The sequence below is a fragment of the Telopea speciosissima genome, chromosome 2 (assembly GCF_018873765.1).
Source record: "Telopea speciosissima isolate NSW1024214 ecotype Mountain lineage chromosome 2, Tspe_v1, whole genome shotgun sequence".
NCBI classification, from domain to species: Eukaryota; Viridiplantae; Streptophyta; class Magnoliopsida; order Proteales; family Proteaceae; genus Telopea; species Telopea speciosissima.
This window is the reverse complement of record NC_057917.1, coordinates 41,347,086-41,419,174: the sequence shown is the minus strand read 5'-3', so window position 1 is coordinate 41,419,174 and position 72,089 is coordinate 41,347,086. Positions and strand designations below refer to the sequence as shown.

Genomic DNA, 72,089 nt, shown 5'->3' with positions numbered 1-72,089 from the left:
ATGCCCTTTGACAGCACACCCCTGAAGAGGATGAAACTGACCAGGAGAGAAGTTAGTAATGGTCAGCCACCATAGGAGGTTGCCGAGGAGGAGGAGGGTGAAGTCCATGGCTGTGAAGAGCAAATGGAACAAGAGGAGCAGGAGCAAGAGGAACATGAGGTAGAGGAGGGAGTGGGTCATGTGGCTGATGAGGTTGAACACCCTCAGAGGAGCCACCACAATCATGAGCATGCCCCAGAACCTAACACTCATGCGGCGGAGTCTTCCAGTTCCAAAATAGTACCGGACCCACCTGGTTGGGTTATCTAGTCTATCGTCTAGACAACGTGTCCCGAGCTATGGAGGAGGGCTTTGCTTACATGAACTGGTGGATTATAGAGTTAGAGAACTGAGTTCAAAGCATGGTGGAGCACTTTGGGATCCCGACCTCACATACTATGCCACCACCACCACAACAACAGTGATGGATTAGGATTTCAGTATAGCTTCCTAGTAGCTTATCTTCTTTCACATTATAATTATTCTTCTTTCTAGTTCAGAAGTGGACCTTCCTTCTCCCCCTTATTTATGTAATTTTTTGAAGTGTGTAAGACTTTGTGTTATGTTCAACGAATTATCAATGAAATGACTTTCACTCCTATCTAAGGAAGTTGCCTATTTTGTCCTTCTATTGCATTTAATTAGTTCTTAAGGCTTTTATTGGCTCGATCCTAATGTAGAGTAGATCAAGGGTCCGATAGACTGTGAATTACGCTAGTCTAGAACTTTTACTCTGACTAAGGTGCACACATGCACCCCATCAACCACCATGATCACAGAAGTTGTAGGTAGCCCTCACAGTACATAATCATATAATCATAAATCAGAGTAGTGGAAGATAAAATATAACAGTATAAATCAGAATGCATAAGCTAAATTGTAATATCATATAAGTAACCATTTTTAGATTATCCATCAATCAACCAAAGTTCCCATCATGACATACTACTAATTAATTCCACAAATTATTACATCAAAGGAAGAGTACATGCCCAACTTTTACAACCAAACTGAAATACAAATCAAATGTATCTTGAGGACCCTATCCTCAATCACTATGCTCCATAAGCATACTCATCACATCCAATGTCAGCTCCATGTCCCTTGAACTATGGAACCCATCAATCATCACAATGATTAACTACATTAGAAACATCATCGGTGCTCACCGACATGATAAGTCCTGCATCACTATAAAAAAATGCCACAATATGGTGTGAGCTTCACTAAGCCCAGCAAGTGAATTAAAACATACAAACATACACATAAAGTCCATGAATGCAATGCCCATGGATGCATGAATGTATTGATTTTAATTATCCACCTAAGCAACAAATTCTAAGTGTGAAGGTAAAGTATTACTATAACTCATTAGGTAGTATCCCTGGTCCTAAAATTGCCATTGGTCATCTAGTGACATCAAACCCTAGTTGCGAATGGGAGCCTACGGGTCCCCGAGTGCATCATGGGTCTCCAAGCAAGCCCCTACAACCCTATCGTGGCATTCGGTCCCAGAATCATCCATCGATCACAAGAACTCGGTCCGCCTCCTACAATAATTACATCGTACCGTGAAAATTGTATCTCAAAAAATCTCATCAAGCCTACCATTATGGGTTGTCTAACACTTATCCCCCCGTTGGCAAGGGTCGTTGTATTGGGTTGTTCCATCCTAACCATCCTGCATCTATGGCATGAGTCGCATGCATACATATATATATATGTTAGGTGTTTACACCCAGATTTCGCTCTACCCTTTCACGGTCGGGAGGGGGCTCTCGGCCATAGAGCATCCTAGCTAAGTGAGTTGACCAATGACATCATGGCGCTTTCGGTCAGAGGTGGTTTCATTGGCCAAAGCGGCGGGCGGTTATTGCTGCTGGTAGTTTTTAGCAGTTTGCGCTGGGAAGGTGTGGTAGCCAGAATATGGCGTTGTTATGGCCGATAATCAAGGAAACCGTCTCTTACGGTTATACTTACCATATAAATAAGCAGGAGGAGCAAGGAAGAAGCATCAATAAATCACACAACAAACCTACATTTTACTTATCTTTACTTTCCTTGTATTGTTTTTCTTTTCCTTTCATGATGGTGTGAACTTAAGGTTTTTTCTTGTTTTTGCTTTATGCACCCATATGATTTGCATTGTAGATCGTTCACGTCAAGTAATCCAAAGTGCAATTCCAGTCCATTGTCAAGGTCATTTGTTTGTCTGTTATCCTTGAAAATTCCTTGGAATATCGGGGTGTGAGTAGTACCCTAGACCACCGCGACTGATCAGGGTGTCTTGCTCCATTCTAGCCACACTACGCTGGTTGAAGGATTTTCAGCATAACATTTTTGGCATGCCGGGTGGGACACTCGATAGCGATGGTGGTTGAGACCAGAGCGAGTCAAAGTAACAAGGATAGCAGTACTGATGAGTCTGATGGTGGACTAATCAGCTAGTCGCACAGGGTGAACAATAGTTGGATGCTATTGTACCCCCTTTCGTGGCTGCGCTGTTGCAGGGGCAGGCCCACACGATCGCTAAAACACAAGGGTGCCTGCAAACAGGGATAAAGGACATGAAAGCCATTGTGGCTTCCATGGCCAAGGCTTATAATGGCACCCGGGCCCGGTTGGAAGAGTTGGTTATGATGTTTCTGGCCCAACAGTGGTTGCCTCAGGTTGCCCAACTCTGTATCGGTCAGACTCCGACCGTTCAAGTTGGCAGTGCAATAGAGATAGGAGTCGGTATGCCAACAGCTCAAAGAGTCTACCCCGGTATTTTCAGTCAAGCAGGTAGTTCATCCAGCCAGCCAGCATGACCAAGCGGCGTAGAGGTTAGGACCTCGCTCCTTCAGAATGGAGCTACTGCTCTGGCATTGCAGATCAGGAACCCGACCGTGCCAGTCACCACAATTGCTCCAACAGCAGGACCCCAGCCCAGAGGAGGAGAGCGCATTGGGCACGCGAGTACGAGTTTTTATCAAAGGCCAGCGGTGCCCAGGATGAATTTGCCAGAGCCAGAATGGCCGTATGCTGGAAACTTACCCCCGCCTCCTAACGAGGGGCAGGCAAAGGTCTGACTGAGGCAGCCAGTGATTGTGGAGCAAGCCAATCAGGTACTTGTTAATCAGGAGGATTTGACTCGGTTGATCCAAGAGCAAATTAATCCCTTATTTTGACCTATTACCCGGTCGATGTATAGGAAGCCTTACCCAGAGCATTATGACCAGTTGGATTTTGGGTATACTCAAAAAATTCCACAGTTTGCTAAGTTCTCGGGGGAGGACAATACGTCTACTGTCGAGTACATAGCGAGGTTTGTTGTCCAGTGTGGAAGCTTAGGGGCTAACGAAGTCATGAAACTTAGGCTGTTCCCAAATTCCCTGACCGGTTCAGCATTTCGTGGTACATTAACCTACCGGCTGACTCGATTCAAACTTAGCGTGAAATGGAGGATCAGTTTTATGCTCAGTTTTATCGGATTGACCCCCTTGTCTCCATAGCGGATTTGACATGCATGTGCCAATTTCCCGATGAGTCAGCCATTAAGTTTGTTAATAGATTCAAGCTGGAGCGATACAAGTGCCCGACCATTTTGCAAGAGCCAGAATACGCTAAGATGGCTCTGGGTGAGATTTCCTTTGAGTTACGAAAGCATTTTGCCGATCAGGAATTCCCAGACCTCGGTCAGCTTGTAGCCTAGGCAACCAGCTACGAGTTACTCCATAAGGAAGAGGAACCTAGAACGAAAGGCCTCATCCTCACGGACTTACTATAAGCAACCGGCTTTGGCGATCATTGGGGCCGCTACTCCCAGTTCAGTTAACTTTTTGGATTTTGAGGCCGATGAGGAATGCGAGGTTAGCATCATCGAGATTGTCTCAGGGAAGCCCTACGTGTGCAAGGCTCTATCTCCCATGGGCGAGCACACAGGGGTAAGCCCAACGCCAAAGTCAACTCTAGCCAGAAATCCGGATAGTAGGACCAAATACTCTTACGACATATCCAAGGCCGAGTCATTTTTTGACCACCTCCTTAAGGACAAGCAAATCAAGCTGTTTGAAGGACATCAAATACCTTCGGCCAAGGAGATCAAGGGGAAAAGGTATTATAAGTGGCACAATTCCTTTACTCATAATACTAATGGTTGTATTGTTTTGCGCATGACATTGCAGAAGGCTATTAATGACGGGCGCCTGAAGTTCCCAGACAAGGGGAAAGGCATCATGTTGGTGGATGAGAACCCTTTCCCGCTAGTCAACATGGTGGATACTAACCTGTTAAAGCTGCGCCTACTCAAGAGGAAAGAGGCATTAGTCACATTGAAGCATCTTTGGCATTTGTCGGAGGAGAAGAAGAAAGGAGTCGACCTAGAGGCCATTGGCCCGTTGCCAGACCAACGATTCCAATGGGGGTTTATGTGCATTGCAAGAAGCTGTACGAGAATAAGCCTCAAGTAGAGTCAAGCACTCCGTTAGTGGACGATCATCCAAGTGGCAGAGAAGCAAAGCTTGCACAGGTTGCAGGGTCTACTAGACAAGTCAGGCCAAGACATCCCACCACTGGGTCTGATCGTGGATGGTCAGGAGAGCCCCTACGACAACCAGAGGCAAGGTTAAAAAGATAGTTCGTTGAAGAAAGTCCAGGCCATCAGTTAACCAACAGACTAGAAAGAAGACCAGGCCACGAACATCAACTAAAGACCGAGTGGCAAGGCTGTCAGCGTTGGCACCAATGCGTTGGCGCCAATGCGTTTGCAATCTGCTGTTACCATACCAGAGCTAGAAGTGTGAGAGGTCTCACCAAGAGGGTTTTCCACTCCCTATCCACCCAGGATGGTGATTGCCTGATCGAGGACCAAGGGGAATTATCATTAGAATGTGGCGAGACATCCAAAGTTCCCTTTCGACCAAGGGAGGAGAATGACCAAAACCCAGAAACGCAAATGGCAAACGCAGCAAGCCGTGGCGCTCGAAGGACCGCGAGGACGCTCTCCCATCCAGGGAAGAGCGAAGGTGCCAAGTACGCAGGCTCCTGACGGAGAGGGATGACCGTGGAAGGACTTCACTTTCCACGGGCCAGCCTGAGATCGGCAAAGGAAGCAGCCAACAGATAGTCAAGCCCCCTTCAAAGGGGAAGGAGAAGGTGTTGGCCGAGACGAAGTCTACGGTCTTAGGGAAAGAATCTGAAGTGAGTTTCGAGGTAGATCAACAGCTGGCCTCGGGTTATCTTGCCTCGACAGGAGAAGAAAAAGGGTTGACCGAGTCTGATTCCTCTTCCCCCAAGAAAGAGACATCCAACTATTCGGAACAGGAGTATACCGATGATTCTGAGCTTCAACGATACATTCAGACCATGATGATCGGTACGATTCCAGCAAAGACCCCAGTCCCGTTCAAGGCCCCGGGCCAACATGGTTTATGTTCTACCACAGATGTACTAGTCAAGTTGTGAGGTCATGGATGTCATTGATGGGGAGTTTGAGGAGGAAGATAGCGGTCCTCTGATTATGGGTGTCGATCCCGAAAGTGTGGTCGGGGCTGAGGAGTGAGTACTCATATGATGATCGGGGCTTAATTATTCATAATAAGTGTTACATAATCTGAGTTTATTGATTATCTATGTAAATTAATACACTTTTGTTATTTATTTTGATCACCGGATTCCAGGGTTAAGCTAGCAATTTGAGAAGAATTAGAGTTAATTATACATCAAAGTAGATCGTTGGGACCTACAAGAGTTCAGTTTTCCCTATGGCATAGATAGGAGAGTGCAATGAGGGCAAATTTGGTATGTCACGGAGAAGGTTGCATGAAGGGTAGAAGCGGAATTTCCAGAAAGAAGATTGGTCCCAAAGCTAATCGATTCTAGCTAAATAATCCAAAAGAATCTTATTTAATTCCTAATTGGAGGAGGAGTCCTATTCGACGATGTCTGTTCCAAATTTAACTAGGCCTTATCACGTTTGGAGGTTGACCCCATACCGTAATCTCTCTCCCTTTTCCCTTCTTCATGTGGAGAGCTCTCTTTCTCTTTTTCTCACTCATCTTTCTCTCTCTCTCTCCCCTAAATTCTCTCCCTTTCCTACAATCTAGCTCTTTCTCTCCTTTTAGAACCCGCCCCATCTTTTTCTCTCTCTCATCCCATTATCACCTCCAATGTCCCACTTATCTCTCTCCTATAATAATCTTATTTTTTACACTATAGACCTTTCGGGAATTAACCATCTATCTATTAGAGTCTTTCTCCACACACATGAGGACCTGAATCATCATCTTCTCCATGATCTCCAAGGAAAGCTGTTCGGAGAGAGGAGTTCTTCATCCAAGCTTCATTGAATCGATCTCATTGCAACACCAACCTCTTGTGTGTTGTCTTTTATGGATCATCATCTTGACAGCTTCTTCACGTTGATTAGCACCATGAGTAGCTAAGTTCCCTTTGCCTTTAGGTGTAGATGACCCTTTGATAATTGTTATTTAATTCCTGGTTTAAGCATAATTAATTGTTTGATGTTGAGATTCCATCCCTTTGTGGATGATTTAATTGGATTATTTAGTTTAGAGAATGTGCTTTTGTGATTCATATTTTCTACTCAAACAATAGCTTTTATCAAAATTTTTGTTGCACCGATGATAGCTTATAACTGACTGAACTAAGCGTGCTAAGCGTATGCGAAAGACGATAGTGATCAGCAAGATAGGTTATAACTAGGATGAACTAAAATTATCATTGTATGCTTGCATTAGGCTTGTAGCTATAATGAACCAAAGTATGCGTCACAGTTAAATAATAATGTCAATGGGGATTTGAAACCTAAAGGTTGTTTTTCTCATCAATTCTCACATTTTTTAATTAGCTGTTAATTTAGTTTTAAATTTTGCAAATTGCTTTTCAAAACCACTTTCACATCATCTTAGTAGATTTAGCCTTCCAGTTCTGTCACACCCCAAACTGCCCCCTAGTAGGATTAGGTAGGTGACCCGAATTGAGTAACGGTAATCCGCCAAATCCCATAGATATAGAAGCAGTTATTACATTCACGGTCCCACATTCATCACTTTACTATAAGCAAGATCAGTGTGCTGCAGATAAACTACAATTACAATAACAAAAAGGGAAAGCATAGCGACACGGGAAATGATGATAATACATACATAAATATGTTTTTCTTGATACATTCCCCAAAACTGCCCACAAACTGAGAAGTAAAACTGACAAGAACAAAAACCAAAGAAAATACATTCATATATATACAGGGTGAGATAACTCAACCCCAAAAAAAAAAAAAAAAGAAAAACTACAACAGAACCACAAGCAGAACGGGAATAAACTCCTAACAAAAATAAAAAAGAGTCCCCAAGATAAAAAGCATCAAGTGCACTCTTCAACGGTCTTCATCAGTGACCACCGAGAATGCACACATCATCAGCACAACCTCCATCGGGGTCCACACCAATATCATCATAATAATCAGGGCTCTCCTCCTCATAATGAGCCTCCATGCCACAACGGCATCGATCTGCAAAATCATCTAAGAAAAACATATATAATAGAGTATGAGCCCCACTGAGCTCGTGAGCAAAAAATATCATCATGCATGCACGTGCAACCACAATCCTCATGATCCTACATGATATGCAAGTCTAGATTAATTATTAGCCACCTAGCAATACAACTAAGTCAGGTCAGCGCTACTACAATCCCCAATACATGTATCCCTGGTGCGGGCTTGGTTACCCCTTCCCGCGATACACCCATTGAGTTGTCAGAGGGGACCAGTCAGCTCCCACATTCATTCACCAAGGTCAGCCCGACCAGCCCTCTGTGATTAACCTGTAGAGCAATCCAGCACTTTTCTCTTTTCTTTTCTTTATTGGCTTATAGCCCATAATCATCATTCCAGTGCAAACACATTTCTTTTCATTTCATTTCTTTCCTTTTCTCATATACACATATGGTCACCCTCACAGGCATCCAACACCTTAACCCCTGTTGGCAAGGGTGCGTAGCACGGGTGATGAAACTCTAACCCCATGTCTATATGGCATCGTATGAGTCGGGTGGTGTCAACCACATCTCATTCTACGGGCTACCACAGGCCTCATTTCCAAGCCGACTATGGCATCTAGTCTAACATTCACATTCATCAGATAAAATTCACAGTGTTGATCAACAGACAGTCAATGTGTAATAATTTGAGTAATTGAACAAAATTACATAACACAGCATTTATAATTTAAAATTCGTAACTGCTGGCATAGTATCACAGTTACACATACACATATGATAATACTTCACTCGCCTGGGTCTGGTTCTAAGAACTCGGTTACAAATTCAGTTCCAACTGCAATCTGGTTGTAGGCTTCGAGCGCGGGATCAAATCCTAGATATAAATCAGAAGTTGTCATTTTAATATTCTAATCTATCTCTGAGGGTCCTAGGGTTAACCTAAGCCCACTGGGTTGACCCGGTGTTCAGTTGGTTTTCACTTGGAATTCTCTAGGCCTTGCACTGGGCCTCAGGCCTATGCCCCAGTGCATCATCCAAAGATGGTGTGCTAGGGGTAAAATGGTCATTTACAATGTTAGCACCTGACCCTAGGTCATAATAGGCTTACAGTGCCGTCCCCAGCTTGCCAGTGCTGCAGGACCAAACACAGGAAGGGTTTCCAAGTCCTGCGGGGCGCTTGGGTTCCCAAGCATTCTCTCATATTGACAGATGTGTGGAGGGCATTTTGGTCATTTTCCACCTTCCCATACTGTTATCTGACCAATGGTTGAGGTCCTCCAGGTCAGGACATCAAAATAGCAGCAAATCCCTCACTAGGCGATGGCTCTAGGCATTGGGTGCATTGCCCAGAGTCTTCAAACCGAGATTTGGCTGAGATTCCTAGTTTGCTGCCTATTGGCAGTGACCAAAACATCTCCCCATGCATGTTAGGGTGTTGGGTACCCCCAGGGGTGATCTTCATTTTGGTCCATGTGGATTCTCCACCAGGCCTACCACTTGGTTGCTAGAGGCTACCCAGACAGCTTGGTGAATAGTATCATAGGGTTTTCAGAGTAGCAGATCTTGGTTTCAGTCACATGCAAAGCTGTATTTACCTATCAAATGGTAATCTAGGGCTGCTACCACCTAGGGCTAGGTCCCATGCAGCCAGGGCTTGCATCCAGGACTTCAAACAGCCAAATATGAGTGCATCTAGCAGTGCAGCCATGCACAGCCAGATTTTGGCTCCAAGAATAGCATAACAGATCTGTATTTTTATTTAAAATTCATAGATCTTCCATGCTTCACACTTGCATGGCAGATCTGGAGCAGTTCAGAACAGTTCCCAGCTGTTCTGGGCTGCCAAAGAGCAGTAAATCATCCAAAACACAGGCATTCAAAGGGAGCAGCAGGTAAGGGCATTGATTATATACCTGAGCTGAGCTTGGGTGCCACGAAATCTGGGCTCAGATGTGTGAGCTGCTCCTCCCTTCCTTCCTTCTTCTATTTCTTCTTCTCCTTCTCTCTCTTTTCCTCTCTTTTCTTTCTTCTCCCTTCCCCACGATTTGAACAGTAGCCAAGGGGTTTAAATGAACCCATGGCACTGCTATTTATAGGCCCAGCCCATACTAGGGTTTGTTTGGCTGTTAAGGCCCTTTTTCAAAATGAGTTTTTAAACTAATTCTCAGTGATTCTGGGCACACTGGTGGGCTCCACAGTGGTCCAGGGGTATGAGATGGTCCCTCAGACTCCCCTCTATCTATGGAGGGTGCCCATGTCCATTATGGGTGGTCCCCATAATTTAAAATCATTTAAAGATGCTATTTTGCACACTGGGCAATGTCTCTAGGCGTTGCCTGCATCGCCCAGTGCATCGACCAGTGATCCCAGCAAGGCTAAAACTCAGTGGGTTTTGCGCAGGGGTTTGACCCATGGTCAAGGCCTTGTCCCCTCATGCCATTTAGGGTTCTTTTAACATATTTCCAAGGGTGGGTCCCACTATTATGGAGAGGAGAGAGATTACTTGAAGTCCAAGCCATACATAATGCTATGAGCTATACAGTTGCAAGGGTCAGTGATTCATCTATTGACAGGCATGTAGGATGATCCACATAGGGTTTCTTCATCAATCCAAATCATTGGAGTAATACTCCACAGTGTTCTTGGTTGTCTGGTTAGGGGTTCCTGTTCTTTAGTAAAAATTTCAGCCAGTCAGGAGCAGGGTTTGACATTTCTCCCCACCTTACAAAAATTTTGTCCTCGAAATTTGCTTACCTTGCAATTCGAAGAGTTGGGGATATTTTTCCTTCATTTGCACTTCACGTTCCCATGAAGCTTCTTCTATCAGGTTATTTCCCCATCGAACCTTCACAAAGGCGACCATGCGGTTACGGAGGTTATGCTCCTTTCTGTCTAATATCTTCGTAGGTTGCTCTTCGTAGGTAATATCCACGTCCAAATGTTCAGGTTCAGTCGATAGTATGTGTGTCGGGTTGTTAATGTACTTCCTCAGCATCGACACATGGAAAACATCATGGACACCCAACAAAGATGGTGGTAATGCTAGTCGGTATGCTACGGGTCCTACTTTATTAAGTATTTCATATGGACCGATAAATCTTGGGCTCAGCTTACCCTTCTTGTTGAATCGTAGCAATCCTTTAGTTGGGGATACTCGAAGGAACACTCTTTCTCCGACTTAAAAATCAATGTCTTTTCTTCGATTATCCGCATAACTTTTCTATCTTGACTGGGTTGCCTTGATCTTTTCTCTTATAACATCCACCTTGTCGCAGGTCGCTTGTATCATCTCAAGTCCGAGATATTTTCGTTCACCAACTTCATCCCAATATAGCGGAGTTCGACATTTTCGTCCATAAAGAGCCTCAAATGGTGCCATGCTAATGGTAGAGTGATAGCTATTATTATATGCAAATCCCACCAGAGGTATGTGAGCATCCTAACTACTATTCATTTTTGAAACACAGGCTCGGAGCATATCCTCCAGAGTCTGAATAGTTCTTTCTGACTGTCCATTCGTCTGCGGATGGAAAGCTATACTAAGATTCAGTTGAGATCCCAATACCTTTTGTAAACTCCTCCAAAACCTTGGGGTAAACCAAGGAGCTTTATCAGACACAATATTGACAGGCATGCCGTGTAAGCGGACTATATTTTCTATATATAATTGGGCAAGCTTCTCCATAGAATAACTTATCTTAATTGGTATAAAGTGAGCTGCCTTGGTCAGTCTGTCTACGATCACCCAAATCGCATTCATGCCCTTCCTGGTGTTGGGCAGATTTGTCACGATATCCATAGTGATCCTTTCCCACTTCCATTCAGGTATGGGAAGTGGCTGCAATAATCCATACCGTCGGTGTCTCTCTACTTTTATCTGTTGACAGGTGAGGCACTTGGACACGTATATTGCTATGGTCTCTTTCATTCCCATCCACCAGCAATACTTCTTTAAGTCCTTGTACATTTTTGTACTTCCGGGGTGAATTGTATAAGGTAAGTTGTGCGCCTCTATAAGGATTCGATCTTGGACATCATAATCGTTAGGCATGCACAATCTATCTCAAAGCTTTAGTGCGCCATCATAGGCCAAAGAAAAGTTTGGGTCCTTATGGACACCTTGTTGTACTTCCCAAATGATCTTGGCCAGCTCGGGGTCCAATGGTTGCTTCACAATTATCTCTTCTCATATCGACAGTTGTAGATCCATGGTTGCTAATTGCATAGCCATTCCTTCGATCCCGAGTTCCAGATCAAACCTTTGAGCTTCTTCTACCAATTGCTCGCTTACGGCCACGGAAGCGAGAGATGCAGTCTGAGATTTTCTGTTTAATGCATCAGCAACAACGTTGGCCTTCCCAGGGTGGTACCGAATTTCACAATCATAATCTTTCACCAGTTCTAGCCACCGCCTCTATCTCATGTTCAGCTCCTTCTGGGTGAAGAAATACTTCAGACTTTTATGGTCACTGAAAATTTCACTCTTTTCACCGTATAGGTAATGTCGCCATATTTTTAACACGAAGACCGCCGCTGCCAACTCTAAGTCATGAGTGGGGTAGTTCTTCTCGTTTTCCTTTAACTGTCTAGAGGAGTAGGTGACTACTTTACCTTTTTCCATCAGGACACCACCCAGTCCTGTCTTGGATGCGTCAGTATATACTACCATTCCTCCGGTGCCGTCCGAAATGGTCAAGACTGGAGCTGTAACCAATCGGTTTCTCAATTCCTGAAAATTTTCTCGAAAGCTTCATTCCATTCAAATTTGGCTCCCTTCTTTGTAAGTTTTTTCATGGGTGCCGAGATGCGCGAGAAATTCTCAATAAACCATCGGTAATACCCGGCCAATCCCAAGAAACTTTGAATCTTAGTGGCAATCTTCGGAGTCTCCCACCCGAGAATCACTTTTACCTTTCCTGGATCCACTTTAATGCCGTCCTTGGTGACGATGTGTCCCAGGAAATCAATCTGGTGTAGCCAAAATTCGCACTTATGGAACTTGGCATAAAGTTGGTGCTCTCGCAACCGCTGTAACACAAAAGTAAGGTGTCAAGCGTGTTCTTCCTCATTCTTGGAGTACACCAGAATGTCATCAATAAACATAATGACAAACTTATCCAACATGTCATGGAACACTCTATTCATCATGTCCATGAATGCTGCCGGGGCGTTGGTTAAGCCGAACGACAAAACCAGGAATTCGTAATGTCCGTATCGAGTTCGGAACGCCGTTTGATGAATATCACCGCTCTTGATCTTCAATTGTTGGTATCCCGACTTAAGATTGATTTTGGAGAAAAATCTTGCTCCTTATAGCTGGTCAAATAGGTCATTGATGCACGGCAATGGATATCGATTCTTGATAGTTAGCTTATTCAGCTCACGGTAGTCGGTACACAGCCACATACTACCATCCTTTTTTTAAACAAATAGCACGGGTGCTCCCCAGGGTGATACGCTGGGTCGTATAAATCCCTTCTTCAGTAGGTCTTAAAGTTGAACCTGTAGCTCCTTCAATTCAATTGGTGCCATCCGATATGGTGCCTTAGATACCGGTGCTGCACCAAGAATTAGATCAATTGCAAACTCTATATCGCGGTCAGACGGTAGCTGCGTCAGATCTTTCGAAAATACATCAGGAAATTCTCTGACGACCTCAAGTTCTTCCAAGGGTTTTATCTTTGCCTCAGTGTCTATCACAGTGGCCAAAAGCCTTGGCATCCATTATCTAACAACCTTCGCACCTGGAGGACTGATAAGGTTATCTTCTTGCATTTCCTTCTTAGTTCACTTTGATAGGTGAGGATTGACCCATCATCCATTTTAAATACTATCTTCTTCTCCGCACACAAGACGTTTGTACCATAGGCGGGCAACCAATCCATGCCTTGTATCAATCTTTATCAACCGTGCGGTTAGATTCTTCCCATAAATCTCAATCTGGCAAGGGTCGTAGACCTCCTTCAAACTCATGACACTACCCGTCGGTGTGCTGAGTACTAGTTCGTGCCCGATGTCTCTCGATTGATCTTTCATCCTACTCGCAAAAGTGGTAGAAATGAAAGAGTGGGTTGCGTCCGAGTCGAATAACACTCATGCAGGTATGGTTGAGACATTCAGGATACCTAGGTTTTATATGTAGTTTAGGTTACATGAAGTAAGTTGATTATTCTCTATAATTTAGTAGTGTTCAGCAGACTTACCTGTCAATACATCGGGGTTCACCTCAGCTTCTTCATTCATCATCGCAAACACCTTTCCTAGCGTCCGATTGTCCCCTGGCTGAAAAGATCTAGCATAGGGCTGATTCGGCGAGTTGTTGCGATACCCACGCGATCTACAATCTCTAGCCATGTGCCCTTCCTTATTGCACACATAGCACTTATAGGGTGGAACAGCAGGTGTTGAGGCTTGGCTCACTTGACTGATAGCTGGGCGGGCTGGCGAAGTTGCTGTTGTCGCTTGACTCATAGTCGATTGAGCAAGTCGATTGAAAGTGGGGCAGAAAGGGTTTTTACCCACATTCGGCCTACAATACCGAGTTGAGTTGGATTTTGAATTGGTTCCATGGTAAGCTTTATTTGTCTAGGCGTAGGTCTGGAAATTGTTTGGCCACTTGCCTACCGATGACATCACAGCTTTCTTTTTCTCTTTCTCTTTAAATCTATCTTCCATGGTCTTCGCCTTGTCGACCATCTGAGCATAATTTCGGATGTCCATGATTGACAATACTGATCCGATCTCAATCTTGAGTCCCTTCTCAAATTTCTTTGCCTTACTAACTTCCCCTTTCAGGTGCTCTAGAGCATAATGGAACACGTCTTCAAATCGCTGTTGGTAATCCAACACTGACTTGGTCCCTTGCACCAGTGTAATGAACTCAGCTTCTTTCCTATCCCTAAAACTTTCTGGGAAGTAGTTCTTAAAGAAAACTTCTTTAAATTGGTCCCACGTGGGATTCGGGTGAGTAGCTTCCAGGTTAGGCTTTGTAGCTTTCCACCAAGCTTCGGCTTCATTCTGCAACTGACAACCCACACATATCAGCTTTTGTGCGTCTGTGCACTCAAGTACTTCAAATGCCTTTTCTAGAGCACTAATCCACCATTCCGGCTGCATTGCTTCGGAAGTTATTTTGGAAAATGCAGGCGGTTGGAGTTTCTTGAATCTCTCCATAACCTTGGCGGTAGAGTTCTCTGCTAAGTGTTGAGGCACAGGTGGTGGAAATAGTATGGGCCGGTTAGGTGGTGGTGGTGGTGGTACCGTACGTTTGTGCATCATGGTTGCAAACTGTGTAGACATCTGACCAAGCAATTCTTGTTGTTGTTGCATGGTCCACATTATAGTGGTCATGAATGCAGTTACATCGCTGGCTGCCACATTTGGCTGAGGTACTGCAGCCGTGGCTTGTACAGCCGCTGGTGCCTCTAACAAAGTAGTCGATGGCTCAGAATTTTGAGCCTCAGTCCCGTTTGGCAGCTCAACCTCTGGTATAATACGAGGTTGCTTTCCTTTGCGACCACCACGAGAACTTCTTCTTGTGTTGACCATCGTCGCTTCTCTGAAAAGAGGAGCATGTTCAATATTCCAATATTGCCCATCGGGGTCAACCATTATTTCCTAGTTAGTGCAGGTATAAACCTAGTCCATAGATCTAGTGAATTTCATGAGTCATGCCAGTAAGGTGGATTGTTAGATATGTCATCTTTGTTCATTATGAGGTGTTTCTTTCATTTTGTGTTTTGTTTCTCTTCTTAAACATTTTATGTGGTGATATGCTATGCATGACACTATATGAGAGATTTTAAATTTTTAAATAAAAGACTTTTAATTATTTACCTGGTCTAACAGGCAAGCAATTCTAGCTTCCTTCCCGTCACAAACTCCATCGTAAGTAGGTAACCTATGTCGGCTCTTACTTCTTCAGCTAAGGACATATAAAAGTCTCGCTCCCCTAGTCCACTAATGGCAGCAAGGGCTAGATAAAAGTCCAACCGGTTCTCGACTCGGGGTAGTACTAGTCGTATTCGTCTCAGTCTCTCTCGTAGTTGTCTAATATAGATCATGATGTTGGGGTCTCCAGGCTTGGCTGAGGTAATGGGTCCTGTCATAGAAAATGGTTCTAAGCATCAGGTTATACTTAATTAAAAGAATTAAGTACATGCCTTCTGGAATTTAAATGACTAAGAATCAATAAAAATATACTTGGGTTAGCTCGAGGTAACTTAGCATCTAAAGTGTTTTGATTGGCCAGCAACCTATTAGATCCTATTCTTGGCTGTCCTAGACTTTGGATAAGGTAAGATCTACGCTCCCTACACGTCGTAAATACATATTACAACATACCTACATATCTATGTTTGGTTTTACATAGCAACACTCCACTCAGTTTGCACATCACAATATCAAACACATAATAACTAAATATTTTACACACACACCCATTTCTCATAAGTGTGTATATTTATCTATCATTGGATAGGTACACTAATAAGGAAATCAATTTACATGTGTTTTACTAAAATCTTCGAGCAGGAGTTGTATTCCCTTAGTCTCATGAAATTTGTGTTTGTTTAATTAATTAATTAAATTTTTTTTTTATATATATAATTTCATAAAACATTTATGAAAATTTATATTTCTATGTTTAACAAGGTTATTATAGGTGAAATCCAAGTTCCCATGTGTTAAAACTTCAAAATCAGCAAAAATGCATCCTCTGGGCGATGTCTCTGGGCGTTGGATGCATCGCCCAGTGCCATCACCCACAGAATAGGGGCACAGGTATATGAGTCCGAGAAGGGCCCATTTCACTTCTAACTTTTTCTAAACTTCCCTAAACACCTAGAGAAGCACTTTGGAGGGTAGTGTGACCTTTTCCACACCAAGTCCTCACATTTCCTTGGGTTTCCCGCGAATCTTCGCAAGCTTAGGTAAGATTTTCTTGGCTACATTCACCTATTAGGTTTTCTTAATGTTCTTCCTTGCTTAGCTAGGGTTTTGTTAAATTTCCTTGCCCTAACTACTTCTTTCCTTTTCTTTTTGAAGCAAAATGTCTACTAGTCATCGTACGGCTAGGAAGTCCGTGCCACAGAAGAGGCTTTGAGTTGAGACTGAGGATTCATCATCATCCACAGTGCCACCATCTTCTTCTAGGGACGATTCCTTTTCGGAGGAACCCGAGTTTGATCGATTCCATTTCTCTAGGTACAAGCATTTTAGAGATTGGAAAAATTTTTTATCCCTAAAAATTGTAAACGGCCAGGTAGTACAGGTGGATGACTTTCACCAATACAGTCTCTTTACTAGGTTCAAGACCTTGGGTTGGACCTCTATGTTGACACCTACTGAACCTTGTTATCCCAACTTGGTTCGGTACTTTTATTGCAACTTGGTGCCATCTGGGGCACAAGAGTTTGGGTTGGAGAGTAGGGTGAAGGGAGTGGATATCAAATTGACCACTGCCTCACTAGTAGGGATATTGGGTCTGCCCAATACTGGGGAGAGGTGTTACTACAAGCCTAGGATGGATATCTCTGAGATGTTCTCTTTGGAGACTAGGAGAAAGGTCTTCAAAGCATTGGCTGGGTCTGAGAGCACACCTAAGTCCGAGGCTTTCTACAAGCCTAGTGCTCGAGTGATTAGTAGATGTGTGTCCTACAACATCTACCCGAAGGGCAGGAATAGGGGCAATATATCTATGATGAGAGCCTACATTACCTATTGCCTTCCGGGAGCGAGTAGAGGAGGTCCCGTTATAAACCTGCCTTATTTGCTACTTCAGGCCATGTTATACCATGCATAGAACCCAGCTGATGGGAACCTTCCATATGGGAAGTTTCTTACTTTGGTCTTTTGACACTTTGAGGTTCCTTTGACGGGCGAGTATGCAGAGAGAGATAGGTCTAAACCTATCAACAAGACCTCAATACTGAAGATGAAGGTACCAGGAGAGGATCCACCAGAGGATGACAAGATGATGATGCCAGGAGATGAGCAGCAGAGGGATGAGGAGCTAAATGAGGTGCTGGGTGGTGATGAGCAGGATGAGGAGGTGCAGGGTGACATCCAGGGTGAGCATCTCCAGGAGCAGGGTGATGGACATGATGACATTAAGGGCATTGGTGCACAGTTTACAGATTTGCCTGCTTATGAGGCTACGGGTGCCACCAATTCTTAGGTTCCAGGGCCTTCGAAGTGGGCACAGATGATGTCACATTTTCAGGGCCTCAGTACTCAGCTCACTGATATGGCGACCAGGATGGATCGGGGCTTCACATCATCAGAGAGCAGGGTAGGATCTGTCGAGCAGCGCTTGGACATCTGGGACAGGTTCTATCGCATTGACTCGCGCCAGTCACAACCTCCATCGGGCGACTTGCCTCCACCGGAGTAGTTCTTCTGGTCAGCATTGGTGTCTATGCTACGTGGTTCTGACTTATCTTTTTTTTTTTTCTTCTTAGCTTATGTACTTTTCTTTTGTTCGAAATGTATTTGGTTTTTTTTTTTTAACTTATGTAATTATCTGAAAGTAGTACTATCAGTCAAAACTTATGTAGTGGCTCAGCCACAGTTTTCTTAAATTTAATGAGAAATTATGCATCTTTTATTTAATTGCATCTACCTCCCCTGTAGCTTTTAGTTATTACATGTTTTAATGTCAATAGCTTATTAATCCTAATCTGCATCCCGTGAATGTAAGAAGAGCCTCACGCTCTGATACCAAGCTCTGTCACACCCCAAACCGCCCCCTGGGAGGATTAGGTAGGTGACCCAAATTGCGTAACGACAATCCGCCAAACACCACGGATCTAGAAGCAGTTATTACATTCACGGTCCCACATTCATCACTTTCCCATAAGCAAGATCAGAGTGTTGCAGATAAACTACAATTACAATAACAAAAAGGGAAAGCGTAGCGATACTGGAAATGATGATAATACATACATACATATGTTTGTCTTGATACATTCCCCAAACTACCCACAAACTGAGAAGTAAAAATGACAAGAACAAAAGCCAATGAAACTACATACATATATATACAGGGTGAGATAACTCAACCCCAAAAAAAAGAAAGTAAGAAAAACTACAACTGAACCACAAGCAGAACGGGGATAAACTCCTAACAAAAAAAAAAAGGAGTCCCCAAGACAAAAAGCATTAAGTGCACTCTTCAACGGTCTTCATCAATGACCACCGAGAACGCACGCATCATCAGCACGACCTCCGTCGGAGTCCACACCAATATCATCATAATAACCAGGGCTCTCCTCCTCGTAATGAGCCTCCATGCCACAGCGGCATCGATCTGCAAAATCATCTAAGAAAAACATATATAACAGAGTGTGAGCCCCACTGAGCTCATGAGCAAAACATATCATCATGCATACACGTACAACCACAATCCACATGATCCGACATGATATGCAAGTCCAGATTAATCATTAGCCACCTAGCAGTACAACTAAATCAGGTCAGTGCTACTACAATCCCCAATACATGTATCCCTGGTGTAGGCTTGGTTACCCCTTCCTGCGATACACCCATTGAGTTGTCGAAGAGGACCAGTCAGCTCCCGCATTCGTTCACCAAGGTCAGCCCGACCATCCCTCTGTGATTAACCTATAGGGCAATCCATCACTTTTCTCTTTTCTTTTCTTTTCTGGCTTATAGACCATAATCACCATTCCAGTGCAAACACATTTCTTTTCATTTTATTTCTTTCCTTTTCTCATATACACTTATGGTCACCCTCACAGGCATCCAACACCTTAACCTCTGTTGGCAAGGGGGCGTAGCATAGGTGATGAAACTCTAACCCCATGTCTATATGGCATCATATGAGTCGGGTGGTGTCAACCGCATCCCATTCTACGGGCTACCACAGGCCTCATTTCCAAGCCGACTACGGCATCTAGTCTAACATTCACATTCATCAGATAAAATTCATAGTGTTGATCAACAGACAGTCAATGTGTAATAATTTTAATAATTGAACAAAATTAGATAATACAACATTTATAATTTAAAATTCTTAACTGCCAGCATAGTGTCACAGTTACACATACACATATGATAATACTTCACTCACCTGGGTCTGGTTCTAAGAACTCGATTGAAATTCAGTTCCAACTGCAGTCTGGTTGTAGGCCTCGAGCGCGGGATCAAATCCTAGATATAAATCAGAAGTTGTCATTTTTATATTCCAATCTATCTCTGAGGGTCCTAGGGTTAACCTAAGCTCACTGGGTTGACCCGGTGTTCAGTTAGTTTTCACTTGGAATTCTCTGGGCCTTGCATTGGGCCTTAGGCCTATGTCCCGGTGCATCATCCAGAGATGGTGGGCTAGGGGTAAAATGGTCATTTATAATGTTAGCACCTGACCCTAGGTCATAATAGGTTTATAGTGCTGTCCCCAGCTTTCCAGTGATGTAGGACCAAACACAGGCAGGGTTTCCAAGTCCTATGGGGCCCACTTGGGTTCCCAAGCAGTCTCTCATATGGACAGATGTGTGGAGGGCATTTTGGTCATTTTCCACCTTCCCATACTGTTATCTGACCAATGGGTGAGGTCCCCCAGGCAGGACATCAAAACAGCAGCAAATCCCTCACTGGGCGATGGCTCTAGGCGTTGGGTGCACCGCCCAGAGTCTTCAAACCGAGATTTGGCTGAGATTCCTAGGTTGCTGCCTATGGGCAGTGACCAAAACATCTCCCCATGCATGTTAGGGTGTTGGGTACCCCCAGGGATGATCTTCATTTTGGTCCAAGCGGATTCTCCACCGGGCCCACCACTTGGCTGCCAGAGGCTGCCCAGACAGCCCAGTGAATAGTGTCATAGGGTTTTCATAGTAGCAGATCTTGGTTTCAGTCACATGCAAATCTGTATTTACTTATCAAATGGTAATCTAGGGTTGCTACCATCTAGGGCTAGGTCCCATGCAGCCAGGGCTTACATCCAGGACTTCAAACAGCCAAATATCAGTGCATCTGGTAGTGCAGCCATGCACAACCAGATTTCGGCTCCAAGAATAACATAATAGATCTGTATTTTTATTTAAAATTCACAGATCTTCCATGCTTCACACTTGCATGGCAAATCTGGAGCAGTTCAGGGCAGTTCCCAGCTGTTCTGGGCTGCCAGAGAGCAGTAAATCATCCAAAACACAGGCATTCAAAGGGAGAAGTAGGTAGGGGCAGTGATTATATACCTGAGCTGAGCTTGGGTGCCACGAAATCTGAGCTCAGAGGTGTGAGCTGCTCCTCCCTTCCTTCCTTCTTCTCTTTCTTCTTCTCCTTCTCTCTCTTTTCCTCTCTTTTCTTTCTTCTCCCTTCCCCACAATTTGAACAGTAGCCAAGGGGTTTAAATGAACCCATGGCACTGCTATTTATAGGCCCAGCCCATACTAGGGTCTGTTTGGCTGTTAAGGCCCTTTTTCAAAATGAGTTTTTAAACTGATTCTCAATGATTCTGGGCACACTGGTGGGGTTCACAGTGGTCCAAGGGTATGAGATTGTCCCTCAGACTCCCCTCTATCTATGGAGGGTGCCCATGTCCATTATGGGTGGTCCCCATAATTTAAAATCATTTAAAGACACTGTTTTGCACACTGGGCGATGTCTCTGGACGTTGCCTGCATCGCCCAGTGCATCAACCAGTGATCCCAGCAAGGCTGAAACTCAGTGGGTTTTGCACAGGGGTTTGACCCATGGTCAAGGCCTTGTCCCCTTATGCCATTAGGGTTCTTTTAACATATTTCCAGGGGTGGGTCCCACTGTTATGGAGAGGAGAGAGATTACTTGGAGTCTAGGCCATACATAATGTTGTGAGCTGTACAACTGCAAGGGTCAGTGATCCATCTACTGATAGGCATGTAGGATGATCCACACAGGGTTTCTTCATCAATCCAAATCACTGGAGTAATACTCCACAGTGTTCTTGGTTGTCTGGTCAGGGGTTCCTGTTCTTCAGTAAAAATTCCAGCCAGTCAGGAGCAGGGTTTGACAAGTTCCCCATGGATTTGATCCCTTCTTACCATTGTCCTAGTAGTAATTTAGGGTTTATTTTTGTTCTCTTAACGATCACTGGGCATACGGCTGCCTAGTAGGCCACCAAATAACATGAGCGGTAGATTATGTGGCTGATGCTGATCTGCCACATCGGATCAGCGCTTATCCCAGTTTTGTTGTATTTTAGCAATGGCTTGAGAGCAAGCCTGTCAAAGAATCAATACACTTCGACAATCACCTCCTACACACTCAATTGAGCCTATTGCACTCAATTAACACCTCCAATTAATGGGGGGGGAATTAGGTCATGGTTCCTAGCTTAGAAACCTAAGTTTTGATAATAAAAAAAAAAAAACCCCAAATGGATATTGAGGTTTTGCACACCTTGAGCTGGAGAGTGTGAGATGGAGTCTAGAACTCCAATTAGATGATCTATTAGTTTATCCACAAGAGTAGACTAGGTTTCCCAATAAAATTACAAAATAAATTCCCCAATATAAGATTAATTAATGAAAGAATTGAGAGAAGAGAGAGAGAATAGGTATACATTAATGAACTACGTAACAAGAGAGGTTGCAGCTGCACTTCCTCCTTCTCCTTCTTCCCATGAATTTGGCAGTGAGTGTGTGGGAAATGAGGTATGAGAAGCCCAAGTTTATTTATAGACAAGTGCTACTAAGGCCTGTTTGGATGGTCAATGAAACCGCAAACTCAAAACTGCATTATTCACCTCCATCCATTGTCGGAAAAGGCGAAAAATCGGTTGAAGAGATGGAAGGGCAAGCTGCCTTCGATGGCTGGCAGAGTTGAGTTGATCAGGTCAGTTATTTCTGGCATCCTAGCTCATAATTTTTCTATTTATTGGTGGCTTAAATGTCTTATCAAAACCATGGAGCGATGGATGAAAAATTTTATTTGGAGTGGAGATATGGAAATTACCAAAAAAAAATTTTATTAAATGGCTTGATGTGTTTAGACCCAAGCTTGAAGGTGGGTTGAGCATTAGACGGTTGAGGGATGTTAATAAGTCTCTCCTTTCGAAGCTTGTGTGGTAAATCTAGCATGGGGCGTCGAGTATAAGTAATTTTTTTCGTGCTAGATTTGTTAGCAATGATGGTTCTCTCAAGAGAGGTTATAAATCATCCTCAATTTGGCTTAGGGTGAGAAGACTTTGGAATTTTGTGATAGAGCATGAACATTGGGCAGTAGGTGATGCAAAAAAAAAAATTCTAAAATGGAAAGGTAGATGGCTGGGTCCTTCTTCTGTTGAAGAGCTCTCTAGCCTGGATTCGTCTATTTTCCAAGGGATGGTTTCACATCTTGATGATTTTATAGAGAGTTCAGAGTAGTGTTTCCCTGATGTTGAATCCCTTGGTCTCTCTATTTTTTTTTCTTGGCATAATCTGTGAAGCTTCCAAATCCAGCTATGAATGATGTAGTTTCTTAGTGTTTAACATCATCGGGGAGTTTCTCTGTAAAATCGGCTTGGAAAGCTCTGCGTGAATTTAAGCCGAAGGTCTCATGGTCTAAGGTTGTTAGGGGTAAAGCTCTCCTTTTGCGCCACTCGGTCTTTGCCTAGAGACTACTTCATATTAAATTGCCGACTGATGATAAGGTGAGGAATAGGGGAATTTCACTACCTTTTGGTTGTGAGTTTTGTCACAAGGAGTCTTTAAATCATATTTTCTAAATTATATTTTGTGCAAGCCCTCTAGTACTCTTTTCTTGGACTTTTTGGAGTAGCTTGGCAGCAGTAATTGTCTGTTGGGAATCTTTTTGCATGGTGGAAAAGAAAAGCTCGTATCTTTTCTCTTAAAGAAGCTTGGCTGGTGGGGTCCGTTCTGATCCCTTTCATTTGGTTGGAATGCAACGCAAGGAGGTTTGGAGGTAAAAAACATTGCCATACCCAGGTTTGGGATTTTGTGAAGCTTGGATTATTGCTTATATGCTCCTATCAGTCAATTTTAAGAGCGAGATTGCTTTGGTTGAAGATCTGATATTATCTAGGTGCCTGGGTATCCATTTTTGTCCAATACCTCATCGACATCCTCTAAAAAAATTTTGGTGCCCCCCAAATGCGTGTTGGGTGAAGTTGAACGTGGACGACTGCTCTTTGGAAATCCAGGGAGGGCTAGAGCGGGAGGAAATTTTTGTGATGAGCAAGAAAATGTTGTTTTCTCCTTTAGAAAGTCTCTTGGGGTAAAAACAAACTTTGAAGCTGAATTCTATGTTGTTATTTATGGCTTGCAGCAGGCTATGGACCTTGGCTACCAAAAGATTTGGTTGGAGTGTGACTCGGTTTCAGTAGTCCTTTTGATTATGTCGAAAATTGTTACATGGTTTGTTCGCCATGAAGAAAATCTCTGACTGCTTTAGAGAAGCCAACCCCCTTGCAGATTTTTTAGTAAAGTCAATAGTACGCCCGGAAGTTTCTTCTTCTATTTTTTTTTTTTTTTTGATAGGTAAGTTTCTTCTTCTATGGTAACCCTGCCCCCTTCTATGCATGGTGAACTATTGATTGGTGCACAGAGATGTCCTAGATATCATATTTTATGATATTTTCTCCTATTTTGTTCTATTTAGTGCTGCAAGCTTTCCTCTCCCACTGATTGCAATGCCTTAGGTGGTACGGGTTTGCTTGCTTTTTTATTGGTGTTTTTTTTTTTCTTCTGGCTAAGTCTAGTTTGTATTTTTTTTTATTCTTTTCTTGTTCCTTTAATTCAAATGATCCTTTAGCAAGAAAAAGAATGGTGAAGGGGTATGCCGACATCCTAGGGTCATTAATGTCTGACCTTTATAGGATGAAGTCAATAATTCCTCCACCCATTGTGGGATACCCCTCACAAACATCCACACTCATCCAAGGATTGGGTGTGGGTTTTGGAAAACTCGATTGTACATATATGTATATATATATATATATATAGTGATGTGATGTGGTTCTTAACAAAGGTGGTAATTCCTGTTCAGAGCAATAAATTGGGGACAACTCAAATCAAAACGGGTTCAAATCAACCTTGATAGTGACCTGCAGCAAAATGGCTTTCTATAAAAATAATACACTTCATTGTTTGGGTCTATTTTTTCATAGGGTTGGGTTCTCTAAAAAAAAAAGTTCTTCTATAATAATAAACACGATCAAATGGAATGTTTTGCTTAAGGTCAAACAGGGATGCATAGAGGCTAGCTGGGCCCATGGTTTGTAATTTTGGATTGGATCCGTCAAAATCAGCCGGATTGGATCGGTATCGTCCTAGACCGATCTCAATTATTGACCGATCCTACTTAGTAATAGTAGATAGCTCTACCCAGTTAGATTGTCTGATCCCATTTGATACGTACAATTTTTTTTTTGGTTTTTTAATCGAATTTTTTGGTATTTTAATCTTTTTTGAAATTTTCCTATTTTTAATTCTTTAATATTTTTTTACTAATACTCACCGATACAAAAACTGATCTTGTAAAACCTTTTTTTTTTATATTTGCCTGATCTTTATCATTTTAGTGGAGCCAAATCGATATCAACCTTGACCGATGCCAGGATTATGAAACATGGTTAGGCCTCTCCCCAAGTGCAAGTACATGAAATCATCAGTTTTACTTAACTAGGTCTCCCTCCAAGTGCATGTACATGAAATCATCAGTTTTACTTAACTAGGTCTCCCTCCAAGTGTAAGTAAATGAAATCATCCATTTAACTTAATTGAAATCATCAATTTTACTTAGCTAGGCTTCTCTCTATCAAAGTAATTGTGTTTCATTCATTGAATATTCAATCTACAGTAGGGGTATATATAGAGATTTACAGTAATGGAAAGGTGATCAATAGTGGGGGTAAGGTTTTCATGCAAGGATGGATTCATATCAAAGATATAAGGAAGATTATTATCTATGGTTTGAGAGATACCACATGTGATATCACATGTTATAAATGAGCCATGCATGGGTAAGGAAAGTTGGTGCCAAGGCTGTCCAGGATTGGAATTACCAAAACTGGGGGATCACAATCTTTGATTTATGACATGTGATCAATGTGTGGACTTGGAGAGAAAGATTCCATTGTCCAATACTCTCCAAGCGCAAGTAAATGAAATCATCCATTTTACTTAATTGAAGTCATCAGTTTTACTTAGCTAGGCCTCTCTCAAAGTGCAAGTAAATGAAATCATTCGTTTTACTTAACTTAAGTCATCAAATTTACTTAGCATCATCCGTTTTACTTAATTGAAAGCATCAGTTTTACTTAGTTGGGCCTCTTTCCACATGAAATCAACAGTTTTACTTAGCTAAGCCTCTCTCTAAGTACAAGTACATGTAACCATCAGTTTTACTTAGCTGAGTCTCTCTCCAAGTACCAATGCATGCAGTCACCAGTTTTATTTCCATGTTATCTTTATAAACCCTAGTGGTCATTCTCTAATCACTTGTAGAGTAGTCCTGTCCTTTCAGAGTTGAGAGTTGAGAGACATAAAATGAGGAGGCTTCCTTCAGAGGTGCTACCCCTAGTGATTTTGCAACTATTGGTAGTAGTCGCTAGTGCAACTACTCGTTCCTTTGTCGGAACTCCAAAAAATCCTGAAGTAGAAGGAGACAACCCACCACCCTCACAATCTCAGTGTCATGGCAAATGCAACACTCCACCTTCCCATGGGCATCCACAACCGCCATCTGAGCACCACAACCCACCACCTCCTCTACTTTCACCACCACAACAGTATGAGCTAGATCATCAGGGTAGGCCTCCACTGCAATACGAGAATCCACGGCCAACTCAAAACAACGAGCCAGTTACTCCATCCATGATTCAAAACAGTGAGCCAGTTACTCCATCCATGACTCAAAACAGCCAACCAGTTACTCCATTCATGACTCAAAACAGTGAGCCAGTTGCACCATCCATGACTCAAAACAGCAAGCCAGTTACTCCATCCATGACTCAAAACAGCAAACCAGTTACTCCATTCATGATTCAAAATAGTGAGCCAGTTACTCCTTCCATGACTCAAAACAACAAGCTAGTTACTCCATTCATGACTCAAAACAGTGAGCCAGCTTGTAATGCCCCCAAAACCACCCTAGCGGTTTAGGGACATTGACGATCCACAAGATCGTTTATGTCAAGGAGAAGTGAATCGGAGTAGAACCAAAACACAAACACATGTCTAAAATATATAGACTAAGACTTCAACTAAAGTAGGGTAGTTAAACTAAGCTATTACAATTTTCAAATTAAACTTAAAATTCTTAAATAAATGTTACAATCCCCAAAATTAAATTAAACTTAAACAAATTATATAAGTTCTTCTAAAATTGAAAGAAAGTGTAAAGTTTCTAATAGTAGTTGTCCTCTTCTAATCCAAACGCTTCGTCCTCTTGGACCTCCTCCTCTAATACATCCTCACACCCAGGCTTGCATTCATAAAGTTGTTCATCTGAAAAATGATGAGAGTAAGCTTCGGGAAAAGCTTATCAAGTAAATCCACAACAACTATACAGGTGTGAAAACATGCACAAGTAATACGAAATGTAAAGACACACAATAATATGTATATATAGATCCCAAAAAAAAAAAAAACAAAACAAAATGATCATAACCATATTTGCTTATCACTACTACTGTAATGAAAAGCATATATGACAACAATCAACAAAAGATATATCGAAAGAATGTAAAATAACAAACACATCACTCCCTAATGGACTAGTGTGAACTAGTTACCATACACTGGTCAAGGCCCTCACGATAGCGGCGTATGAACTCCAGCTATGATCAACTACAACATCACTGTCCCCTCTCAACATCAAGAAACTAATGGAGAAACTAGTGACCAAACTTGCCCCAACCCTCCTGGAGAGTTTTTTATCATCTCCCTCTTTCTAGTAGTCCATATAGCTCCAGTAAGGGTAAGCCCGTAGCTCAAAAACCCGCCGACTTATCCTTATCCCAATACTTCAACCCATGTCGATAAAGTAACAAAAAAGAACATCCATGCTTATACATAAAGCTATACAACAAGTCCAGAACTTAGGGTTTGCAACTCCCTATATTCCAAACACTAAAACGTTTAGTCAAGAGTTGTAAAAGAAAAATAAAAAAACTTAGAAATAAATCAAGTTTCATCAACATATCATGGCATAGAATGCAATACATAAATCGAGAAGATTTGACAAAATCTTCGCACAAAGTTGTCATCAAGCATCTTCAATTCCAATAGAATATAAATCGATAAATCAAATAAAAAATAAGATTTAAATGCATCATCCAAAAATATCAAACATTAGGTTATAATCATGAAGAATCATTCATAGACCTTCCTCATACTATCAACAATCAAGCACTAGATTCATTAGTCTATAAACATGACATGATTAAAAAAATTCTACACACACATATGTGAATTAAATCATAAAGAAAATCATCATTCCTTGCAAGCAATCATGTGTGACAATTTAATTGAGTAAAAAGCATGAATGAAATATGTTTTTGGCATGGTAAATCTCAATCTTAAATTAAATTTCAAATTTAAAACAATGTTTTAAAATAAATTTTATATGAAGAGAAAATATCAAGTATAATGGTTGAAGATCTACTCACCTTGTGTGAAGCGACTAGGGTTTCTATAACTGACCTCAAATCAATGTTTCAATGATATTGATATATCTCTTCCTAATTCAGAATTACTTTAATGGAGTCCTATGATTAAGGTAATGATGAAATCAATATCAATGTATTGCTTAAACTCGAATTTGAGAAACACAGATTTTTGACAAAATAACCTACCTTCAGTAAATCAGCAATATCTCCCTGCTCAGAATTCTCTTTGGGCTGATTCAAGTTGAGTTTTGAAGACAAGAGATGAGGCTACATTTTATTGTGAAATACAATTTTCCCAATTTGGCTTCAAAAGGGTCAAAATGGGACGACAAGTTGTTGGTTCTACACAGTCCGAATTTCCTTCTTCTTCTTCCTTCTTTTTCTTCTCTCTTCTTCTTCTTCTCTTCCTCTCTATAGTCCACGAATTTTCCTCTCTCCCTCTCTCTCTCTCTCTCAAATTTATGATAAAAGGAGAGGATTGGGATTTAGTTATGGAGATTTAATCCTAACAAGAAAGAAAGTGGGAAGAATCCAATTTTGTCTCTAACTACATCTATTTACTTGCCCTCCAATGAAAATATTTAAAAGGAATCTTGACTTAAGATTTTTAAATTAAAATTTTAAATTAGGTACTTTAATTTTAGCTAAAATTCTTTTTTTGTTGAGATTTTATTTTATGAAGACTTTATTTCTCCAAGTCTGAGTTTTCAGCCAAGTGGAGATTGCTACCTCACCTTTCTTTATCAATCCATAATTCTTCCCTAGTTAAAATTTATGATCTCCCAAGTTAGAATCTTGGAAGCCCATTCTAAGCCCTATAAAATTATAAAAAAATAAAATATTTAATTACTCCTCTAAAGAATAGAATCTTAGACCTCTAACAAATTGAATTAAATGTCTAAGCACTAGGCGAGGTTACTAACTATGAATTATTTTTCAAATCAAATTATGTATGTTATAAATAAAACCCTAATTCTACACTTAGGCAAGGAATAAACTCAAAATGAGGGTGTTACACTAGGACACACTACTTACCATGCATGCATTGTGCACCTCCAGCTAGTCCAAGTTCCTACACTTCAGCTTGCCCTATTCCTGCATTAGGTAAAAGACTAAATTACCCCTAGTCCAAAATCAGGGTATTACACAGTTACTCCATCCATGACTCAAAACAGTGAGCCAGTTACCCCATCCATGACTCAAAATAGTGAGCCAGTTACCCCATCCATGACTCAAAATAGCGAGCAAGTTACTCCATGGATGACTCAAAATAGCGATCCAGTTACTCCATTCATAACTCAAAACAGTGAGCCAGTTACTCCATTCATGACTCAAAACAGTGAGCCAGTTACTCCATCCATGACTCAAAGCAGCGAGCCAGTTACTCCATTCATGGATTTCGGAATGGCATCTCCTCCGGAGAATACCCTATCTTTTGGTAACTGGCTAAATCTTTTAGATCTCTTTTGGTTCAGCACCGAAGTTCCAATGCTAAATTTGTGTTCTACACTTCTAATGAAGTAGTAGGAATCTCTTAGTTTTCTTTTGACTCGTTGTTTGCATAATTATGTAATGATTTTTTTCTATAAATAAATTTGAGAAAAATTACATGCACTCTCATGTATACTCTCCTCCCTGGCATTCGCTACACTCCTTGAACATGTGGTCGCCCCTTTTTGAGAATCACTAGATGGCTGTCTGTTATCTATTGGGAGAGGGGAAGTGGGGGAAATAGTTGCCATTGAGATTAGGATCTAAGACCCATCCAAATAATTTAATGGGGTGCTGTTTTTGGGATGGGATGTAGGGCCATGCCGTGCATGCCAGCCAATGAGAGCGCACACGGTTGCACAAAAAGGGTGGAATTTCCACCATACATGGGGGCATTGCAATCATTCCAGCCCCTGTTGTGTGTGGGCGTGGCCCCTTCGTCCCAACCAAAAAACATTCTACCTAATTTAATATATGATTCCAATGAGAATTGATCAAAGCAAAAAATGGTTGCTCACCAAGTTAATTGTTTGGGAAAGTGTTAAGTACCTCGGGCCACTCGGTTAAAGAACCGTCCTTTTAGTATGATCGGTGCTTCAAATGTAGATAAATGCTATAGATGGTTTTATATAGTATATTGCAATAAATAGAAAAAGAGAAGTGATTAAAGAATGGAAATGAATGCAAAAGTACCACGCTGCCCCATGAAAATAATAGAAATTTCGTCCAAGGCGATCCTTGCCCGTGCATCCCCATTAGCCAATGCACAGGCTGTAGAGGTCCAGGCAGCAATCTCTTTCCCAGAAAAAAAATTTTTCTATAACAAGGTTTTGGATAATTGGATCCTCTCCAGCACAAGGGTGGTGAGGATCACCCAGTGAGGGGTCTCCAACTGACACGTGTCCTGGAAAGATCCAATGGTTGCAGCAAAATAGAGGCTGGGAAGGAGAATAAATCCAAGTGTTATCCTATCCCCCCTCAATCGGTGTTCATCAACTTCAAAGCTTCTTCCAAGTCGATTGCAATGCAGAAATGGACAGATTTTGTGATTTAGGCAATTTAAGAAGCGCCATCGACTTGATGCAAAACTCTACAAAATCCCAGCCTGAGTCGAGCATCTACTGTTCAATCTTGCAACTCTGTGCTCATCAAAATTCGCTACAAGACAGAATGAAAATTCACTAGTCATATCCTCCAATAGTGTCGATGTTTATTGCATCTTGGGTTGTAATGATATGAATTCTTATTCATTTTCTTCGTTTTGAAGTGTGTTGGTGCTCTAGGAATCCTATAATACTGTTGGGAATGCCCTTATTTCATTTTAGGTTAAATGTAAACAAATACAATGTGCTGATAAAAAAATTGATGAAATTCGGAGTAGTGTATCATAACTTTAATATTAATGATTCCGAGTTTCCAATTTGTTTCAAGTGGGTCGCTATTTATTGACAGAATATAGAGTTACCATATTTTGGAACACGTTGTTCGGCCTATCTTTAGCGCAATCTTTCCTTGTATTGTTGGAGTTTATGTTGGTAGCGTAACCTTTCCCTGTATAGATGGAGTTTATTTTTTAGTGTAAATCTCTTGATCCTTTCAGATTAACTGACTAGGGCATTTTGTAATCTCTTGTATAAGTCCTCTCTTTGAGGATCACTTTACACACATGAAATAATGTCAACTCCGAAATGGTATCATAGCTGAACAAGGTTCACGTATACGACCCAAATCCAGTTAAGGTATTAGGTCTCGCCCTCTCGACTGGCAACCACTTATGCTCACATTCATCCATATAAAATTTAAATGAAATAAAGTCTTGAATCACACCTATAAACACTACGGAAACGATTAATTTTTTCTAATCATTCACAAATGCTTAAACACTAGTGGCTATATACATATTCACATTCCTGTACATATCACAAAGAATATTTACAGTCCTAACATTTCAAAAGCTTAAATACATAATTATCTCGATTTTAAATGTATATACAGACTATTTCATCAAGTATCATATATCACACATCCCTAAAAGAACATTGTATACATCTCCATTATATCCACCGATCTCAAGATATTTTCCCAAAATACTTCTAAAGATTTCTTAACATACAAAGATACACATATAGTCCATGAATGCAATGCCCATGGATGCATGAATGAATTAAGTCTGGAGGTAAAGTACTACTACAACTCATTAGGTAGTATCCCTGGTCCTAGAATTGCCATCTGTCACCCAGTGATATCAAACCCTAGTTGCGAACGGGAGCCTATTGGTCCCCGAGTGCATTATGGGTTTCCTAGCAAGCCCCTACAACCCTGTTGTGGCGTTCGGTCCCGGAATCATCCATCGATCACAAGAACTCGATCCGCCTCCAGCAATAATCACATCGTACCATAGAAAATCGTATCTCAAAAAATCTCATCAAGCCTACCATTATGGGTTGTCTAACACTTATCCCCCCGTTGGCAAGGGGTCGTTGTATTGGGTTGTTTCATCCTATCCAGCATACATCTATGACATGAGTCACACACATACATATATGTATCGGGGCAGAGATCATGGTACCAGAATCATCAATCGGCCACACCATCCTCCCATCTCTCCTAACATAGATGTACACATACTAAGAGTACGTCGAATACAATACCGAAATCTTCCATCGGCAACGCAGTAACCCGTTTCCAAGCCTAATGCAAGCAATCATGTCTAATGCAACAAATATCAATATATAAATAGTTCGTACAGTGAATACGGTACAAAAACTGATCTTGTAAAACCTTTTTTGAATTTTTTCTATTTTTAATTCTTTAATATTTTTTTACTAATACTCACCGATACAAAAACTGATCTTGTAAAACCTTTATTTTTATATTTGCCCGATCTTTATCGATTTTAGTGAAGCTAAATCAGTATCAACCTTGACTGATGCCGGGATTATGAAACATGGTTAGGCCTCTCTCCAAGTGCAAGTACATGAAATCATTAGTTTTACTTAACTAGGTCTCCCTCCAAGTGCATGTACATGAAATCATCAGTTTTACTTAGCTAGGCCTCTCTCCAAGTGTATGTAAATGAAATCATCCGTTTAACTTAATTGAAATCATCAGTTTTACTTAGCTAGGCCTCTCTCTATCAAAGTAATTGTGTTTCATTCATTGAATATTCAATCTACAGTAGGGGTATATATAAAGATTTACAATAATGGAAAGGTGATCAATAGTGGGGGTAAGGTTGCCATGCAAGGCTGGATTCATATCAAAGATATAAGGAAGATTATTATCTATGGTTTGAGAGATATCACATGTGATATCACATGTTATAAATGAGCCATGCATGGGTAAGGAAAGTTGGTGCCAAGGCTGTCCAGGATTGGAGTTACCAAGACTGGGGGATCACAATCTTTGATTTATGACATGTGATCAATGTGTAGACTTGGAGAGAAAGATTCTACTGTCTAATACTCTCCAAGCGCAAGTAAATGAAACCATTCGTTTTACTTAACTGAAGTCATCAGTTTTACTTAGCTTGGCCCCTCTCAAAGTGCAAGTAAATGAAATCATCCGTTTTACTTAATTGAAGTCATCAGTTTTACTTAGCATCATTCGTTTTACTTAGTTGAAAGCATCAGTTTTACTTAGTTGGGCCTCTTTCCACACGAAATCAACAGTTTTACTTAGATACGCCTTTCTCTAAGTACAAGTACATGTAACCATCAGTTTTACTTAGCTGAGTCTCTCTCTAAGTGCCAATACATGCAGTCATCAGTTTTATTTCCATGTTATCTTTAAAAGCCCTAGTGGTCACTCTCTAATCAATTGTAGAGTAGTTCTATCCTTTCAGAGTTGAGAGTTGAGAGACATAGAATGAGGAGGCTTCATTCAGAGGTGCTACCTCTAGGGATTTTGCTACTATTGCTAGCAGTCGCTAGTGCAACTACTCGTTCCTTTGTCGGAACTCCAAAAAATCCTGAAGTAGAAGAAGACAACCCACCACCCTCACAATCTCAGTGTACGGCAAATGCAACACTCCACCTTCCCATGGGCATCCACCACCGCCATCTAAGCACCACAACCCACCACCTCCTCTACTTTCACCACCGCAACAATATGAGCTAGATCATCAGGGTAGGCCTCCACCGCAATACGGGAATCCACGGCCAGCTCAAAACAACGAGCCAGTTACTCCATCCATGATTCAAAACCGCGAGCTAGTTACTCCATCCATGACTCAAAACAGAAAACCAGTTACTCCATTCATGACTCAAAACAGCGAGCCAGTTAATCCTTTCTTGACTCAAAATAGCGAGCCAATTACTCCATTCATGACTCAAAACAGTGAGCCAGTTACTGCATCCATGACTCAAAACAGCGAGCCAGTTACTCCATCCATGACTTAAAACAGCGAGCTAGTTACTCCATTCATGACTCAAAATATCGAGCCAGTTACTCCTTCCATGTATTCCCGAATGGCATCTCCTTCAGAGAATACCCTATCTTTTGGTAACTGGCTAAGTCTTTTAGATCTCTTTTGGTTCAGCACCGAAGTTCCAATGCTAAATTTGTGTTCTGCACTTCTAATGAAGTAGTAGGAATCTCTTAGTTTTCTTTTGACTCGTTGTTGGGGTAATTATGTAATGATTTTTTTATATAAATAAATTTGAGTAAAATTACATGCACTCTCACGTATTCTCTCCTCCCTGTCATTCTCTACACTCCTTGATTATGTGGTCGCCCCGCCCCTTTTTGAGAATCACAAGATGGTTGCCATTGAGATTAGGATCTTAGACCCATCTAAATAATTTAATAGGGCGCTGTTTTCGGGAAGGGATGCAGTGCCATGCCGTGTATGCCAGCCAATGAGAGCGCACACGATGGCACAAAATGGGTGGAATTTCCACCATACATTGGGGCATTGCAGTCATTCCAGTCCCTGTTGTGTGTGGGCATGGCCCCTACGTCCTAACCCAAAAACATTCTACCTAATTTAATATATGATTCCAGTGAGAATTGATCAAAGCAAAAAATGGATGCTCGCCAAGTTAATTGTTCTAGGAAAGTGTTAAGTACCTCGGCCCACTCGGTTAAGGAACCGTCCTTCTAGTATGATCAGTGCTTCAAATGTAGATAAATGCTATAGATGGTTTTATATAGTACATTGCAATAAACAGAAAAAGATCAGTGATTAATGAACGGAAATGAATGTGAAAGTACCACGCTGTCCCATTAAAATAATAGAAATTCCGTCCAAGGCGATCCTTGCGCGTGCATCCCCATTAGCCAGTGCACAGGCTGTAGAGGCCCAGGCAGCGATCTCTTTCCCAGAAAAAAAAAATTATCTATAACAAGGTTTTGGATAATTGGATCCTCTCCAGCACAAGGATGGTGAGGATCACCCAGTGAGGGCTCTCCAACTGACATGTGTCCTGGAAAGATCCATTGGTTGCAGCAAAATAGAGGCAGGGAAGGAGAATAAATCCAGGTGCTATCCTATCCCCCCTCAATCGGTGTTCATCAACTTCAAAGCTTCTTCCAAGTCGATTGCTATGCATAAATGAACAAATTTTGTGATTTAGGCAATTTAAGAAGCGCCATCGACTTTATGCAAAATTCTACAAAATCCCAACCAGAGTCGAGCATCTATTGTTCTATCATGCAACTCTGTGCTCATCAAAATTCGCTAGACATATCCTCCAATAGTGTCGATGTTTATTGCATCTTGGGTTGTAATGATATGAATTCTTATTCATTTTCTTGGTTTTGAAGTGTGTTGGCGCTCTGCGAATCCTATAATATTGTTGGGAATGACCTTATTTCATTTTAGGTTAAATGTAAACAAATATAATGTGCTGATAAAAAATTTGATGAAATTCGGAGTAGTGTATCATAACTTTAATATTCATGATTCCGAGTTTCCAATCTGTTTCAAGTGGGTTGCTATTTATTGACCGAATATAGAGTTACCATATTTTGGAACACGTTGTTCGGCCTATCTTTAGAGCAATCTTTCCTTGTATTGTTGGAGTCTATGTTGGTAGCGTAACCTTTCCCTGTATAGATGGAGTTTATTTTTTAGTGTAAATCTCTTGATCCTTTCACATTAACTGACTAGGGCATTTTGTAATCTCTTGTATAAATCCTCCCTTTGAGGATCACTTTACACACATGAAATAATGTCAACTCTGACATGGTATCATAGCTGAACAAGGCTCACGTATAACTACCCAAATCCAGTTAAGGTATTAGGTCCCGCCCTCTCGACTGGCAACCACTTATGCTCACATTCATCCATATAAAATTTAAATGAAATAAAGTCTTGAATCACACCTATAAACACTACGGAAGCGATTAATTTTTTCTAATCATTCACAAAAGCTTAAACACTAGTGGCTATATACATATTCACATTCCTGTACATATCACAAAGAATATTTATAGTCCTTACATTTCAAAAGCTTAAATACATAATTATCTCGATTTTAAATGTATATACAGACTATTCCATCAAGTATCATATATCATACATCCCTAAAAGAACATTGTATACATCTCCATTATATCCACCGATCTCAAGATATTTTCCCAAAATACTTCTAAAGATTTCTTAACATACAAAGATACACATATAGTCCAAGAATGCAATGCCCATGGATGCATGAATGAATTAATTTTAATTATCCACCTAAGCAACAAAGTCTAAGTGTGGAGGTAAAGTACTACTACAACTCATTAGGTAGTATCCCTGGTCCTAGAATTGCCATCTGTCACCCAGTGATATCAAACCCTAGTTGCGAACGGGAGCCTATCGGTCCCCAAGTGCATTCTGGGTTTTCTAGCAAGCCCCTACAACCCTGTTGTGGCATTCGGTCCCAAAATCATCCATCAATCACAAGAACTCGGTCCGCCTCCAGCAATAATCACATCGTACCATAGAAAATTGTATGTCGAAAAATCTCGTCAAGCCTACCATTATGGGTTGTCTAACACTTATCCCCCCGTTGGCAAGAGGTCGTTGTATTGGGTTGTTCCATCTTATCCAGCATACATCTATGACATGAGTCGCACGCATACATATATGTATAGGGGCAGAGATCATGGTACCAGAATCATCAATCGGCCACACCATCCTCCCATCTCTCAACACATAGACGTACACATACTAAGAGTACGTCGAATACAATACCGAAATCTTCCATCGGCAACGCCGTTACCCGTTTCCAAGCCTAACGCAAGCAATCATGTCTAATGCAACAATTATTAATATATAAATAGTTCATACGGTGAATACGGTACAAAAACTGATCTTGTAAAACCTTTTTTGAATTTTTTCTACTTTTAATTCTTTAATATTTTTTTTACTAATACTCAGCGATACAAAAACCGATCTTGTAAAACCTTTTTTATTATATTTGCTTGATCTTTATCGATTTTAGTGGAGCCAAATCGATATCAACCTTGACAGATGCCGGGATTATGAAACATGGTCAGGCCTCTCTCCAAGTGCAAGTACATGAAATCATCAGTTTTACTTAACTAGGTCTCCCTCCAAGTGCATGTACATGAAATCATCACTTTTACTTATCTAGGCCTCTCTCCAAGTGTAAGTAAATGAAATCATCCATTTAACTTAATTGAAATCATCAGTTTTACTTAGCTAGGCTTCCCTTTGTCAAAGTAATTGTGTTTCTTTCATTGAATATTCAATCTACATTAGGGGTATATATAGAGATTTACAATAAAGGAAAGGTGATCAATAGTGGGGGTGAGGTTGCCATGCAAGGCAGGATTCATATCAAAGATATAAGGAAGATTATAATCTATGGTTTGAGAGATATCACATTTGATATCACATGTTATAAATGAGCCATGCATGGGTAAGGAAAGTTGGTGCCAAGGCTGTCCTCGATTGGAGTTACCAAAACTGGGGGATCACAATCTTTGATTTATGACATGTGATCAATGTGTAGACTTGGAGAGAAAGATTCTACTGTCTAATACTCTCCAAGCGCAAGTAAATGAAACCATCCGTTTTACTTAACTAAAGTCATCAGTTTTACTTAGCTAGGCCTCTCTCAAAGTGCAAGTCAATGAAATCAACCGTTTTACTTAATTGAAGTCATCAGTTTAATTAGCAACATCCGTTTTACTTAATTGAAAGCATCAGTTTTACTTAGTTGGGCCTCTTTCCACATGAAATCAACAGTTTTACTTTGCTAAGCCTCTCTCTTAGTACAAGTACAAGTAATCATCAGTTTTACTTAGCTGAGTCTCTCTCCAAGTGCCAATACATGCAGTCATCAGTTTTATTTCCATGTTATCTTTATAAGCCCTAGTGGTCACTCTCTAATCACTTGTAGAGTAGTCCTGTCCTTTCAGAGTAGAGAGTTGAGAGACAGAGAATGAGGAGGCTTCATTTAGAGGTGCTACCTCTAGTGATTTTGCTACTATTGGTAGCAATCGCTAGTGCAACTACTTGTTCCTTCGTTGGAACTCCAAAAAATCTTGAAGTAGAAGAAGATAACCCACCACCCTCACAATCTCAGTGTCATGGAAAATGCAACACTCCACCTTCCCATGGGCATCCACCACCGCCATCTGAGCACCTCAACCCACCACCTCCTGTACTTTCACCACCGCAACAATATGAGCTAGATCATCAGCGTAGGCCTCCACCGCAATACGGGAATCCACGGCCAACTCAAAACAATGAGCCAGTTACTCCATCCATGATTCAAAACAGTGAGCAAGTTACTCCATCCATGACTCAAAACAGCGAACCAATTACTCCATTCATGACTCAAAACAGCGCGTTAGTTACTCCTTTCATGACTCAAAATAGCGAGCCAATTACTCCATTCATGACTCAAAACAGTGAGCCAGTTACTCCATCCATGACTCAAAACAGCGAGCCAGTTATTCCATCCATGACTCAAAACAGCGAGCCAATTACTCCAATCATGACTCAAAACAGTGAGCTAGTTACTCCTTCCATGACTCAAAACAGCGAGCCAGTTACTCCATTGATGAATCAAAACAACGAGCCAGTTACTCCATCCATGACTCAAAACAGCGAGCCAGTTACTCCATTCATGACTTAAAACAGTGAGCCAGTTACTCCATTGATGAATCAAAACAATGAGCCAGTTACTCCATCCATGACTCAAAACAACGAGCCAGTTACTCCATTCATGACTTAAAACAGTGAGCCAGTTACTCCATTGATGAATCAAAACAATGAGCCAGTTACTCCATCCATGACTCAAAACAGCGAGCCAGTTACTCCATTCATGACTTAAAACAGTGAGCCAGTTACTCCATTCATGACTCAAAACAGCGAGCCAGTTACTCTATCCATGACTCAAAACAGCGAGCCAGTTACTCCATTCATGACTCAAAACAGCGAGCCAGTTACTCCATCCATGGATTCCTGAATGGCATCTCGACCGGAGAATACCCTATCTTTTGGTAACTGGCTAAGTCTTTTAGATCTCTTTTGGTTCAGCACCAAAGTTCCAATGCTAAATTTGTGTTCTGCACTTCTAATGAAGTAGTAGGAATCTCTTAGTTTTCTTTTGACTCGTTGTTGGGGTAATTATGTAATGATTTTTTTCTAAAAAATAAATTTGAGAAAAATTACATGCACTCTCACATATTCTATCCTCCCTGGCATTCTCTACACTCCTTGATCATGTGGTCGCCCCTTTTAGGGAATCACAAGATGGCTGTCTGTTATCTATTGGGAGAGAGGAAGTGGGGGAAATAGTTGCCATTGAGATTAGGATCTAAGACCCATCCAAATAATTTAATGGGGTGCTGTTTTTGGGATGAGATGTAGGGCCATGCCGTGCATGCCAGCCAATGAGAGCGCACACGGTTGCACAAAAAGGGTGGAATTTCCCCCATACATGGGGGCACTGCAGTCATTCCAGCCCCTGTTGTGTGTGGGCGTGGCCGCTACGTCCCAACCAGAAAACATTTTACCTAATTTAATTTATGATTCCAATGAGAATTGATCAAAGAAAAAAATGGTTGCTCGCCAAAAATTAATTGTTCTAGGAAAGTGTTAAGTACCTTGGCCCACTCGGTTAAAGAACCATCTTTCTAGTATGATCGGTGCTTCAAATGTTGATAAATGCTATAGATGGTTTTATATAGTATATTGCAATAAACAGAAAAAGAGAAGTGATTAAAGAATGGAAATGAATGCCAAAGTACCGCGCTGCCCCATGAAAGTAAGAGAAATTCCGTCCAAGATGACCCTTGCGCGTGCATCCCCATTAGCCAGCGCATAGGCTGTAGAGGCCCAAGCAGCGTTCTCTTTCCCAGAAAAAAAAATTATCTATAACAAGGTTTTGGATAATTGGATCCTCTCACGCACAAGGGTGGTGAGGATCACCCAGTGAGGGCTCTCCAACTGAGACGTGTCCTGGAAAGATCCAATGGTTGCAGCAAAATAGAGGCAGGGAAGGAGAATAAATTCAGGTGTTATCCTATCCCCCCTCAATCGGTGTTCATCAGCTTCAAAGCTTCTTCCAAGTCGATTGCAATGCAGAAATGCACAGATTTTGTGATTTAGGCAAATTTAAGAAGCGCCATCGACTTGATGCAAAACTCTACAAAATCCCAGCCAGAGTCGAGCATCTACTATTCTATCTTGCACCTCAGTGCTCATCAAAATTCGCTACAAGACAATGAAAATTCACTAGTCATATCCTCCAATAGTGTCGATGTATATTGCATCTTGGGTTGTAATGATACGAATTCTTATTCAATTTCTTGGTTTTGAAGTGTGTTGGCACTCTGGGAATCCTATAATACTTTTGGGAATGCCCTTATTTCTTTTTAGATTAAATGTAAACAAATACAATGTGCTGATAAAAAAAATGATGAAATTCGGTGTACTGTATCATAAATTTAATATTAATGATTCCGAGTTTCCAATCTATTTCAAGTGGGTTGCTATTTATTGACCGAATATAGAGTTATCATATTTGGGAACACGCTGTTCGGCCTATCTTTAGAGCAATCTTTCCTTGTACTGTTGGAGTCTATGTTGGCAGCGTAACCTTTCCCTGTATAGATGGAGTTTATTTTTTAGTGTAAATCTCTTGATCCTTTCATATTAACTGACTAGGGCATTTTGTAATCTCTTGTATAAATCCTCGCTTTGAGGATCACTGTACACACATGAAATAATGTCAACTCGGACATGGTATCATAGCTGAACAAGGCTCACGTATAACGACCCAAATCCAGTTAAGGTATTAGGTCCCGCCCTCTCGACTGGCAACCACTTATGCTCACAATAATCCATATAAAATTTAAATGAAATAAAGTCTTGAATCACACCTATAAACACTACTGAAGCGATTAATTTTTTCTAATCATTCACAATCGCTTAAACACTTGTGGCTATATACATATTCACATTCATGTACATATAACAAAGAATATTTACAGTCCTTACATTTCAAAAGCTTAAATACATAATTATCTCGATTTTAAATGTATATACAGACTATTCCATCAAGTATCATATATCATACATCCCTAAAAGAACATTGTATACATCTCCATTATATCCATCGATCTCAAGACATTTTCCCAAAATACTTCTAAAGATTTCTTAACATACAAAGATACACATATAGTCCATGAATGCAATGCCCATGGATGCATGAATGAATAAATTTTAATTATCCACCTAAGCAACAAATTCTAAGTGTGGAGGTAAAGTACTACTACAACTCATTAGGTTGTATCCCTGGTCCTAGAATTGCCATCTATCACCCAGTGATATCAAACCCTAGTTGCGAATGGGAGCCTATCGGTCCCCGAGTGGATTATGGGTTTCCTAGCAAGCCCCTACAACCCTGCTGTGGCGTTCGGTCCTGGAATCATCCATCGATCACAAGAACTCGGTCCACCTCCAGCAATAATCACATCATACCGTAGAAAATCGTATCTCGAAAAATCTCATCAAGCCTACCATTATGGGTTGTCTAACTCTTGTCCCCCCGTTGGCAAGGGGTCGTTGTATTGGGTTGTTTCATCCTATCCAGCATACATCTATGACATGAGTCGCACACAAACATATATGTATAGGGATAGAGATCATGGTACCAGAATCATCAATCGGCCACACCATCCTCCCATCTCTCCTAACATAGACATACACATACTAAGAGTACGTCAAATACAATACCAAAATCTTCCATCAGCCACGCCGTATCCCGTTTCCAAGCCTAATGCAAGCAATCATGTCTAATGCAACAATTATTAATATATAAATAGTTCGTACGGTGAATACAGTACAAAAACTGATCTTGTAAACCTTTTTTGAATTTTTCCAATTTTTAATTCTTTAATATTTTTTTACTAATACTCACCGATACAAAAACTGATCTTGTAAAACCTTTTTTTTTTATATTTACCCGATCTTTATCCATTTTAGTGGAGCCAAATCGATATCAACCTTGACCGATGCCGAGATTATGAAACATGGTTAGGCCTCTCTCCAAGTGCAAGTACATGAAATCATCAGTTTTACTTAACTAGGTCTCCCTCCAAGTGCATGTACATGAAATCATCAGTTTTACTTAGCTAGGCCTCTCTCTAAGTGTAAGTAAATGAAATCATCCGTTTAACTTAATTGAAATCATCAGTTTTACTTAGCTAGGCTTCTCTCTATCAAAGTAATTGTGTTTCATTCATTGAATATTCAATCTACAGTAGGGGTATATATAGAGATTTACAATAATGCGAAGGTGATCAATAGTGGGGGTAAGGTTGCCGTGCAAGGCGAAGATATAAGGAAGATTATTATCTATGGTTTGAGAGATGTCACATGTGATATCACATGTTATAAACGAGCCATGCATGGGTAAGGAAAGTTGGTGCCAAGGCAGTCCAGGATTGAAGTTACCAAAACTGGGGGATCACAATCTTTGATTTATGACATGTGATCAATGTGTGGACTTGGAGAGAAAGATTCTACTGTCTAATACTCTCCCAGCGCAAGTAAATAGAATCATCCGCGTTACTTAACTGAAGTCATCAGTTTTACTTAGCTAGGTCTCTCTCAAAGTGCAAGTAAATGAAATCATCCGTTTTACTTTATTAAAGTCATCAGTTTTACTTAGCATCATCCGTTTTACTTAATTGAAAGCATCAGTTTTACTTAGATGGGCCTCTTTCCACATGAAATCAACAGTTTTACTTAGCTAAGCCTCTCTCTAACCATCAGTTTTACTTAGCTGAGTCTCTCTCCAAGTGCCAATACATGCAGTCATCAGTTTTATTTCCATGTTATCTTTATAAGCCCTAGTGGTCACTCTCTAATCACTTGTAGAGTAGTCCTGTCCTTTCAAAGTTGAGAGTTGACAGATATAGAATGAGTAGGTATCCTTTAGAGGTGCTACCTCTAGTGATTTTGCTACTATTGGTAGCAGTCGCTAGTGCAACTACTTGTTCCTTCGCTGGAACTCCAAAAAATCCTGAAGTAGAAGGAGACAACCCACCACCCTCACAATCTCAGTGTCATAGCAAGTGCAACACTCCACCTTCCCATGGGCATCCACCACTGCCATCTGAGCACCACAACCCACCACCTCCTCTACTTTCACCACCGCAATAGTATGAGCTAGATCATCAGGGTAGGCCTCCATCGCAATACGGGAATCCACAGCCAACTCAAAACAACAAGCCAGTTACTCCATCCATGATTCAAAACCACGAGCCAATTACTCCATCCATGACTCAAAACAGAAAACCAATTACTCCATTCATGACTCAAAATAGCGAGCCAATTACTCCATTCATGACTCAAAACAGTGAGCCAGTTACTCCATCCATGACTCAAAACAACGAGCCAGTTACTCCATTCAAGACTCAAAACAGCGAGCCAGTTACTCCTTCTATGACTCAAAACAGCGAGCTAGCTACTCCATTCATGACTCAAAATAGTGAGCCAGTTACTCAATCCATGACTCAAAATAGCGAGCCAGTTACTCCATGGATGACTCAAAATAGCGAGCCAGTTACTCCATTCATGACTCAAAAATAGTGAGCCAGTTACTCCATTCATGACTCAAAACAGCGAGCCAGTTACTCCATCCATGACTCAAAATAGCGAGCCAATTACTCCATTCATGACTCAAAACAGTTACTCCATCCATGACTCAAAATAGCGAGCCAGTTACTCCATTCATGACTCAAAACAGCGAGCCAGTTACTCCATCCATGGATTCCTGAATGGCATCTCCTCCAGAGAATACCCTATCTTTTGCTAACTGGCTAAGTCTTTTAGATCTCTTTTGGTTTAGCACCGAAGTTCCAATGCTAAATTTGTGTTCTGCACTTCTAATGAAGTAGTAGGAATCTCATAGTTTTCTTTTAACTCGTTGGTGGGGTAATTATGTAATGATTTTTTTCTATAAATAAATTTGAGAAAAATTACATGTACTCTCACGTATTCTCTCCTCCCTGGCATTCTCTACACTCCTTAATCATGTGGTGGCCCCATTTTGAGAATCACTAGATGGGTGTCCGATATCTATTGGGAGAGGGGAAGTGGGGGAAATAGTTGCCAAGGAGATTAGGATCTAAGACCCATCCAAATAGTTTAATTGGGTGCTATTTTCGAGATGGGATGCAGGGCCATGCCGTGCATGCCAGCCAATGAAAGCACATAAGGTGGCACAAAATGGGTGAAATTTTTGCCATACATGGGGGCATTGCAATCATTCCTATCGGGTAAACACTTCCCTCCCCAATCATTGGTTTTGATGATAACAGACAAACATGTTTGAAAATGGACATCAAGCCAAGAAGTCAAGAAGCCCAAAATCAAAGAATCAAAGAACTTGGTTGATCAAGGATGCTGAAAAGTCATGCGAAGCTTCTTCAACAGGAAGATCTGATCAAGATCTTTTGAAGGTTGAAGAACATCTTGGAAGATGTTAAGATGAAGCCCAAAGACCGAAGAATTAAACCTTTAGGCACACACCACTTACACACAATGTATTGCATGATAATTTTAATGAAATGTGCATTGCATACATCATGCATTTTAGAGACCTTAGGAGGCTAGATTATATACCATAATGGCTTTAGCATCAATAAGGTTTCATATGTGTAGGTACCCGCAAAGAAAAATTTCAAAAATATCCTGTCTGTGAATCGATTTCAGAAACGGTCGACCGATTGATCTTTACACAGATCGACCACTAGTCACAGAAGCTGAAGTGGGATGTACCAGTTGGGGAATTGGTTGCCCAACACTTACCGGTTCAACAACCGATCAACCGGTGATCGACCGGTTGGTGCAATTTGACTCCAACGGTATATTTTGCAATGGTTCTCTTAAAGAGGTCGACTAGCACACAAAGTGGTCGACCGATTTGACTAAAAACTAACCGTTTTTAATCCATTGTGACTGAAACTTACTCCAGATTTTTTGTATAAATAAAGCATCCTCTTAGTTCTATATACAACACTTGAAACCCCTCAAGTACTAACAATTGAAGACTTGTTTGTGTGAGTTTCAAATCAAGTGAGAGCTATATTCAAGCATCAATCTCAAGCTCTCTTTGTTGAAGTTAACCCATCTCTTACAAGTCCATTCAAAGAGAACTTCAACTCATCTAAGACCTTCTCAATAGTTATGTTTCAAGCATTATTATCTTGAAGACATTACATTGAGTATTATACACATCATTCTTCACTTGCAAGGAATACATGTCACATTCCTTACCTAAGTCATTCTTACCTTTTATCTTTCAATTGTTTATGCTTTTTAGTTAAGAAAGCATTTTTGCATTAATCTAGACTGTACTTAGATTAGTGTGTAGGATCCTCTTATCCTGTGAAAAAGAGTTAGGATCCTCTTATCCTGTAAAAAAGAGTTAGGATTCTCTTATCCTGTGAAAAAGATTGTAAATGTGTTCTTCCCATCTACTGTACTGAAAGGAAGCTACTAGTGGAATTCTCTCAAAGTTGAGAGGAATGGATGTAGGCTTGGTTTAGCCAAACCACTATAAATCTTGTGTCTTCCTATTTTCACATTATTTTTATTTACTATTTTGCTTTAAACACTTAATTGGAAGACAAATCGAAAAGGAGTACAAAATTCTCTAGTGATAACCTATTCACCTCCTCTAGGTTATCTCACAATTGATATCAGAGAGGGAGCTCAATACACAGAGACTAAAGATCCCTGACAGCACACCACAATGCACTCAAGGGACTAAATGTCTCGAGACCTCCACTATTTAATGGTGATAATTTTGCATATCGGAGAATTAGATTGAAGAAATTTACATGTGCACACAACTTAGATATTTGGCATGTTATTGAAAATGGACCATATACTTTCACCAAGAAGGTTGGGGATGAAAATGTGCCCAAAACCACTGACGAATTATCTCCAGTTGAAAAAGAAAAAATTCAACATAACTTTAAAGCTATTACCTTTTTACAATACACATTAAGCGAATCTAAATTTGATAAAATAGCCATGTGTGAATCTGCCAAAGAGATTTGGGATACTCTTGTCATTTTCTATGAAGGAACAACACAAGTAAAAGAATAAAAAATTGATAAGCTTGTAACTGAATATGAATTATTTAAAATGTTAGAAAATGAAACTATTGCTGATATACTTTTAAGATTTACTAATATCATAAATAAGCTGACGGGCTTAGGGAAGACTTACACCAAGTCAGAAAATGTGCGAAAGATTCTCAGGTCACTTCCTCCCAAAATGGAGACCAAAGGTTACGGCCATAAAAGAATCAAAGAATCTCAACATGGTCAGCATGGATGAGCTTATGGGACCTCTCCTAACCCATGACGTTGAGTTAAATGAAGATGACAAATGGGGCAGAACCGAAAGAGTCAAGGAGAAAGACCATTGCACTTAAAGCTACAAACTCTTTTGATGATGAAAGTGATGAAGATAAAAATCTAAGTATACTAGAAAAAGATATGTCACTAATCACCAAGAACTTCCAAAAATTTCTCAAAAGAAAAGGAAGAAAGTTCTTCAACAAGGGACAGACATCGAGAGAAAACAAAGGTAAATACATCTCTAAGGAAAAACCCTCCTTTTCTAATAGAAAAGAAATAGTTTGTTATAAATGCAGAAAGCCTGGTCACTTCAAAACTGAGTGTCCAAAGGGTCAAGATAAGAAGAAAGTGTTACACCCGCACCCCAAATATCCCTTGTACCCTGGTGATTGGGCTATAATCTTAGATAAAAATCACTACTTATTTACGGTTTGTATTTGAATATTTATTAAGGATTTGATACTATTATGTGATTTCTATGATTGTAGGCCTGGAAGGAGAAAACCATGAATCAGTGATAGAATCAGTCCCTGTAGCCGATTTTGGATGTTTACCAGCTGGGTCAAGGGTTCGCATGTGTGCAAATAGTCATCTCAGGGCATTATCGTAATTTGACAGAGAAAATTTCTCAAGAAAAATCGATATTGGACTCATTGCATCAGAAAAATTAAATGGTTAACATTTGATTCTTGAGTCGAGTCAATTCGATTCAAGGAAGGAGGGATTATGGCCAAAGATGGATTATGGCAAAGTTGGAGAGTGTGAAGAAAAACAAAATAAAAGAAAGAAAGAGAGAAATATTCTCTCACTCTCACGTAAACGTCTCTCTCTCTCTCTTTCTAGTTTGTTAATTCAAAAACAAACTATTAAATATCTTTTTACCTCTCTCTCTCTTTCTATCTTTTTACCCTTTTTTCTAAGTCATCCCATCTCACATGCCTCTCTCTCCCATCCCCATCTCACACGTTGTCTTTCCCTCTCTCTAACTCTCCTAGTGGAACGCAACTCCCTTGGATTATTTTTGGCTTTTTTATTTTTCAAAACCGATATCTCCTCTCCCCAAGAAGAAGAATACAGATGGATTTCAAAAGGAGGGGAGGAGAATTGAATGGGGAGATTGAACGACCGAGATCAAAAGGGGGTTGACGGTTTTGGGAGGAAGAAGACTTGAAGAGGAAGAAGAAGAGGAGAGGAAGAGCATCTACCATCGCCATTGCTGTCTTTGCTTCTACTCTCTTGTTCCCTCTAATTCTTTGTCTTGTATCCCTAACTTCTCATTATTTCATTTATGTTAAATGAGTAACTAAACTTGCTGCTGTTTTTGGGAAGATGATACTTTAAGGATGATTTAATTAGTCATTCTCTTTTCTTATTGATTGCTTGAAAAAGACTTAGGCATCTCATTGTGATTTTTGTGTAATCATGTTCACATCTAGTTAGGGTAATTTGTTTCTGTGATTCAATTTAACCTATCAAGCAACAGTATTGAATTGATTCATGTGGTCGTATCGATGATACGGTATACCTGAGTGGATTGTGCGTACCCGAGTTCTTTGAACTTTCGATTCATTGTAGCGATCGGATGACAATTTCGCCAAGATATTTTATACCTAGAAGGGACCCTATTTTCTGTGGTTGTCATGGGGCTTGTAGTCGCCATGAGCCGAATATGAGAGAGATTGAATGATGAATCTAAATTAAAGTTGATTCAACCTAAAAGCAGTATTTTCTCACCATCTTCTATTCGCTTTAATCAGTTGCTAGTGTTAGCTTTAAAATTAATTAATTTACGTTTTCAGTTTCATCTTAGACTTGATTTAATTTCATGCAACTTAGCCTCTGTTCCCCGTAGATTCAATACCCATACTTTCCACTGTATTAGTGTTTAGTTAGGTTTATTTTTTATTGGTTCAACGACTCGATCAAATTTTAGCGCCATTGCCGGGGAACTAGAGCACGATTGCTAGAGTTTTATCGAGTCTTTTAACGTTCTTTCAATAGCTTGCTTTAATCTTTATTTCTGATTTTCGTTTTAGGTATTTTAGATTTTTGCATCTCTTAGTTTAACAGCCTACAGTAGCATTAATTTTGATTTATTTTTTTGTGTTAACATAGCTTAATTTACTATTCGTTCTAAATTTGTCTTTAGTATTAGTGATAGACTCACGTTTTATTTTTTGCTGTAGGTATTGAATCGTTGGAGGTTGTTTAAGAGGGGATGCGGTTCAGTTGGATTCGGTTCTTTCAAAAAAGACACCGATGCAGTCCGGATAGCCTCTGTGATATTCTCTAACTTTTCTCTTTATTTTTATTTTAGCAGCTAATTTCAGCTTGTATGATTCCGTCCCACGCTGGCCTAGTTACTTGTATGCTTCGGTCCCATACCACTTTAGGATTGACCTTGGTACGCTTGGATCTGCGTTAGTTTAGGATTTCATTTTATTTAGGGCAGTTTAAACTTTTATTCTTTTATTCTTTTATTTTATTTTTTTTTAGGATAGTTTTAATTTACATGTGTAATTTTCATTTTAATTTAATTCTATAATTTTTCTTCACCACTTTTGTAATTTTCTTTTTCTTTTAGTATAGGTTACCCTTGTATGTGCGGTCCTGCGAGCTTAGTTGTCCTATTTTGATTGGTCCCACATTAGGACATTCAACCCTACACTTACTATGTTTGGACTCCGATAGCTAGGTTGATACACTTGCATGCTCGGTCCCAGCCTAGTTTAGTTTGGTTGTTGTATGCTTGGTACGCACTCAGCCCGACCTGACCTATTAGATTTTGACCCCAAAATTGAACATACTTGTAGGAGGATTAGACACCATATCAGGATGGGTGACGAGGCAAACCCGTAGGCCAGGCCACTGAGTGATCATTTCACTCCAACTACATACTCATTGGGCTGTAATCTTAGATAGAAATCACTATTTATTTACGGTTTGTATTTGAATATTTATGAAGGATTTGATACTATTATGTGATTTTTATGATTGCAGGTCTGGAAGGAGAAAATCATAAATCAGTGATAGAATCAGTCCCTTTAGCCGATTTTGGATGTTTACCAGCTGGGTCAAGGGTTCGGATGTGTGCAAATATTCATCTCAAGGGCATTATCATAATTTGATAAAGTGGAAATTTCTCAAGAAAAATCGATATTGGACTCATTGCATTAGAAAAATTAAATGGTTAACATTTAATTCTTGGGTCGAGTCAATTCAATTCAAGGAAAGAGGGATTATGACCAAAGATGGATTATGGCAAAGTTGGAGAGTGAAGAAAAACAAAATAAAAGAAAGAAAGAGAGAAATATTCTCAAACGTAAACCCCTCTCTCTCTTTCTAGTTTGTTAATTCAAAAACAAAGTATTAAATATCTTTTTACCTATCTCTCTCTTTCTATCTTTTTATCCCTTTTTCTAAGTCATCCCATCTCACACGTTGTCTTTCCCTCTCTCTAACTCTCCTAGTGGAACGCAACTCCCTTGGATTATTTTTGGCTTTTTTATTTTTCAAAACCGATATCTCCTCCCCCCAAAAAGAAGAATACGGATGGATTTCAAAAGGAGGGGAGGAGAATTGAATGGGGAGATTGAACGACCGGGGGTTGACGGTTTTGGGAGGAAGAAGACTTGAAGAGGAAGAGCATCTACCATCGCCATTGCTGCCTTTGCTTCTACTCTCTTGTTCCCTCTAAGTCTTTGTCTTGTATCCCTAACTTCTCTTTATTTCATTTATGTTAAATGAGTAACTAAACTTGTTGCTGTTTTTGGGAAGATGATACTTTAAGGATGATTTAATTAGTCATTCTCTTTTCTTATTGATTGCTTGGAAAAGACTTAGGCATCTCATTATGATTTTTGTGTAATCATGTTCACATCTAGTTAGGGTAATTTGTTTCTGTGATTCAATTTAACCTACCAAGCAATAGTATTGAATTGATTCATGTGGTCGTATCGATGATACGGTATACCTGAGTGGATTGTGCGTACCCGAGTTCTTTGAACTTTCGATTCATTGTAGTGATTGGACGATAATTTCGCCAAGATACTTTATACCTAGAAGGGATCTTATTTTCTGTGGTTGTCATGGGGCTTGTAGTCACCATGAGCCGAATATGAGAGAGATTGAATGATGAATCTGAATTAAGTTGATTCAACATAAAAGTAGTAGTTTGTCACCATCTTCTATTCGCTTTAATCAGTTCTAGTGTTAGCTTTAAATTAATTAATTTACGTTTTTAGTGTCATCTTAGAGTTGATTTAATTTCATGCAACTTAGCCTCTGTTCCCCGTAGATTTGATACCGTACTTTCCACTGTATTAGTGTTTAGTTAGGTTTATTTTTTATTCGATCAACGACTCGATCACATACCAACCCCAAACCGGCATTAGGCTACCTGCAATTGCGGTTGCTCATTATGAAATCAAATCAAGCATTTTCCAGATGCTGCCATCGTTTTATGGACATCAGAATGAAGAGCCCTATAAGCACCTTGATGAGTTTTTGGAAATTTGCTCTACAGTAAAAATCCAAAACCTCTCAGAGGATGCCCTAAAATTGTTGCTATTTCCATTTTCCCTCAAGGATAAAGTCAAGCATTGACTGCATTCCTTGGATTCTTCACAAGTAACCACATGGGCGAAAATGCAATAGCAGTTTCTGAAGAAGTTTTTTCCAATAGGCCGAACCAATACCATTAGAAGGGCCATCACCACCTTCTCCCAGAATAATGGTGAAGAATTTCATGAGTATTGGGAAAGACTGAAGGAACTACTTCGGAAATGCCCCCACCATGCTGTACCAAAATGGCAATTGGTATAGTGCTTCTATGATGGTCTTAGTGACCAATATTGTCAGATGGTGGATGCCTCTTGTGGAGGAACGTTTATGTATAAGAGCGAGAATGAAGCATGGGATCTTTTTGAGACCCTGAGTGAAAACTCCCAACACAGAGCTTCAGCCTCAAGGACTGACGTCCCCAGGCTTGGGCAACCGAAAAAGGGTGGACTCTATGAGATCAACCAGAGTGCTGGCATAAAGGCACAGGTTGACTTACTGTAAAAAAAAATGGACTACCTAATATCTGGAGGACTTGCCCAACCCCCATCAATCTCAAGGGGATTTTCTCCACCTGAGCAAGCTGAAGCTTGTGCCCTCTGTGCTGACCTGAATCACCATGTGACCGATTGTTATTAAGCAGTACAATATCCTGAATTTATCCAAGAAAAGGTACAAGCTACTCAGGGTTTTACCAACCTGGGTAACGACCCATTTTCCAACACCTATAACCTGGGATGGCAAATTCAGCCCAATTTTTTTTGGAAAACCCCTCCTAATCCACCCTTTAGGCCACCATTCAATGCCCAACCTAATGCCTATAGGGGTGGACAACAGCAACCTTACTCTCCACCTCAACATACCCCATCCTTTGAGAGTGAGGTAATGAAGGTGCTGAAAGGTATTAAGCAGAAAGTGGGGATCAATGACCAATTATTGCACTCCCACACTCACTCTATTAGCAAGCAGGAGACCCAGATTGGTCAACTTGCCAAAGCCTTCAATAAGAAAGAGACTAGCCAACTACAAAGCCAACCTATTGGAAACCCCAATAGTGCTCAAATAGGGAGGGGTAAGGAACAAGTCCAGTCGGTTAGAGTGCTGAGGAATGGTAAGAGGGTGGAAATACATGACACACCACCTACCTATGAGGACTTCCCCTCTAATGCCCCTCAACAGACCACACCCGCAGAGTCAACCCCAACCCAGGCAGAAGTTGAATCAAAGGCATTGAGGCCTCTCATTGATGGGAATAGAACCATTACACCTTCTTTGGTCCATTCCCAAGAAAATACTGAGAAGGAGAATGAGCGACCGGTTGGGAAGGGACCTCAATCGGATAAGTATACACCTCGAGTCCCTTTCCCTGATGCTCTCAAAACTCCATCCTCTCCCCCATTTGGGAAGCAAGGAGAGAAGATGAAGGAGATGTTGGATTTGTTTCAACAAGTCCACATCAACCTTCCATTATTGGATCCAATCAAGAAGGTTCCAGCTTACGCTAAGTTTCTGAAAGACCTATGCACTCAAAAGCGTAAGCTGAGGAATCAAACTCCCAAAACCATACACCTCACAGAACAGGTAAGTACAATTATCACTAACCTACCCCCCAAGCTGAAGGATCCTAGTGCACCACTCATCTCTTGTGTCATTGGAGACCTCTCCATTGACAAAGCATTGTTGGATCTGGGGGCTAGTGTGAATATCTTACCTGGTTCGGTTTTTGATAAGTTTCGATTAGGAGAGTTGAAGTCCACTGAAGTCATACTTCAGTTAGCTGATCGTTCTGTGAAAAGACCTCGTGGACTTCTTGCGGATGTTCTTTTGAAAGTAGATGATTTATACTTTCCAGTGGACTTCCTAGTCCTTGACATGGAATCTACCTCAGCCAAGCTTCCCCCTATCATACTAGGGAGTCCATTCTTGGCGATTGCCAATGCTTGCATTAACTGTCGATCAGGCGCCATGGACATATCATTTGGGAACAAGAAGCTTTGGCTAAACATCTTCAATGCATCCTTAGGACCTACAGAGAAGACGAGTGCTTTGCTCTGGATATGATTGATGAAGCTGTATCTCAGTACACTTCCCAGATCCTTACTAATGATCCTCTGTAGCTTGTGATGTCCTATGGAGCAGAAGGCTTTGATGAAGAGGCCTCTACTGAAGAGGTGAATGCCATGTTAGATCTTAAACCCTCTTCCGGGTAGCCTCCCTGGACCTATAGATATGAGCCTCTGCCACCCTTGGCTACATCCCCTAAGCCCTCTTCTCTGGAGTCCCCTCCACAACTGGAACTCAAGCCTCTACCCCATACCTTAAAATATGCATTCTTGGCCAAGGAAGAGACTCTGCCGGTTATCATATCCTCTGATCTTACTGAAAGGCAAGAGTCCCTCCTGTTGGAGGTTTTATCAGCTCAAAAAGCCGCAATTGGCTGGTCTTTAGCTGATCTGAAGGGTATTAACCCTTTTGTTTGTATGCACCGTATCTATTGTGAAGACGGACCCAAATCCGTGCGAGATCCACAAGGCGCCTTAACCCTAATATGAGGGAAGTGGTGAAAAATGAAGTAGTAAAGTGGCTTGACGTTGGTATTATATACCCTATTTCGGATAGTCAGTGGGTCAGTCCAACTCAAGTTGTCCCCAAGAAATCCAGAATCACGATAGTCCCTAACGACCAAGGTGACCTTGTCCTAACTCGTACCACTATGGGTTGGCGTGTTTGTATCGACTACAGAAAATTGAATAAGGTCACGTGTAAAGACCACTTCCCACTGCCCTTTATTGATCAGATTCTATAAAAATTGGCTGGGCAGAGCTACTACTATTTTCTTGACTGTTATTCGGGATACAACCAAGTCCCCATCTTTCCCGGTAACCAAGAGAAAACCACCTGCCCATTTGGTACATTTGCCTTTAGGAGGATGCCGTTTGGGTTGTGTAATGCTCCGGCCACCTTTCAAAGGTTCATGATGGCCATATTTTCTGACATGGTCGGCCATTCGCTTGAGGTTTTCATGGATGACTTCTCCATCTTTGGGTCATCTTTTGATGAATGTCTCCACCGTCTATCTTTTGTTCTTCAGCGATGTGTGGAGCATAACCTTGTTCTGAGTTGGAAGAAGAGCCACTTTATGGTTCGTAAGGGTAATGTACTTGGTCACGTAGTGTCTTCTTAGGGCATTGAGGTAGATAAGGTCAAAGTGGATCTGATTGCCAAACTACCCCCTCCCACGACTGTTAAGCAGGTTCGTTCCTTTTTGGGTCATGCCAGGTTTTACAGGCGTTTCATCAAGGACTTTAGTCTCATCTCCAAGCCCTTATGCAATCTCCTCGCCAAGGATGCCCCATTTATCTTTGATGAAAAGTGCCTGACTACTTTTCACACCCTTCAAACTGCATTGTCTAAAGCACCTATTATCTGGTCACCAGATTGGTTTCTACCATTTGAGATCATGTGTGATGCCTCTGACTATGCCATGGGTGCTATACTTGGTCAAAGGGTGGATGGGAAGCCATCTGTTATTTACTACGCTAGTAGATCCTTTTCTGATGCTCAGTTAAACTACACCACTACTGAGAAGGAGCTCCTAGCGGTGGTCTTTGCCCTGGATAAATTTTGCTCCTATCTTTTGGGCTCGAAGGTGATAGTCTTCTCGGATCATGCAGCCCTTAGGCACTTTCTTTCAAAGCATGACATCAAGCCAAGGTTGATCCAGTGGATTCTTCTCCTTCAGGAGTTCGACTTGGAGATCAGGGATAAGAAGGGGTCAGAAAATGTTGTAGCAAACCATTTATCCCAGATTCTTCTGGATTCTTCTCCCACATCGGAGTTGGTTCGGGAAACTTTCCCTGATGAGCAGTTGTTTTCCATTTCATCGAAACTGACTCCATGGTACGCAACTATAGTGAACTATCTCGCTGTTGGCCAATTACCTCCCGATTGGGATAAAGCAGCTCGAGATAAGTTTCTCTCTAATGTGTGATACTACTACTGGGAGGATCCAGAGCTGTTTCGATACTGTTCGGACCAGGTCGTTCATCGTTATGTCTCTGAGAGTGAGTTTCAGAGTATATTATCGTTTCGCCATACCCTTGCCTGTGGGGGACACTATAGTGGCAAGGAAACTGTAGCTAAGGTATTGCAGTCTGGTTTCTACTGGCCCAGATTATTTCGGGATGCACACTCCTTCTGCAAGGCATGTGTGAGATGCCAACAAGTTAGCAATCTGTCCCGACGTGATGAGATGCCCCTAAGTCCTATCATAGTGGTTCAGATTTTTGACGTTTGGGGTATCAATTTTATGGGCCCTTTTCCTGCCTCATTCGGTAATGAGTATATTCTCCTGGCAGTTGACTATATTTCAAAATGGGTAGAAGCCAAGGCTATGAAGACTAATGACCACAAGGTGGTTATCTCTTTCATTCAGGAGTACATTTTTAGCCGCTTTGGATTTCCCAAGGTCATCATTAGTGATGGTGGCTCTCATTTTCGACATTGGAGGGTAGGGGCTTTACTGAAGAAGTACTCCATTAACCACAAAGTGGCCACCCCTTATCATCCCCAGACATCTGGTCAGGTGGAGGTATCGAACCGAGAGATAAAACGGATATTGGAGAAGACAATTAGACCGGACTGTAAGGACTGGTCTACTTGGCTGACTGATGCTTTGTGGGCTTACCAAACAGCATATAAAACTCCTATAGGTATGTCTCCATACCGATTAGTTTTCGGTAAGGCCTGTCATTTTCTGGTTGAGTTGGAACACCGAGCGTATTGGGCCATAAAGACAATTAATTTTGATATGACTCAAGCTGGTTCCACTCATCGTCTCCAACTATCTGAATTGGAGGAGTTGCGTAATGATGCCTATGAGAGCTCACGCATCTATAAGGACCGAACTAAGGCGTTTCATGATAAACACATAGTTCGGAAGTCTTTGTGCCTAATCAGCGTGTTTGGCTCTTTAATTCTAAGTTGCATTTATTCCCAAGGAAATTGAGATCTCGGTGGGGTGGGCCTTTTGTGGTTGTATCTGTTGCCCCGCATGGTGCTATTGAGATCAGGAATCCGTAGAATGGGAAAACTTTTAAGGTTAACGGTCAAAGACTGAAACCCTATGTTGATGGCCTTGCTGATGGCCAATTAATTGAGTCTTTAGACCTAGTGGATGTGGATTATGATCATACTTCTGATGGACTACCTTGAGCTTTATTGTCGTCTGGCTGAAGATGTAAAACTTAGCGCTCTTGGGAGGCAGCCCACGTTTTCTTTATTTACAACATTTGTTGTTTTTCTTTTTACGTTGTTTGGTGTTTTTTTTTTTTTTTTGATTTATTCTGTAGAGCCATCTCCCGTAGTAGAGTTAAATTCTCATTGTGCTATTATTTCCAGTGATTTCACTCGTTGCCGTACACCCACACCCCAGGTGGTTTCGTTCCTCATCCTTTGTTTCTCATATTTTTCTATATATGTTATTTCCAGTCGTCATTGGGGACAATGCCGTCTAAGTTGGGGAGGGAGGATTTTGAAATTTTTTTACATATGACTCTCTGATTCATCTACATTCTTGAAAAAATTTCATGCATTCATTTTTATAATGATACTTTTACTTTGCAGTGCATTTGACTCTAGGTTGTGAGAAAATTAATTCAACACAATGTTAAGTATTGAACCTTCATTTCTCCGACGGTCATTTGTGAGCTTGCTTAATGCTTCTAAACACATAGGTCTACCCAGTTTGTGACATTTTGAATGTTTAGGCAGACCACTGCTTAATGGTGTTGCATCCTCTTTCTTTAAAAAATAAAAAATAAAAAATAAAAAAATAAAAAAATAAAAAAATAAAAAAATTATGAGAGTTTAGTTCTATTGCTTCAACTTAGTAACCGGGCCATCTAGGCCACAAGCCCGGAGTCTCGCTTAAAATGGTTGGAGTGACCAGTTAGGTTATTATTACTGGTATTCTTGAATCCAGTTTGGGCTTGTAGCCTTTTGGGTTTGAGTGAGTAAGCCCGAGGAGTGTTTCACACTCAATCCCCTAAAGTCATCTGGTTAGGGAGTGGTTGGCTTAAAGCTCGTTACATGAGCCTTCTAGAAAACTTAAAAAGCCAAAACATTGCATGGATCTGAGAATCACCTAATAAAAAAAATAAAAAAAAATAAAAAGAAAGAAAGAAAGAAAGAAAAGAAAAATGTTTTGAGAGAAAAATAAGTGAGCTACATTGATTATGAGGTGTTACACGAGCTAGCATGTGCATTTGTAAAAGGTTTAGATATCACAATTCATGGTGAACCAGTGGGTTGAAAAAGTAGAAAGTGAGCACTTGATGGCTTAGGAGAAGTCCTCGTTCATTGCTTAGCTCTGGTGTTTCCATGAGCCAAGCATCCTATGAGTTGATGTGCAGTCATAAACTGTCATTATCTCTTTGAATGTATCATCTATAGATAGATTGTTTATGAACCAGAGTCGAGTCAGTTATTTTCTTTATTCTCTTTCACTTGAGGACGAGCAAAAGGCTAAGTTGGGGAGTGTGATTGGGCTGTAATCTTAGATAGAAATCACTATTTATTTACGGTTTGTATTTGAATATTTATTAAGGATTTGATACTATTATGTGATTTCATTGCAGGCCTGGAAGGAGAAAAGCATGAATCAGTGATAGAATCAGTCCCTTTAGCCGATTTTGGATGTTTACCAGCTGGGTTAAGGGTTCGCATGTGTGCAAATAGTCATCTCAGGGCATTATCATAATTTGACAAAGAGGAAATTTCTCAAGAAAAATCGATATTGGACTCATTACATCAGAAAAATTAAATGGTTAACATTTAATTCTTAGGTCGAGTCAATTCAGTTCAAGGAAGGAGGGATTATGGCCAAAGATGGATTATGGCAAAGTTGGAGAGTGTGAAGAAAAACAAAATAAAAGAAAGAAAGAGAGAAATATTCTCTCACGTAAACCTCTCTCTCTCTCTCTTTCTAGTTTGTTAATTCAAAAACAAACTATTAAATATCTTGTTACCTCTCTTTCTCTCTCTCTCTCTTTCTATCTTTTTACCCTTTTTTCTAAGTCATCCCATCTCACATGCCTCTCTCTCCCATCCCCATCTCACAAGTTGTCTTTCCCTCTCTCTTACTCTCCTAGTGGAACGCAACTCCCTTTGGTTATTTTTAGTTTTATTTTTAATTCAAAATATATCACCTCTCCCCCAAAAGAAGGTACGGATGGAGTTCAAAAAGGGGGGGAGGAGAATTGAATTGGGGGATTGAACGACCGAGAGCAAAAGGGGGTTGACGGTTTTGGGGAGAAGAAGACTGGAAGAGGAAAAAGAAGAGGAGAGAAAGAGCATCTACCATCGCCATTGCTGCCATTGGTTCTACTCTGTTGTTCCCTCTAATTCTTTGGCTTGTATCCCTAATTTCTCTTTATTTCATTTATGTTAAATGAGTAACTAAACTTGCTGTTGTTTTTAGGAAGATGATACTTTAAGGATGATTTAATTAGCATTCTCTTTTCTTATTGATTGCTTGGAAAAGACTTAGGCATCTCATTGTGATTTTTGTGTAATCATGTTTACATTTAGTTAGGGTAATTTGTTTCTGTGATTCAATTTAACCTACCAAGCAATAGTATTGAATTGATTCATGTGGTCGTATCGTTGATACGGTATACCTGAGTGGATTATGCGTACCTGAGTTCTTTGAACTTTTGATTCATTGTTGCGATCGGACGACAATTTCACCAAGATACTTTATACCTAGAAGGGACCCTATTTTCTGTGGTTGTCATGGGGCTTGTAGTCGCCATGAGCCGAATATGAGAGAGATTGAATGATGAATCTGAATTAAAGTTGATTCAACCTAAAAGCAGTATTTTCTCACCATCTTCTATCTGCTTTAATCAGTTGCTAGTGTTACCTTTAAATTAATTAATTTACGTTTTTAGTTTCATCTTAGACTTGATTTAACTTCATGCAACTTAGCCTCTGTATACCCGTGCTTTCCACTGTATTAATATTTAGTTAGGTTTATTTTTGATTGGTTCAACGACTCGATCACCCGGGGCAATCCAAACCTTACCCAATGGGTAATGTCTTATGGCTATGGTCAACACTGATGACCTTGCAATGGAAATACCATAGAAAGATTCCCCTCGAAGACTTGGAAGTGTGGGCCAAAGCCCTACCACTTTCCTTGAAGTTTGGGCCATGACAGCAGCACCAAAGTCACAACCGAATTCACTGCTGGTGAATTCGATCGATAATCCGCCCGCGCTGTCATCAGTCTTTTTGGGTTATTTTCCTGTGGGACCCACATCCCCATGTCCCGGGCATCTTAATTGAACCCTTGGACCATGTGAACCCCTACCCTTGCTATGGATTGGTTATTTGGACCATGAAGTGGGGTCCACAAGGCCTAACTTAGGTAATTAATGGGTTTTAGTGATCCAAACAGGCCCTAGTAGACAATTGAGTCCAATGGACTTAGGGTGAACTCCAAACAGACCCTAACTACCTAAATGGACCTAATGGTCTAAGACTTGAGCCAAACATGGCCTAAGACCTAACCTAAAACACATTTTAAAACCTAAGGACCTAAACCACATCCTAAAGACCCCTAACCAAACACACCCTAAAGTCCCTTCTACCCCCCTTAAAGATAAATTAACTTCTTTTATTCTCTCATCTCTCCCCCTCCCCAAAACCGTGGAGGAGAAGAGACAAGAGAAGGAGAAGAAGGAGGAAGAAAGAGGGAAGATGTAGGAGTGGAAGAGGAACGAGAGGGGAAGGGAAGAAGATGGGAGCTATGCCAAAATGGCTGGCTGCCCCACATCTCCTCCTCTTGCTGACCAGACCAAGAAGGAATAAGAAGGTGAAGGAGAAGAGATGGAAAGGAAGGGAGAAGAGAAAGTGGGCTCACCTAGCCTTGGACCTTGCCTCCCCATTGGAGCTCTTCACCAAGGTAAGACTCCAAACTTGATATCTCTCTCTCCCCATTCCTCTTATTTTGGTTGATCCTTTGACCTAGGGCTAACCTAGACTTCCACTTGGGACTCAAGGTAGAGCTCGGTCCCTAGTTGGAGCTCTAATGGAGCTAACTTAGGTCTGGTCTAACCCCCTTGGTGCTGCAATTGCAGCCATTATTGGAGAACTTGGGTTTTAGACTTTGAAACCCATCTCTGTGGATCAAATGGAGACCCAACCTTATAGGATCTTTGATCCATGAGGTTAAGCTTAGGATTTAGTGACCCTAGGAAGGCTTAGACACCCCTCCCTTGTTCCTGAGATGCTATGGAGCTCCAAGCTCCAAGCTGGAGCTAAAACTCCTTAAAATCTTAGAAAAGACTGCTGGTGGATGAACAACTGGATCCATCTATTGTGGTACCGCCAGTCAATCCGCCTAGCACAAACCCTGCGTAATAGCCTGAGCGGACAAAGGCACGGATTCACTCTATTTGCCGTCGCCCGGGACCTGTTGCTCTCGGGTCCTGTCTCAAGAATCGAACGGATGCAGGGGCGAACCTAAGAAGCACATCCGCCCGTGGATCCGATCCCTTTTAAGTGTGTCTCAGGTGTCGAACGGATCAACCACTGGACTCAAGTAAGAAGTTTCGCTCGTGGGTTCGCTCGCTCTGTTTTCACCTTTTGGTCTAAACGGAGTCAGGGACAGATTCACCTCTGCTGAGACTGTCCGTGAGTCCGCTTGTGCTGTCTTGGTTGAAACTTGGTTTTAACCATTTAGGGCCTAGCATGGGACCCTTCTATACCTATTTTAATGCTTTCTTTGTATGTTAGGTTGGTGCACCAGTGAGATTCTTTTGAACCACGCCAGATGACACCCGATGCCCGGGTAGATTCATGCCAATCACGCCTGCTGACACCTATGCCTAGTGAGTGGGTTCTGGGTGACTTTGTTGGGTTTGAATATTATATATTTGTTAATATTAAGCATGCTATGTATATTTATAAGCATTGTGCACTTTGCATTATTATTCAAATGTGATTTGCTATGACTGTGATAGCATGCTCACCATTGTATCGGACTATGGTGCCGGGTGTGCCGGTACCAAAAACCCAATTTATTTAATTATGAAAACTATTGTATGTCATATTGATCTATATGTGCTGTGCCGTGCTGGTACCTGGGTACTAGATGGAATGGGACGTTGATGCACCTAGAATACCTCTCGGAACGATAGGACCCTGCATATAATATATCTATGGCTAGGATGCTTGTTCCCTTATGCTACGTCCCTTGCCAACAGAGGTTTATGTGTTGGATAGTTTGAGAACCTATGGTCTGTGGAGGTGGGAGAGGCCAGGGAAGGGGTAGTGATGGCTATCAGGGTTTGCCACTGGGTGGTTATGATGGCTTCTACTTGCGTAGGTCCCCAGGTGATAGTTGAGGATTCATTGGGGCGATAGGATAAGTGACCCTCAATGTTTTCTGAGCTATCACAGTAGCATATACTTGACCGATAGAATTGTGTGTTAGGTGAAAAATGAATCTAACATTAGCATGCATCATTCTGTTTGATATTGATTGTGTGATGTGTGCGCATTCCCCTTTGCTTCCTCACTAGCTAGTGTAGCTAGCCCCGTTGTACAACCACTTTTTAGTTTATATGCAGATAGCCTCTTGACGAGCACCATTGGATGCTGATCAAGTGGAATTGATGATTGTGACTTGGATGTAGATGTACACCCAAGCGTTTGTCCCCTTGGGGCAATTGTTTATTATTATTTAACTTTTTTGTATTCATTCCACAACCATGTATAAACTGTATGTTTAATTATTAGGAGAGATTGAATGGTTACGAACTTTGATATTGTACTATGTGTTATCATTAAAGAATCGATGCTCTATAATTTTATATAATTGAATTCAATTTCGCTTTCGATAACTCTGTGATGGAATGATTTATTCCTTTCGGTACTTTTCTTTCTATCATTATAATATGATGACAGGGTGGACTGTGGCTCAGGACACTACATCTGTGATCCTGGTAGGTGTTGGGATGATGCGTGATTATCCCAGTCATACCCCTATGTGGCAAAATATCTTACATTGGGATAGGGGCATGACAGAGTGGTATCAGAGTAATGATGCTCTGCACCGACCACAATCTGAACGTAACCACTTGATTTACTCTCCACAAATAGGTTCTAAATTAAAAATCTCAAGAGCATAAATGATTGTGTGCAGACATAGGAGAAGACTGATTGGAGTGGAAACTTGAACCTAGAGGAATAATAGGCAACATGGAACTTAGAACTTGAAACATAAGCTGTTGAATAACAGTTATGTAATTGCTTGGTTGAGTCTTAAATAGATATTAGATGGGTATATGTTATAATTTATGTTCAGTATTATATTAATTTAACCAACCATAATAATCCACAATGATCTAAAAGAGGGAATAAATTATATATGTATATATATAAACGCTAAATGCAACTATTCCAAAGAATTTATTTTCCTAGAGGTAACCCATACTTTTCACCATTTGACACCTGTGATTCCATTTTGCTTAACCCAGATTTTGAATCCAACTATGATTGTATCATTTCCTGTTGGGGTATGCCTGTGCCCTTTCCAACTTAAAACACCAGATTTCACCTGTTCAACCTAAGATACCTGATGGCAGTTACGCAAGATCTACATTCATCTATTGATTGTGAAGGTTTCAAAAGTTTTCCTAGATAGTTCACAAGGTCTGATTGAAAGAAAGGAAAAAGAGATGCAAGAAGCTGAAGGAAAGTAAAATGAAGTAGTTCCACTAATTACCCATCAAGGGCAAGAGATTGAAAGAGCTGATTTGATAGAATGATTCCTGAAGATTTTGGAGGAAGATCGAAACTAGACACTGGCACTGGCTTTACCATGGCCAAGGAAGAAATTGATGTCGTCTATTCCACGCCCCATATCCAACATACGCCAAGCCTGGGCATTTAGTTGCTTCCAGCTGATTCTGTTGAAGCCATTTGCCACTCGCACGCCTAGCCGTTTGATAGCCATTGATAAGTCATTAGCTCGCCCTGTGATCTTTGTGGTACCTACTGTAAGTGATTTGGGACCTCTGAGATTAGAATCTGCTTCACTATCGTCTTCCTCATCATTTTTTATTCCTTTTCCTTTACCCTGCTGAATCGGTCCTCCTACACTATCATAAATAGGGTCCAAATTCATTTCTCGCAAGGTGTCAAACCCGGTATCCTCCCTAGTGCTTGACTTCCTGGGTTCCTGATCAAGGTCAACCTCGAAGTAGAGGAAAACCCAAGTGAGTAATCGGCTGTAGGGCAGTGCGTGCCTTCGGGTGGAATCATAACGGTGCAAGCCATGTGCTTCATAATTATGTAAGGAAGACAAACAGGTTGGCCAGTGTAGAGGGAGTGAGCCAATACCGCAGACATCAGAGAAGGGTGTGTGCTACTTGCTTTAGAGGGAACCAGATTTGTTTTGGTAATGAAAATCAGGACTCGCTGGGAAGGAGGAAACTTGGAGAGATCCATATTCTTCTTGTATCTGTTGTTTGTTAACACTTGAAACAACTCCTTACTCTCTTCTGGGCGCAAGCTTTGATCTGGGCGGCCGTCTGAAGAATAATAAGCCTTTCTCCCTTCGCTGAAACGTCAAGAATGATTCCCAATTCTTCAGTGTTGAAACTGATGGAGACCCCCTTTACTACTGTAGACAGTCTGAGATCACCATCATCTCCTTCAGTCAACAGCAATTTTGAGTAGAATTCTCTAATCAGAGCAGGGTGGAAAAACTCAGGCAGAACTAGCAAGTTGGACCACTCCAACTTCTCAAATCTAGCCTCCACTTGATACGCCATCATTTCCTTAATGGTTACATCCCTTTCCACGAGCATTCTTCTGCTGAAAAGACGTCCCCGGGAATGTCCCTCAGCCCTTCCATGAGCCAACTGAGACTCCAGATGTGTGGCAGGAATGGCAGACACAATAGCAGTGTCCCTCTTTCTTTTAGGAGTCATGAGGTCACCTACACACATGAGACAACACCAAGTAGAATAGCAAGAAGGTAAGCCGAATGGAAGAATGATGTATGAGATTGATAAATGAGTTTGGGGAAATAAAATGCCTTAGTGATGTGGAAATGATTTAAAGAGAAGGTTACACGTGATCAAAAGGATGTATGTAGGCAATGAAAATGTATAATGGGAACGTGGAAAAATCATTGGAAATGAGTTTGGAGAAAAGAGAAGAGAAGAGACAAAAATATTATGCAAACAAAGCCCCACATGTAATCCTTATAAATGGATGTGAAAGGTGGGACAAAGTAAGTAGTGAGCATGTGTTGATTTATTTACACGCCATTATATGTCAAACCAACCAGTTGTGGAATGGAATATCCCAACTTGGGCACGAACAATTTATTGAGGAAAAGAAAATGAATACTAAGAATTTTACAAGTAATCTTAAGGATATAAAATGCATTTGGGAATACATTAAGAGGGTGAAATATTGAGAAGAGACGATGGATTCCAAGGGTTTTGTCTACTAACATACAAATGTGTAAAGGATGTACTTGATAGCATATCAATGAGGTGATTTGGTAAAATCTAGAGGCATGTAATGAATTAGGCATGAACTTGAAGGATTTCTCAAGCATGAAGGAATTGAAGAGTTTATCTAATCAAGCCTAGAACCAATCCATGAGAACCAACTAAGCAACTTAAGCAATCTCTAAAATGCTCAAAGGAATGCAATAACCAAATAAGAAGCCGTTCCTATAGTGCCATTGATAGTTAGAGCATGATTCCCAACCTAAAAGCCTTGGCCTAGATCGATTTTGGCATGAACATGGTGTTTATGGCCATAAGAATACAAGCAAAGTCAAGACATGATCATATTTAAAGTAAACCATCACAAATCCAAGAGGAAATGAAGGAGAAGATGAAAATACACATGCAAAATCTCCCAATGAAAAGAATAGAGAATTGAAAGGAAGATGGAAAAGAGGAATTTTTACCTTAAACAAGTAGGAAGTGATCTTGGAGGCTTGAAGTTGCAAAGAATCTCCTCTAGGAAGTTGTAGAGCCTTTCTCCCTCTCCCTACGGTTGTGTTTTCTTGGAGCCAAAGTGAGTTTTGAAACTCACGGTTCTGTTTTTGCTGAGATTCCTCGAACGGACTAACGAACAGAATCAGTTATCGTGACTCCGCTCGTCAATCCGTCCCACCTAGAATTTGAAAAGTCGTGTCTTTTTAACTGAACTGATCAACTAACGGATCCATTGCCATGAGTCCACCCGTAGATCCAATCGATTCATATGCTCTCAAACTTTTGGTCTTCTCAGAATGGACGAATGAACGGATTCACCTTCCGCATCCGCCTGTTAGTCTGCTCTCCCTATCTTGCGAGGGAAACACGAACGGAACCAGAGCACTAAAACTGATCATGAGTCTGCTCGCTGTTCTTTTAGGATTTTGATCCCAGACTTTTGAGACCATTTGACCAACCCATTGTATGATGATTTTATGCTTACACCCTAGGTTGGGTACCCTTGTTGTGTGACCCATTTGTGGGAACCACCTAAGTCTAGCCAATACCTTGAACTGAAGAAGATTAGGACTTATACCCAGCCATGCCAACCAATGAGAAATGGTAGGCATTGATGACTATTGTGACTCCCCTCTTACCTAAAAGGGAGGAGAGTTACTTTTGGAAATGAAGACCCTCAGATCCCGGGAATTGGTGGACTCAGACCTTATGAATAGGAAGCCTAACCCTGTGGGTAGATATTAGGTGAGGAAAGTATTGGGCTGGCTTGGACTGGTTCATTTGGAAGTGAGCCACAGAGGCCATGTATAACTGGAGACCATTCATTACACCTGAGTTAGTGACAACTCTATTTGTACTTTACTTGGTTCCTCCAAACCATGTTTAGACTCATAGAGGAAGTCTTACACCGTGAATTGAATCTCCAAAAGACCTAGTAAACCATACTCAAGAACTTTTGTTCTTGTGATTTAACTTAGATGGCAGATATGTCCATAGGGATATGAATGTAATTCTTGAATTTTTACCTAAGTATTGGTTTGATATATATATATATATATATATAGGTATGTCCCATAGAACCTTGGACTTGTATAAACTAGAGTGATTCTTTGGTACTACAAGTATGACCTTACCTAGGTTTTATTATGATTGCCTAGCTGGACCCTGACCCTTGGTCATGTTGATCACGGGTTAGTAATCAATGACCTTAGCAATGACTGGGTAGAATGATTAGCATGAGTTGACTTAGACCTACCATAGGTGGTTGTTTGGCTCTCGAAGGAGAACCATAAAGGACTTTTCCCTATAATGTCACCGTGATATGGGTTCACAGATTTTGAAAGCTGAAACTGAAGGATGTAACAAGACCTTCTCCAACGACAGATATGAATGGAGTAATGGGTCACCAAATGCGTTCCCTCCATACTGGGAGTGAATAATAGGAGATTCCATCAATATTCCAAGTCATTCTAGAGTTGGATGAGGTAATGAGATAACCCAAAGTGATAGTATTCAGAGTGTGGACCCTATTGTGGGATTGGATCGATTGGACCCTGTAACCCAAGGATAACTGGATTGTGAAGATCTGAGTGATATCACTTGATCTGGGAGATCTAAAGAACTCCCTATTCCTTATGATACAGTTTAGTGTAGAAGACTGTGTGGTTGCCTTTGGAATGTGGTAACTACCGAGTTTAACCCAATGGAGCTTAGGGTTACTATGAACCACATCTTGTGGTGATGAAACCCTAGGAAGAAGAGAATTGAAGAACCTGACCTGTTGTGTCAACTAGACACTACCTTACCTTGACTCGACCTTAACTTAGTTCAAGTAGTGGGTATTTCGAGGTATTGTTGTTCAACAAGTCTTTGTTTTGAGACCCAGGTTACCTCAAATTTCGAGGAAGAAATTTTAATAAGGTTGGGGGGATGTTACACCCGCACCCCAAATATCCCTTGTACCCCGGGGCAATCCAGACCTTACCCACTGGGTAATGCCTTATGGCTATGGTCAACACTGATGACTGATGAGCACATTTATGTGTGAAATTTTATGGCATAAAGCATACATTTTACCACATTGGAGAGAGTTACTTCGGTGCTTTCTTGTGCTTTTCAAGTTTTAGGTGAATTCTTGTGAAAATGAAGCAAAAGATACTAAGAATAGCCGGAAGCGCCCAGGAATCGAGAAAATCAAGTTTGGATTGAGCACTAAAAGAATCATGCCAATCAATCAAATTGAATGTGATTACAATGGGCCCTTTAGCATAATTTTGAGGTGTTAATAGTATGGATGCGTAGCCCGTTGAGTCAGCTTTGCAACGGTTCAAACGGCACTTGATTCCGAGTTGAAACGAAGAAGTTACGACCGTTTTTGTGGACAAGGGTTTATTTATAATTATTGACAGTCGGCCGAGGACAAAGTAAAGCAAAGTTTGGATTCTAGGGGTCTTAGCATAATTATCAGAAGTTATCTTTCTGTCAGCCGAAAGATTCCATTTGGAAGGTTCTGGAGCAGTCCAACTTCAACTTGAGATATCTTGGGCTCCCGAACTCCAAATTGGATGAAATTTGGATCTACTTTGGGTGATTTTTCGTAAGGAATAAAACAGTGAGGCCCATATAAGCATCCCATGCTCCACGTTTTTTGAAGGATAGATTTGACATTTCATTAATTGTGAGTGGAATCCTAGTCATCACCCTTGCTCTCTCTCTCTTCCAACTTTTCAAGGACACTTTTGGAATTCTCCTTGGGATAGATTTCTTTTGAAAGATATTCTCTCATCTATAGAAGATTGAAAAGTCAAAGATGCCTTGACCTTGGAGAAGACACCTACAAAGAAAAGGAAGCACAAGTTAGAATTAGAAAGTTACTTTTTAATAAATAGAAGGTTTATGTATCTAGGATTCTTTTCTCTCCCTCTTTCTATTTTTTTTCTTTTTTTTCTTGGGATTCAAGGCATTGTAAAGGAGGAAGGAGAAGGGAATATTCTCTTTTCTTAGGGAATATTTCTCCTACCACTTCCCTCTTCTCTCTTCTCCCTTCCCCCTATAAATACCCCTTGCCCTTTGGGTTATAACAAGTTAATTTTTAGTTCAGTTTTTAATTAGTTTCTAGTTCAATTTTAAATAAGTTTTTAGTGTAGTTTTTAGTTCAATTAATTAGTGAAATTTCTTCTTCTCTTCTTCTAGTTTTTGGCTTTCTAAGTTCTAGTTTGATTTCATGTTTTCAATTTCATGATTGTGATGCTTTTGATTCATGCTTTAATTTTATGTCTTCAATATGGCTGTAATAATTTTAGTTTAGTTTCAAGCTTTCTAGTCTAAGTTTCTAAGTTGATGATAAGACTTGGAGATTTAGAAGAGGAAGCAATTTCAGTCCGGTTCAAGCACATCCAGGTTTTCATTCTTTAAACCCTTAATCTCATTCTTCCTCTCCTTTATCTCTCTCTATCTTCTTCTACTTCTCCCTCTATTTCTTTTATTTTTTTTTATATATGGTTGTGGTTTGTGGACGCACTTTTATTCCCTTATTCCTTTTTATGTGGTTATTATGTGTGGCTGTAGTTTTTATTCCTTTCAATTTGCGTTAGTTTGATAGGTTAGATGCTCATGTGTTAGGACGCCAATTTAATCCCTTAATTTTGTTAGATGCTTATGAGTTAGGATACATTAATTTTCATTTGTTTAATTAGTTTAATTTAACACTTTAATTTGGTTCACTTTGCATTATTTTTAAGTAAGTTAAATAGAGTGACGTATATCTCCTCGTGTTCGACCCGTAGCTACGACTGACCCGTATGCTTGCGGTATTATTTTAACTCAAACATTGACCTTAAACTGGAAATACCATAGAAAGATTCCCCTTGAAGACTTGAAAATGTGGGCCAAAGCCCCACCACTTTCTTGAAAGTTTGGGCTATGACAACAGCACCGGAGTCACGATCGGATCCACTGCTGGTGAATCTTATCGATAATCCGCCCATTCTATCATCAATCTTTTTGGGTTATTTTCTTGTGGGACCCACATCCCTGTGTCCCGGGCACCTTAATTGAACCCTTGGACCATGTGAACCTACCCTTGCCATGGATTAGTTATTTGGACCATGAAGTAGGGCCCATAAGGCCTAACTTAGGTAATTAATGGGTTTTAGTGATCTAACCAAAACCAAACAGGCCCTAGTGGACAATTGAGTCCAAAGGACTTAGGGTGAACCCCAAACAAATCCTTACTACCTAAATGGACCTAATGGTCTAAGACTTGAGCCAAACATGGCCTAAAACCTAACCCAAAACACATTTTAAAACCTAAGGACCTAAACCACATCCTAAAGGCCCCTAATCAAACACATCCTAAAGTCCCTTCTACCCCCCTTAAAGCTAAAAGAACCTCTTTTATTCTCTCATCTCTCCCCCTCCCCAAAACCATGGAGGAGAAGAGACAAGAGAAGGAGAAGAAGGAGGAAGAAAGAGGGAAGAAGTAGGAGTGGAAGAGGAATGAGAGGGGAAGGGAAGAAGATGGGAGCTATGCCAAAATGGCTGGCTGCCCCACATCTCCTCCTCTTGCTGACCGGACCAAGAAGGAAGAAGAAGGTGAAGGAGAAGAGCTGGAAAGGAAGGGAGAAGAGAAAGGGGGCTCATCTAGCCTTGGACCTTGCCTCCCCATTGGAGCTCCTCACCAAGGTAAGACTCCAAACTTGATATCTCTCTCTCCCCATTCCTCTTATTTTGGTTGATCCTTTGACCTAGGGCTAACCTAGACTTCCACTTGGGACTCAAGGTAGAGCTCGGTCCCTAGTTGGAGCTCTAATGGAGCTGACTTAGGTCTGGTTTAACCCCCTTGGTGCTGTAATTGCAGCCATTGTTGGAGAACTTGGGTTTTAGACTTTAAAACCCATCTCTGTGGACCAAATTGAAACCCAACCTTGTAGGATCTTGGATCCATAAGGTTAAGCCTAGGAACTAGTGACCCTAGGAAGGCTTAGACACCCTGTAATACCCATGCCCAAAATATAAGGGTAATTTAGACTTTTCACTTTGTGTGCAGAATCTGTACCAATGGACCAATGAAGGGTGGAATTGTGGTTGTTAGCATGCACACTAGAGGTAAAACCTTGCTAGTATTTTATTAGTATTAGTAATGGGTATGCTTATTTATTTATTTATTTTTCCTTCTTTGTGCATGGTTATATGTTGCTAGTATCCAAATATATTTATTTATAAGTTTATTAACATCTAAGAGAGGTTAGCCTAGTGGTTAGGACCCCATATGGATTTAAACAGGTCTAAGGATCAATTCTTGACGGAAGCAATTAAAAGGAATTTTATTTATTTTGTTTTGGATAGCTTGGTGGACACAATATTGACTTTTGACTTGGGGACTATAATCGATATTGAAAGGAGAAGAAAGATTCTCTTTGTCAAGTGTACTTGAGAAGTTGAGATAAATTAAGGGAAGGGAGAGAATGAAGAAACTTAAAGTTTAATGAATTAATAAACTGTAAAATAAATTAAGAGATTAAGAATTAAAATTTAATTAAAAGGGCGTTGAAACCTATTCTAACAAATAAAGAAGAAGAAGTAAAGAAGAACAAATAAAGAAGAAATGAAGAAGAAGAAATACGGAGCAAAAGAGAGAAGGAGAGAAAGTTTTACGTAAGAGCAAGAGAGAAGAGGATTCATTTTTTTTTTTTTCATTTTTATTTGAAGGTATATATTGTCATTTTTCTTATACTCTATGTCATGGTCATTTGAATATAGGAGATTGAGTCTTATGGTTGTATTGTTACAGTATACAGTTTTGGACAGATTCTGTCTGCTGTTAGAAAAATAATTGTATTTCTTAATTGATGAGGAGTTTGGACCCCATTTTGGTGGGATTATGAATGACATGTAGATGGAATATTGTTTCAAATTTGAGGCCCATCCAATTTCGTTTGATATCCCATCTGAAAGAACTTGGGACTAGTCTGCTGTTTTGGTAGAATTTGAACCTGAACTTGGGAATAATGAAAGTCCAACTAATACTTGGAATTTAGGCTTGAAATTTTATGTGGATCATTATTATATAGTCTAGTTTAATACCAAAAAAATCTAGATTTAATAATGTTTGGGATATGATATTTATGTATCTTTTAAATATGTTGCACAAATTCTGGCTGAATATGTGCACTAAGATTGAAACAAATGATTTAATTATAAAATAAGAGAATTTGGAGATGATTTTTGGTGGAGATCTTGGTATTAGGGTAAATTGGTCCCCTGTAAATTTTGAGAATCTCTAGATGTGTACAAGTGGGGTAAATATTTCATTTTGAGGGCTGCCCGTGTTTACAAGTTGGATACAGCTTTATAAGGGTACATAAACCTATTGATTTTGCTATTTATGATCTATGTAGGGAATATTGGATCGTTATTTTTATGATTTGAAGTGCAGTGAGAATTGACTTAAAACTTTCTAAGGTGAGTGAGACCCCGCAGAACCTATGTATTATTTTCATATACAAATCTCTTTTCTTTGATTTGTCGTTTTATGAAATTTCATGATTTGAAACAACATGGTTATTTGTGCATAATTGTCTTGAAGTCTATTTTGAAGTATTATGCATGTTTTGAAATATAATTTGATTTCTATGGAAAGAATGCATGATTTTTATTTTATTAAAAGCATAATGAGACTTGTCATTTTATAAGATATGATTTGAATGTAATATTGTTGGACTGCAACCCTTCCAACAAGGGGTTATGTGTTGGGGTGGATTGTTGAGCACAGGAGTGAGGCAAGAGCGTGACGTTTAAGGACATGGTCCGGTTCTGTGAGCCAAGAGCTCCAAGCTCACAATTCAATTATGTTTGGTATGTGGATCGGGGGGTGAGGTAAGAGCGTGACGTTTAAGGAACATGGTTTCCCCTCCATAGGAGCCCGTTACCAGTCCTGTGAGCCAAGAGCCTGAGTCCCATCCTATTGATTATATTGGTGATATGTTGATTTTTAGCAGTGCCATTTTATG

The 72,089-nt window shown here is 40.6% G+C and overlaps 3 protein-coding genes across 3 annotated transcripts; all 3 read left to right on the top strand.

Annotated features, from left to right (window-relative positions):
• The first annotated feature begins 26,024 nt into the window (after nucleotides 1–26,024).
• LOC122650715 (sporozoite surface protein 2-like) lies at nucleotides 26,025–29,671 on the top strand. Its single transcript, XM_043844106.1, has 2 exons — nucleotides 26,025–26,607; nucleotides 29,286–29,671. Exons 1-2 carry the CDS (start codon nucleotides 26,025–26,027, stop codon nucleotides 29,669–29,671), a joined length of 969 nt encoding a protein of 322 aa, XP_043700041.1.
• An 8,366-nt stretch (nucleotides 29,672–38,037) lies between these two features.
• LOC122650714 (pollen-specific leucine-rich repeat extensin-like protein 1) lies at nucleotides 38,038–38,736 on the top strand. The gene has a single exon (XM_043844105.1). It carries the CDS (start codon nucleotides 38,038–38,040, stop codon nucleotides 38,734–38,736), a length of 699 nt encoding a protein of 232 aa, XP_043700040.1.
• Nucleotides 38,737–51,931: 13,195 nt separating this feature from the next.
• LOC122650713 lies at nucleotides 51,932–53,107 on the top strand. The gene has a single exon (XM_043844104.1). The coding sequence runs from the start codon at nucleotides 51,932–51,934 to the stop codon at nucleotides 53,105–53,107; it is 1,176 nt and encodes a 391-aa protein (XP_043700039.1).
• Nucleotides 53,108–72,089: the final 18,982 nt, after the last annotated feature.

What these genes read in the sequence shown, in the direction of transcription:
- LOC122650715 (XM_043844106.1), top strand. Translation starts at nt 26,025, where the DNA reads ATGAGGAGGCTTCCTTCAGAGGTGCTACCCCTAGTGATTTTGCAACTA. An exon ending in TCAAAACAGTGAGCCAGCTT is followed by an intron (nt 26,608 to 29,285) that starts GTAATGCCCCCA and finishes GTCCAAAATCAG; the next exon opens with GGTATTACACAGTTACTCCA.
- LOC122650714 (XM_043844105.1), top strand. Translation starts at nt 38,038, where the DNA reads ATGAGGAGGCTTCATTTAGAGGTGCTACCTCTAGTGATTTTGCTACTA.
- LOC122650713 (XM_043844104.1), top strand. Translation starts at nt 51,932, where the DNA reads ATGAAGGTGCTGAAAGGTATTAAGCAGAAAGTGGGGATCAATGACCAA.